Source organism: Haliotis cracherodii, unplaced genomic scaffold, assembly GCF_022045235.1.
Source record: "Haliotis cracherodii isolate W230 unplaced genomic scaffold, xgHalCrac1.p SCAF_3, whole genome shotgun sequence".
NCBI classification, from domain to species: domain Eukaryota; kingdom Metazoa; phylum Mollusca; class Gastropoda; order Lepetellida; family Haliotidae; genus Haliotis; species Haliotis cracherodii.
The window spans coordinates 46538231-46610319 of NW_027266286.1; the positions used below are offsets into that span (position 1 = coordinate 46538231).

General features: G+C 39.8%; 6 protein-coding genes across 7 annotated transcripts in view; 4 read left to right on the forward strand and 2 right to left on the reverse strand.

Annotated features, from left to right (window-relative positions):
• LOC139475852 (perlucin-like) overlaps positions 1-943 on the reverse strand; it is a 2105-nt gene extending 1162 nt beyond the window's left edge. The window contains exons 1-3 of the mRNA XM_071259055.1: positions 859-943; positions 544-635; positions 1-44 (exon numbers count right to left, since the gene is read on the reverse strand). The exon at positions 1-44 is cut by the window's left edge and continues 47 nt beyond it. Coding sequence (XP_071115156.1) covers positions 1-44; positions 544-635; positions 859-919 — 197 coding nt within the window. The 5' untranslated portion in view covers positions 920-943. The remainder of the gene's footprint in view (positions 45-543; positions 636-858) is intronic.
• LOC139474488 (aggrecan core protein-like) overlaps positions 1-4353 on the forward strand; it is a 12436-nt gene extending 8083 nt beyond the window's left edge. Inside the window, exons 9-12 of the mRNA XM_071257531.1 lie at positions 2451-2536; positions 2870-2960; positions 3602-3821; positions 4300-4353. Of these exons, the coding sequence (XP_071113632.1) occupies positions 2451-2536; positions 2870-2960; positions 3602-3821; positions 4300-4318 (416 nt within the window). The 3' untranslated portion in view covers positions 4319-4353. The remainder of the gene's footprint in view (positions 1-2450; positions 2537-2869; positions 2961-3601; positions 3822-4299) is intronic.
• A 2193-nt stretch (positions 4354-6546) lies between these two features.
• LOC139474730 (uncharacterized) lies at positions 6547-9585 on the forward strand. Its single transcript, XM_071257844.1, has 4 exons — positions 6547-6688; positions 7386-7727; positions 8038-8134; positions 8497-9585. Exons 1-4 carry the CDS (start codon positions 6610-6612, stop codon positions 8873-8875), a joined length of 897 nt encoding a protein of 298 aa, XP_071113945.1. The 5' UTR covers positions 6547-6609; the 3' UTR covers positions 8876-9585.
• Positions 9586-15350: 5765 nt separating this feature from the next.
• On the forward strand, positions 15351-34649 carry LOC139474515 (uncharacterized). Its single transcript, XM_071257566.1, has 13 exons — positions 15351-15614; positions 18200-18232; positions 18986-19312; positions 20588-20692; positions 23063-23095; positions 23867-24193; positions 25468-25572; positions 27943-27975; positions 28753-29079; positions 30354-30458; positions 32612-33178; positions 33660-33735; positions 34135-34649. The coding sequence occupies exons 1-13, from the start codon at positions 15542-15544 to the stop codon at positions 34199-34201; spliced, it is 2178 nt and encodes a 725-aa protein (XP_071113667.1). The 5' UTR covers positions 15351-15541; the 3' UTR covers positions 34202-34649.
• Positions 34650-36347: 1698 nt separating this feature from the next.
• On the forward strand, positions 36348-40866 carry LOC139474517 (uncharacterized). The gene is made up of 6 exons (XM_071257567.1): positions 36348-36408; positions 37325-37357; positions 37929-38264; positions 39537-39641; positions 40324-40399; positions 40758-40866. The coding sequence occupies exons 1-6, from the start codon at positions 36348-36350 to the stop codon at positions 40864-40866; spliced, it is 720 nt and encodes a 239-aa protein (XP_071113668.1).
• A 2589-nt stretch (positions 40867-43455) lies between these two features.
• LOC139474906 (C-type lectin domain family 6 member A-like) lies at positions 43456-46612 on the reverse strand. Of its 2 annotated transcripts, none has more exons than XM_071258099.1 (5): positions 46504-46593; positions 45911-45999; positions 45554-45644; positions 45166-45385; positions 43456-43640 (listed from the first exon to the last, which is right to left on the reverse strand). In XM_071258099.1, exons 1-5 carry the CDS (start codon positions 46541-46543, stop codon positions 43613-43615), a joined length of 468 nt encoding a protein of 155 aa, XP_071114200.1. In that variant the 5' UTR covers positions 46544-46593; the 3' UTR covers positions 43456-43612. The 2 variants fall into 2 exon arrangements, with proteins under 2 accessions (XP_071114200.1, XP_071114198.1); XM_071258097.1 differs by having other exon boundaries at positions 43478-43640; positions 45911-46002; positions 46504-46612.
• Between the last annotated feature and the right edge of the window lie 25477 nt (positions 46613-72089).

Here is a 72089-nt window from a genome sequence, read left to right on the forward strand (position 1 = left end):
TCTTCTATCTCGGCTAGGTAGGCGTTGAAGGTCCTGCAGATAGCCTGTTATAAAACGCTTCCTTTTTTGTTGTAAATAACTAAAATTATGTTGCATCCGTCCATTCATTTTTTAAATAAGTGACCCTTAATTACCCTCCCTTTATCAATGAGTCCTCATAAAGACATCTGGTTTGTAATCCCCTTGCGCATGATAGCGTCTTTTACCAATGTGGCAAATGATCTAAAATCAGATGATAAACCATAAGGACACGCACACGCACACGCACACGCACACGCACATGCACACGCACACATGTACGACCACACACACTGACTGATTCACTCATATTTAGCATGCTGAAGAAAATATTCATATTTGTTCACGTTCATAATAAACACCAAAATCATGCTCTGCGTTTACACTTAACATTTATACCTGTCACGTGAAACCCAAGCCGTATTTGTCAAGCAGATATTTATGAGGGCGGTAGTACTTTACGGTTGAAGTGTCCTATTCAAGGAAAGCTACATCCGTTGACTGCACTTGAATACACATGCCTACCTTGGCGGTGTCGTATGGTTGCCAGGTTGAATTGAAGTTGTAGCACGAGTTCTTGTACACGACCCAGCCGTCGGGGCAGGCACAGGCACAGTCTAATCAAATAGTATATAAACGGTTATTGATATTGATATCTTTCGTACAGTATTAAATGAAAATCGATGTCTTTGAATCTGATTGATGTGAGATTCCCAAAGACATTGTTTTCGTAATTCATGTATGTTGAGCTTTAAAACTCCAAAAGACAATGTGAAGTTATAATGTAATAATGTCTTATACGTAAGCTTTAATACGATAATTAATTAATCATACATGTACCTGCTGCGGGAAGGATGGTAAAAACCACGAACAAAAGGAAAGTATCGATTAAGGCGGCCATTTTGGTGTGACTGGTTCCCGACAATCTGTTGCCTCTCAGGCGATATGACAGGTCAACCCACGTAGAAGTGTTGACGACAGTTCATTGGAACACGTGTCCATTAATAGAGTTGAGAAATGTCCTTTATAAACTTGAACCTTATCATTTGAGGTACAATGTGAATGCGAATGTTGAACTCAACGAGGATGTTAGTGCTGGCAGAGTTACGTCCCTTATACAACGTTCCGAGTGTGGCAGTTAGTTTGAACAAATATGCAGCATGACTTTATATGTGTGTTATAGTATCAACCATACAGTCATACGTTACGTGGCGTGAGTCTGAAAGTCCAATTGTCAGCAATATGTGTTCATGGACAGAGCGTTTTCTAAGCTGGTTATAGTATAACATGTCAATAATTTTGTTAGTGTCTCAAGAGCATCTTGCAGGCATTTGGCCTCGGTTAAAGCATTGACTAGTCTCGACGAAAGCACGGGGTTGATACCATCCTTGGACACAATGCTTGATGTAGTATTTACCGCCGTATAATGACTGGAAAATGTTCAAATCGGCTAACAACCAATAAATCGTGAGTGAATGGATGAGTGGGTGAATGTTTGTCATGTGAGTGACATATGAGTGAGTCTCTTGTAGATGTACCAACGTGACGAGGAAATGAGTCAAACCGTCCCGACAGGTCAGTGGGTCAATCATCCGAGGCACATATGTGCATACAGGTCATTGTAATCGGTTCCTATATAAGGGAAGGCGGTCCATTGCCGTACGGCAGAACGGACGCTGTTTTGTGAACTGACGACATCTTATTACAGTGCAGGTCCTGTTCTCATATGAGCAGATAAGTCGTGTCCTGGTCTAAATATAATCCGAGACACGTTTTATATTGGGCAGCAGTACAGCATAGCGGTTGAAATAATGACGCCAAGTATATCTTCACAAGACCAAGCCAATATATTGAATTATAGCAATGCTACTCAATACATTGGATATAAGATGTATTTTGAGTATTCCTAACTGCATGGATATCTGTATACATAACCTGCCAGTACATGCATCTGGAACTAAAATGCCTTTTGTTTAGCATATTAGGGGTTAACTGAGGTCAACGGTCCATGTTAACCGCTGATAAGATGTTGTACTTATCTCAGGTTAGACACATTCTCTTATTTTGTCCTGACTTACCAATGTTAGCACATCGTGCAAGTGTGATCGCGGCATTGTTGGGAGCGTGGCTGTTACTCACCCCAGCAGTATCAGGTAACACAATAATTGTCCTGGTGCCGCAATCTAGTGTATGTGAATATCAACTCAAGTGTTTATCAAATATGATATCCGACAGTTATATTACTAATTACTGTAATACGATTGATATTATTAAAAGCATGCGTCGTGGGTCATGCGATTTGGGACATATCAAATGTTTTACAATGCGACAGTGGTATCAACTCGTTGCCATTTGCATGGAATTTTATACTATTAATCATATAAATGAGATCTCACTCACTCACTCGTTATGTCTATTGTGCCTTGTTACAGGTGTGGGTTGTCCCAACGGCTATACCCAGTATGCGCAATCCTGCTACATGCACCACAATCAGAAGATGACCTTCATTAAAGCATCTGCAAGTTCACCATTGCTTCCCGTCAAGTTGATCACGTTACCATTCCAGATGGGAATATGTCTTTGGTTTAACTGTGAAAGTCTGTGACAAACCATTCTATGACTGATCAGAGTCTAAATCTATGTGAAAGACGTTATCGCGAAATTCACGTACTGTTACTTTTTCATTTGGTGTTGCACTAAACCTTGACTGAAAATCGTATTAAATCAAAACAGTATGATTAAAGATGCTCACAATATATACAACCGAATGAAGACTTATCCTACTTGCAGCCATGAGGCTTGCCATACCTCGTCTTTTGCCATGTGTCTTCATGATAGTTTATACTTCCAGGAATACTGCCGACAGCACCATGGGTACTTGACAGAGATTGAAACAGCAACGGAAAGTGCCTATGTGAAGGCATTCCTGAAGGGGAAGATTAGTAAGTGAAACCAAAGCAGTAACTCCTTTGAATGCAGTTGTTGTAAGCGACCGCGTGAGCGTTCCGTGTTAGAACTCAGATTGCGTGTCGCTGTACGCCAACTGCAAGGGTCAGTGGTCACAGTATCAATCACTAGTTAGTCTACACGTATTATAATATTTTTTATATAATAATATTCGACATACTTTGCTTGGGAAGAATCTTCCCTTAATCTTGATAACCGAACGGTTCACTTGTCATGGAATCATATGATGTCATCTTTTGTTTTGTTTGTTGTTTAACGCCGCAATATTCCAGCTATATGACGGCGGTCTGTAAATAATCCTGTTTGGACCAGACGATCCAGTCATTGACATCATGAGCATCGATGAACGCAATTGGGATCGATGACAGCATCAACCAAGTCAGCGAGGCTGACCACCCGGCAACATGGGTTGCTGAAGACCTATTCTACCCCGGATCTTCACGGGTCGATGTCATCTTTTAAATCCTTATGTTATGTAGAAAATGAAACTATCGAACGGCGTAAAACTACCCAATGCTAATTGAATTTACAATGTCGATAGTAATTTAATGATACGGTCATTACTGTCTATTTCCTAACTGTTATATCACTCACTGATGCATAATTTCTGCTTTAGTTGACGATGGTGTTTGGCTAGGCGCTAACGACATTCGGTTTGAAGGCTACTATGTATGGGACAAGTCGGAGAACCCACTGAACTACACAGATTGGTACCCTGGAGAACCCAACCAGAAGACTGTCGAGGAGGACTGCATGAGTAGCTGGAAGTTTGAAGGGTATCAGTGGGCAGATCACTACTGTGACCGCCCTGACCTCGAGCCATTTTGTGAGACAGAGTAAGTTGTTGGGAATTTAGGTAATACATACTGCGCGCAAAGAAGGGGATGTGGGTTCAGATATGGTATAGTTCACATGGTATTACGTACATGTAGATGCAAATTACTAGTAAAGGAAGCTGGGTATGGGTTTACAGTGAGTGAGTGAGTGAGTATGGTTTATCACGGCGGGGGACACCAGCAATGGGGCTTCACACATTGTACCCATGTCGGGACTCAAACCCGGGTCTTCGGCGTGACGAGCGAACGCTTTAACCACTTGGCTACCCTACCCGGGTTATGGGCCACACAATGCTGGCTTGAATATGTGCTTGTATGGGATAAGACATACACAAATACTGCATACAAATGAGTGTAATCATTATTCTTTATTGAACGCATAGGCAGCTTGAAACTGTTGTATGTAGAATGTAATGAACAATGATAAGTTAACATATCACAATTTTAAATAAATGCTCTTTCCGCATCTCTGTTTCAGGGTAACGAAATGCAGCTAAATAAAACGCAAATAAATATCGCGATTTGACTAAAATGCTACGTTTTGTCATATTTTGTTATGAATATTTATATACATGTACGTTGATAGATATATACCAGGAATTGACTATTTTATCTCTCACAATGCTCTGGCTGGAGTCGCAACACCGATTGTGTTTTCAGGGTTTTTTGTGTAAACTATGCCGCAGATGCGAGACGGCGCTAATATGGTGTAAAATTGCTGTCATTTATATTTCGACAGGGTCCGTTGCATTAATCAGTTGTGATGCACCGAAAGCTTGCGACGCGTTCACACCTGTTTAATTAGCTCTCAGACTCCGTTGTATAAACCACGTCTCAGTGGACGTTGCAAATGTGATGTTGTGTTCCAAATTTAGCGACGTTCATTTCTTCCGGTTCAGAGAGAGAGAGAGCGAGAGAGAGAGAGAGAGAGAGAGAGAGAGAGAGAGAGAGAGACAGAGAGAGAAAGAGAGTGTGAGAGGGGGGGGGGAGAGCGTGTGTATGTGTTGCTGCTTGTACTAGTCTATAGTGTTCATTTGGACATAGATGGTTATGAATATACTCTTACCTTAATACACATATACCAGGCAGGCAGCTGAGCGACCATATGCCGCAGTGTAACATGACTCAGACACAGTATCCCGACTCCGAGAAGATCAGTTCTCGTTTTAGCTCCTTATTACCGAGCGCCAGGCAGGGTAACAATAAGTTACATTTTTAACGCACTTCTGGATGAAGCGTCTGGGGATCGAACCTACAACATTTCGCTCTCAGGGTAGGTGATCTATCCACAAAACCATGGATGCAGTATGATGTTTTTTTTACACTTTAGCAAAAGGAACAAAGCCAAATTTGTGTGAGGTAGGAAAGTACATTTATACGAGGAACCGTACAAGGTATTCAGCCAAAATGTTTGGGAGAGAACTCTTGATGATGGTAGTCATTTCAGGTATCGGTACATAGGAAAAGTCCAAGGTGAAGGTCAGCTACCATCAATAATCCGTAGGCCCCCCGTTGGAATCGATAGCGGCCTGACATCTCCTTCCCATGGAAGAGACGAGTATGCGAAGCACATCCTGGGGAATGGTAGCCCACTCGGCCTGCAACACAAAAGCCAACTGTTGCAACGTCTGGGGTTGTGGTTGACGTCGTCGTAGCCGTCTATCCGATTCATCCCTCAGGTGCTCTATCGGGTTCAAATCAGAACATAATAATGTTTTCAAGATCACATTAATGAGATTTGACATGCACTTTACAGGGAATGGATATGAATGTAGGGCATTTGAGTAATGGCCTCTACGTGATGCTGGAAGAATACAATTCGTCCTCTATCAACAATCTAACTGTCACAATTCATGGTCAATAATAGCAGAAGAATATATCTTCAGGGAAATTGACTAAAATAAGAAGATAAATTCCAATATAAATATTCCGATAAACTTAGCCTATTCAGATAAAATAAAATATATGCGAATGAATGAAGGAATATGGATTTACGCCGCTTTCAGCAACATGTCCGCAATATCAGGGCGGGGGACATCAGAAATGGGCTTCACACATTTTGTGGCAAACTAACAAACCATGCATGTATAAATGGTCGGCTCGGAGTCAATATACTGTGTCGACGTATGGTATCCATTTTTAACTGCGTCATGGCATATCATTCGGCTAGCACAATACGACTGACATGAGTCTGGACGATGGAAGCCGAACCCTCCAATAGATGTCTAGTGGATGATATACACCAGCTGATACACTCTTGTTACTATACGATGGATTATATATATATATATATATATATACATGTTGACAGGCATGACACAAGACTAAACCTTGGTACGACAGACAAATTGCATTAAAGAGAGTACTCAGAGGATCCATCTGCAGCGAATGGTTAGTGTTTAGTGCCAAACAAACCGCATATGAAGTAAATGCAATATCTAGTCGCCATTCCAAACACCATTTTGTTTCTCATGTTGCGAAGCATTTTTTTATTTCTTTATGCAAGCGGAGGAGTAGAGGTTCAAGTTTCCAATCCAACATAACACCATCTGTCATCTAGTATGATGTACATTCACTTTAACTACTTCAACTTACGATACTACTCACAGCTTACTCATACACGGATACTGTAACACTTAACCGTGATACGTATGCTCGTATCATTAAATGAATCATGTGTGACAGTGTCTGATAATAGTCTAGGAAGGAAGACCCGTCTATTGTGTGTGCTGCTGTTATATAATGACGTTATGCGAAGCGATCCTGACTTATTGTCTTCACGAGCTACATGCATGTCATGATGGACCGACAGGGACGTGTAGACTTCATCACATGCACCATGTTGATGGTCATGGCTTCCGTAAAAGGTACGTTGAATTCACACCATCATTGCCATATATGTGGAGATTAACAGACCTTTATCACAGCAACTGTTACGATACCTATGTTCCAATGGCAAGTTTTTCTCGATCGTGAAACTACCTGTAAATAACAATTACCAATGTGTTAGCATACGTATGTATTCAACCGCTTCAGCGGCCTAGTGGATAGAGCATCTACCTGGAGAGTGGTAGGCCGGTTCGATCCCCTGGTCGCCTCATATCAGCATACGTAAAAAGACGGTACTTGTACTTGGAATTAAAGGGCTAAAATAAAGACTGGTTGGCTCTGAGTCAGTATACTGTATACTGTGTCTGAGCGGATATCCATTAAAAACAGTTTTTAGCAAAATTCCACCTTCATCATAGCGGGGGACACCAGGAATGCACTTCTTTCAGTTCACCCATGTGGAGAAAAGAAACCAAGACTCCTGAGCGTGGGGTAGGCCAGCGGTGTTTAAGGCAGGCAGGGTAGGCTATGGCGGCGTTTTGGGACAGGCGGGGAAATATATGGTGGTGTTTAGGACGGGCGGGGTATCAAATAGTGGTCTTCAGGGCAGGCAGATACATCTTGCAGTTTTCGTCACACTGTTTGAAGCTTTCTGGCGCTCCCCGTGGTGTTGCTGACACATTGTTTAAAGCGGCATAAAAGCATACCCATTCACTATTGTAATTTTGATTTCAGCTACGAAGACTAGCCAGTCGTGCTTTACTCCAACGCCTACTCAAAATTGCTCCTATCATCATCATCTCACATGTGGAGACGGTGAAAAAGTTAGAATTGATTTTAACAGTACCTTTTTTGTTAAAAAGGCTGATGGATTAGAGTGTGCAACGATTACCTGTGGCTCCCCGTTCTACCCAAACTGTTGTGTATTTACAAAAGGAGATCACGACCTTCATGACTTCAACCCCACAGTTCGTGAGAACATCACAACTTATTGTTTGGATAAGACACAGTGCGTGTTTCTTGCTCCACACCAGCAAAACTTGTTTTTGTCTGTGGTTAGGTACGACTGTATTCGAGGTAAGTTGAATGAGTATATCTGAAGCCAAGATAAGGCTAGAGGTTTGGAGGTTAGCTGATCATGACATTCTCATACAAGGTAATGTGTAAGCGTATTTCTCAGTGAAACAATTCTGATTCTATCTGGAACGAAATACGGTAACAATTGTATAACCGATATTGCATGTTCCATTGTTAATCAGATGTATTACGTCGACTGCCACTGTTTGCACTCAACTACTATCAACAGTTGGACAAACACAGGGATGTGAATATTAATTATTATTGTAATCCGTTAACATCGTGATACATAATAATGTTTTTTGTGTAGATGACCTTGCAACTACGGGACTTAAAGTTGGCGTTGGCCTCGCTGTCACAGTTGTCATCATCGCTGGAATTTTTGTTACCCTGTGCTATTTGAAAAGGTACTTTAAATTTTGTAATATCATCGTTCATTACGTGGTTTCAAACTTTAAGCCGCACTAATAGTATTCACTATCCATTGCCCATTACATACAACAGACCTTTTACCTTTGTCCAGAAACGTGATATTGCTAAAAGCGGCCCAAAACCATGCCATGCACTCTCTCATACACTACACACCACATTTGTAGTAGTCTGTAATTACGATAAAACATTGATCACTTAGATGAATTGAGATATCTATATTACAAAATGTCCATTTACATATCTTTGGGAGAATATTAAGCTACATGCAGCAAACACTGGCACAATCCTGAATGCGGCATAAAACAACACTCACTAACTCATTAACTATGTTTTTCAGACAAAGAAAACAGTCACCACAGCAGAGTAGAAGAAGGTTGGACACTGGACTTGCACCACTCTACCATGAGGTGATAGACGCTCGGTCATTCACGGAGCGGACAGGCAGTTATGAATATGCCACAGCGGAGGAGATACATGGAAGAGGACAGGATCCAAAACCAGTTATGGAAGGATATGATCACTTAGGGGTCGTGGCCCGCGGTGTGTGGGAACATTATGACACTGCGACATCTGCTATGCAACAAGTTAGTCAGCTGTCGGAAGCCGATAGCCACAGGGGAGGAAGAATCATTTACAATCATCTGAGTCTCAAGCCTCAAAAGACAAAGGTCCACCACAACCATTATGATGTTGCTATGCAACAAACACACCAATGACGAACCTCCGATACACAATGAATCCCGTTTATCCGGACACACGCACACACGCAATGTTCAGGACGCGTATGATATGTGTCTGAATGCATATATTATATGTCATTACAACGTTTCGTGTTACCTCGTTTATATGAACGCTTTATTCGGAACCATACCGACTGACAGAGATCCGCTGACTAAGAAGCAAGCGGTGACATGGAAACCTTCAGAGTCCTTGTATGATCAAAGTGTACCTTGTTCTTTACTGTTTAAAACATTCAAACTCTAACCAAAAAAGAAATAACTATAGATTCCTCCGTATGCAATATGGCAATGTGTTTCCTGTTTGATTGAAAGAAGTGATACAGTGTCTCAAGTGGTGATGTGACAATTCGTCGTTGTCTTCTTCTGTCGTTTGTCATCAGTGTTGTCATCAGAGTGTGACAAAACAATTCCACTTCACAAAGTTGCTAAAATAATGTGCAATAAGTAACGTTTCCTCTGTTGGCGTACTATTGCTGAAAGCGGCGTAAAACCATACTCGCTCACTCTCTTGGCGGACATATCGTGAATAGTGTTATCAGGCACATATCTATGGGTTTCGGACCCCTAACCTTGCAATTAACCGCCGATGCTTGCTGTCATTTGTATAACTACGGCACCGAAACATATCTATTACTTTATGAGCAAGCCTACATAATTGGTTCAACAATTCTTTAGGGAGGTCATCATCTCACAAGCATGGTGATTTTGGAATTGAATAGAAACAATAAACATCAAGTTTGCATATAAAATAGTCTTTATCAGTATCTTCGCGTAATGTACATACAAAACAGACGATAAGAAACCCACGACCGATTGAATACAGGTCACCTGATAGCAAACATCAGCCTACATTTTAACAACACCAGGCAGAACATGCAGTATAAACTTGTAGTAATGTCATTAATTCCAGTCGCCACAATAGTTACAGGCAAGTGTTGAGGAAAATGTATCCTTGATGCATGAATATATCACTACACTTATAGATGAATACATCGCTATATGTCTAGACATAACTACATGACCTTGTCAGTCATAGTTGTGTCACAAGGCGATTGTATTTAAATATATATGATACCAACACTTACGTATTAATCATATTTTATCGACACATCATGATATTCTGTGTTGGAGATGTTGTGTGATGTCACTACATTCACTTTTTTTATCTTGGTGGTTTCAGTGCCGTGACGTCAAAATGTTACAATGTGGCGTCATAATCGACTATTACGTCATTACACATTACGCCTGTATTACGTTGACGAATTATTCTGGACAGCATCTTTTTCTGTAGGGCGCGTGCTCCTTGAATATTTATTTATCACCCCGCTTTTCTTCAGTTATTTGTTTAACGCACATGTAAATATAACCGTAAATGAAGGTCTTTAAACGGCGAAGGGTGACATCGTAGGACATGTGAGCCATTTTTCGACAGCACCTCCATGTTTTCTTCTCTGCTTGACTGGGATTTCTGGTTTGTCCGCTCTGTACCCGGTTACGCCACTGTATAACTAAACTTCAGAGCGGGTTCAAAGCCAATTCACTCACTCACCAATCAAGGATAGAATCCAATAGTTTAACAGTACGGAATTAGATAGCTAACAACAACACCTTCTTCTCTACATTCACGGCTATCAACATGTTGGTAGATATATAGCTATTTAACAGTTATTGACCATTCCTGAGGGCAATGTTATGTTTTATGGACCCAAGTTACTGATATTCACTGAAGCCAGCGGCCGCGGTCAATATCCGTTATTTTGGTCCATAAACCATAATATTGCAAGAATCTGGGTCAACAATTGTTTTGTAACATAATATAAAAAAAGAAGAATATTTTAAATTCATACAACTATTGAATCAGATGTCACGGAAAGTCAGATATGTTGCACAACAAGCATTGCTTTACGCTCTCTCTGATTGGCTGAAAACATTTCTTTCCTTTGAGTTTATTGGCTTAGTCACGCTGGGCAATGCAGGGCAGGGTGGGTCTCAAGTCAATACTGTCCTTTAAGGAAGGTCATATGTCCCTTTCTCAGCCAGTGAAAATACAGATATAATTTGTAAATGTAATAACACGGAATGAACAGGTCAGTTGTTTTTTTTATATCTAACATATATTACAGGCAAAATGAAAGCCAAAACATAGATGTAGAATTATTACAGGAATATCCTCCTCAAGTCGAAACTATTGCCGGCGCTATATGTTATATTGTCAAGAGGACTTACTTACTATACAAAAGGACAATTGTCAAGAGGACTTACATACAATATAATATCACTGCGTTAGGATCAGTAACGCGGTACTATGAGATGATATTAAGGTGCAATAGGATTTTACTCCGCGTTTTTAAGATTATTTCACTTATACACCAACGTGCATAGGCCGGACTTATACCGCAGTTTAATTAAGATATGACTATCCCATTCAGACACATTGTATTGTCTCCGATCCGACATGTTCTTCTCTTATCTCCTTAGTGGCGACCACCAAGCACGCTAAAACGAAATATAAACTTTTAACGTCTTTTGGTGTGACACGGCCATCGAACCACCGACCATTTGCTTTCCGGACATAAGCTCTATCCACTACACCGCCTCGGGGTCTGGTTTATGATCAGAAGCATTCTTGAATGCACCAGATTGTTCTAAAAACAAGTTAATCATGACTCCTGTGAGTATCCTGTATCTTGCATTATTAATACAAATTTTATGTAAAAAATAACAATAATCATTTTCACAATGTGCACGATAGATGAGCAACCATACCAGGCAACAGTCGCCGTACGGGATATGATTCACAGGCTACATGAGATCAGCGAATTATGTGTGACTGTTTCAGGAATAGGATGCCCTAATGGATGGATCCGGTTTAAAGGTTCATGTTACTTATACAACAGTAAAGTCCGTACATTTATTCATGCTTCGGTGAGTCATTCCTTAAAATAGTGCAACGTAAGACATTTAGGGCTGGTTACATACTTGTGTTTAATTTGTCGTACTTTGTTCAGGCAGAGTGAAAAAGCTAATACAATTAATGGTTCATAAACCAGAGATTTTCACATGATCATTTCGATGAAGTAAAGTGAAGTGAAATTAGGTTTAACGTCGCGTCCAGGATTCTTGCACTCATATAGTGACGTGCATGTGTGTGTGTGTGTGTGTGTGTGTGTGTGTGTGTGTGTGTGTGTGTGTGTGTGTGTGTGTGTGTGTGTGTGTGTGTGTGTGTGTGTGTGTGTGTGTGTGTGTGTGTGTGTGTGTGTGTGTGTGTGTGTGTACTGCTTGTACTAGTCCGGACTAATGCCGATTACATAGTGCTAGGCCACTGAAGGTGCCAAACCGTAGATTAACACGAATGCCCCACTTAGACGTAGTCTACTCCAAGTCGACCAGTCCTTATAATAGCTCCTTAATGCCGAGCACCACGCAGGGTAATAAGTAGGTCCTTCTTTTAACGACTTTTGGTCGGACGCGGCCGGGATTCTTACCCCGGACTTTCCACTCATTACAATGAAAGGATCACTCAGCTAATCTACGAGTAGGTCGTCCAGGTAGAGTAATCGTGTAGGATCCGTGTAGTCACTGATAATTTATACGACCAAGGACAGTCCAGAGGTGCATGTAATTCTTCGTCCATCGTCAATACTTCAATGGTTTGTATATAGTATGTTCTCGCATCACTCGCGAATGCATTAGGTCGTTTTGTAGCGCTGTCGCTATTTGTAGCAAATCAGGTCACTGACTTATTCCCAACAACCCAATAACCCAGCCTTGCACGGTCATCGTCTCCAAACATTGATCTGAATATATCAGCGTTACACAAATGTGACATCATTGCGGCACCAATTGTGGGTTTACTCTGGCATTGAACATGCATATCACCAGGTTTGTGTAAATAAGTGACTTATGTTGGGAGGTGTTACCCCAAGTATGTAGATAGTGCGTGTTATCCAAACCTACGACACAGGGTTACACATTAAAGAGTCAACGTCCAGGTATAGTACAATACGAAATTGAATATGATGGTCTGTAATAATGAGTAATAATAAGTTATATGTTTTCAACTAGTTCTTAATGTGGTTTAATTTGCTCGCCCATTACGGGACCCATACCAAGAAGCGTAAGTTTAAATGTATATGAGATACATGTACTGTGTGTTAATGTTTTTTACACTTGCTCGTAAACTTTGAACAGAGACACTGAGTTGAGTAAGAAAGGTAATCTCAACAGCATTTGTGAAAAATAACACCAAGGGGACGTCTTTAAGGACACGATAGTGGACGCCTTGTGGCTGAAGATGGCGGATGCCTATTTGGTGAAGCTAGGGGACGCCTTCTGGGTAACCATATGGGAAGACTTATGGATGATGTAATGGGACGCCTTGTGGATGTAATGGGACGCCTTGTGAGTGACGATAGCACATACCTTGTGGGTGAAGCTTGGGGACGCCTTTGGGTGAAGGTGGGGGACGCCTTTTAGGACACGATAGGGGACGCCTTGTGGCTGAATATAGTGGATGCCTACAGGGTGAAGCTAGGGGACGCCTTCTGGATAACCATGGGGGACGCCTTGTGGATGATGTAATGGGACGTCTTTTGGGTGAAGATAGGGGATCCTTTATGTGTGAATATAGCGAATGCCTCATGGGTGAGGATATGGACCACTTTGTGGGTGAAGATATGGACCACTTTGTGGGTGAAGATAGCGATTGCCTTGTGAACGAAGCTAGGGGACGCCTTCTGGATAACGATAGGGGATGCCTTGGGGGTGAAGAGAGGGGATGCCGGGTGGGGGGGAGGTAGGGGATGCCTTTTGGGAAACGATAAGGGACGCCTTGAAGAATGAAAATAGCGGGCGCCTTGTAGGTGAAGACAGAGGACGCCTTTAGGGTGAAGATACGGGACGCCTTTAAGAGTGAAGATATGGGGCGTCTTGTTGGTACAAATAGGAGAAGCTTTGTGGGTGAAGATGGGGACGTCTTGTGGGCGAAGATAGGGGCGCGTTGTAGGTGGAAATAGGGGATGCCTTGAGGGTTAAGATAGGGACACCTTTATAGCGAAAACAGGCTAGGGAACGCGTTGTGTGTAAAGATACGGGGAGCCTTCTTGGGGAGGATAGGAAACGTCTTGTGTGCAAAATTACGGGACGCCTTCTGAGTAAATATAGGAGACACGTTGTGGGTGAAGATAGAGGACGTCTTGAGTGTGAAGTGTATGGGACGACAGGTTGGTAACGATTAGCAAAGGAGCAGGCATATTCTAATTCCTAAGCGTGTAACAGCTGCATTCAACTCAACGCCTTCAACGAACATGTATTACAAGAAGTAAGGTATGGATGAGAGAATGATAAATTGATCGGGCGATTTTAAAAGGAGACCCGGAAATGACATCTTGATCCAGTCTCAACACATTATCGACATATTTAGGTTTCATCAATAGTTAATATACCACGCATTCATGGTATCAAAAAGATCATCATTCCTTGTTCAGTATTCCGTGAGATATTTGCGGTTAAACAAAAGTGAGTTTTCCGCCGCCTAATGCATACAATTGTTTGATCACAGCGTATAATTTTATGGAGAAATAAATTCACCCAAAATGTAGGTCTTGGACGTTTTCAATTTTTTTTAAACTCACGAGCACGGGTGTAGTACCGAACAGAGCAACATAGTCAGGGTGAATCATTGGTGTATGATACTTGCTCACTTATGTGCCTATGGTCATATGCCCTTTGGTTTAAATAAGTCAACTTGCTCACATTTACCCCTATTGTTGGGAAAGCAATGCGACCCAAATACGAATATGTGTAAGGGTCTCCTTCATATTCATAGAACATTGCCTTCACGATGTGACAAGGTACAATTCGTCTTTGAAGATTCAAAGTGTTGATCTCCCTAGTATCGTTACACCACACCTAGTATTGCCACCCACACACAAATCTGTATTCTAAATGTACATGTAATCGTAATGTGAAATGACCGTTCTACAAGCGCATGGTCTATCAGGTAACAAATGAAGGGTTGACTATGGAGGGGCGTGTGCTGTTGGTCTAACCGCACCCCGATGCTCACATTATTACAATAATTGATATCTGAATAGGTGATTGGCTGCTATGTGTTAAACATAATGCCATAACGCCTACCATATTGCGCATAAAACTAAACAATAGCTTCGAGAAGAAAAGTTTTCATTCAATCAAAAATAGCTTTGCTATTAGGAAGAACTTGCATAATGATGACATTGTGTGGCTTATTGTGATGAAAAGTCAATGACGTTTACAAGTGACGAGATGAAGTCAATATCAAGTAATTGTAAGTAATTTTTATGGCCAACGTAGAATTGACGGGTCCGCCCATTTCGACTGTCGGTCATTGATCTAAGTGTGACAATAAAGAAAATTGACGTTGTGCCGTGTTGTGATGTCACGCGAATGACTCTTAAATGTACTAGGCCTATACTGTAACTGGTGGATAATGGTCACTTAGGAGACATATCCAATGGACATTTAACTTACACTTACACTTAACGCACCAATGTTCGCTTTTATGTTGTACACTGTGATGGGATTTCACTAACTACTAACTTTTTCTCTGAACACCAGAACATCACTTCCGGAAGGGAATATATTACGTTTTACTTCTCAAAGATGGGGATGAGCATCGTCACCAGTTTCAGGATAATTATCGCGTTAATTTTGCCATGTTCATATTTCACACAAGGTAAGATATTGTTGATTGTGTTCACTCACGGTGTAATGTGGTTACTTATGGTGTTATGTTCACAATATCAAGTAGAAATCTTGATCATAAAAATGTGAAATAGCAATCAGATCGCTCCTTTGTGTTTAGTCAAATGTGAACCGAATAGTGTTTCCTTGTAACAACACGATATCTTGAAGCAAAAAAATGTTCTATCATGACGTCATTTCTGGAGATTCGAACATGCGCTCGGAACTTGATGACGTCGTAAATTGGACGACGTTAATTATTAGAGGTAAGTGCCTAGTGACAAAAAAGATATAGCTCGGCAACCCAGATGAAAGCAATGGCGGAACGATCGCACCTTAAGTGGGACGGTATGACAATTGGTATTGGGAGAAAAGCTGAAGATAATTGACGTAAAACATATGAGAATACACAATTTAGTCCCCACCCCTACATAAGATGGACTTGTCCGACATTGCCGAATCATCACCATTTAAAGTAAACACGGGTCAATGTAATGAAAGCTTGCACATTTTATTAACATCCTTAAAGAGTCTGTGCAAAATGTTGAAGAGGCTGGCAACATGTTGATATCTCATAAGAAATAGACGACTCCTGATCGTTATGTGTCGGACAATAAACACTGCAGGGAGAATAAACCTCTCGGGGTGCGCCCCTCATGGTTTATTTTCCCTGTTGTGTTTTATTGTACGATCATCAACTCCCACTCGTCGTTTATTTCTTAAATATGCCATGCTTAACATTCAGGAAAATAACACTAATGATCGCGAACCTTTACGAAAGCCAATGCCTGCACATGACAATGTCGAAACAGAAATTGTTTACATTGATTTTGAAATGAGATCATTTGAACCCTTCTATGCTGCGAATTTTGATGCCGGGTAATTTCGATATCTTAACGTCGATAATTCATTAATGCATCTTCGTAAAAAAACGAATTATTATCAGTGGAAGAATTAATCATCACAGATAGGATGTGACGTGTACATGTATTATCGTCACATGATGCGAAGGTATAGGTACAGCTTGCAGTGTTTACAAACAAACATGGCGTCACTCTTGTCAATCGGCGATCGAGACGGAAGGGGACGCTGAGAAACTATTGGGATAATCTTTATTAGTGTCAAAACAGTAGGCAAAGATACTGAAAATCAGTGTCAGGTTTTGGAGATATATTTGCTAACAATTTAGCGAGGACATCAGGACTAGCCTTGCGGGGTGAGTTCAATTCCACATCGGATTGTGTTTGTAGAACCTCTGAGGCTTGAGGTATTTTCCCCAATTTCAAGAAGCTGGATTTGGCCGAAATATGTCAGAATTGTTACCTTGTTTCATTTTGTCGCTGTGTGAATATCAGACTCTGCACAGGAATGTTAGAGTAGCTTCCCTTTGATGAAGGGTAGTTGCTCTTGAGGTAGGACGGAAGGACTGCCACGAAATGGAAGTAGAAATAATATGTGTAGGAAACTGTTATTTTTCCTATATGTAGTTACGTCAGTGTCTGAGAAAAGGGTTTCGGTTGGAACTTATTTGACTGTTCTCACTGTCCGACTGACAAATCACTGACCTTCTCACGTAATATATATTAATGTGCATAACCAAAGAAAACTTGCCATGCTTAGGTCATGTTTGTGAGAGAGGAGTTCAGGTTTTCGACGACAGAATTTAAGAATGACAATACATGAAAAAGAGGTTATCACGCTTGTGTAATTTGGGATGGTAAATGTCCTATATTAGGTATGGCTGTGTATCATACCAGAAGACTATTATTTCCTATTTCTCAACATGACAACATTTTTATTATGACAAAGGCGAAAGAGATGTTTTCCAGATAAACTGTTTTCCATATGTGGTTTAGATAATTGTTGAAAAGGCTGAATATCATTATTCATACATTCAATAATAAACTCGGGTGAGATGAGGTGAAATGTGATTCCACTTATATAGATACGTGCATACATGTGTGTTTGTGTGTTTGTGGACTGATGCCAAATTATAGTGCTAGCCCACTGATATGCCATGCCTTAGTTAACATGAACACCCCACTCAGACACAGTATACTGACTCCGTGCCGACCATTCCTCGTTTTAGCCCCTTAATGCCTAGCGTCAGGCAGGGTAACAACAAGTACGAGGTTTTAACGTATTTCGGTATGACGCGACCGGGGATCGAACCTTCCGCTCTCCGGGGGGACGCTCTACCACTAAAAGATGGAGGCGGTCGGGAAACTCTGTGACTAAATGCCCGATATATGGCTAGAGGTATAGGTTAAATGTTCACGCCAAGAACCCTGCCAACCCCTTCTGTTTCCCATTTGACCATTTACATGTAGTTATGTCTATACATCCATTTCTAACACAATCGTTTTAATACATATAGGCGGGAATCCTTCTAGCGGATTCGGCTTTTATCCCTGATTAACACAACAAAACACTTACAGTTGTATATACAATATCCCTCTTACCACATACAATGTTTAAACGTATTTATTCACGCATATAATCGTAGAGTAAAGGAGGTATGGATACGGAGTGATGAAAGTAGACATTGCATAATCTGGTATTTTGCGCTGATTGCAGAGAACATATGTCCAACGACATCTGGAGAAAAGGGTATGTATGCTTATCATTGACTTAAAGTCAGGTTAATTGTCATTTACGTAATCCATACAGTTGATAGCATCTCCTCTTACATATACGTTTCGAAAAATCAATGTGACGTCAAAACAATTTCACATTGTGCAATGTTAGAAAGGCTGTAGGGACGAAATAGAATCAATGATGTTGACTGAACCAAACATGACGTAAATGAGTATAGTTATTGATGACATCATATATTGTGGCGTCACTATATGTAATACATAAACAATACATATATCAACACCAGTGCCAGTGGCACCCTACTTGTGAAGATCCGTGTTAGCATTGGTCTTCAGCAACCCATGCTTGTCTTACGAGGCGACTAGTGGGACCGGGTGGTCAGACTCGCTGACTGACAGCCGTCATATATATAGCTGGAATATTACTGAGTGTGGCACTAATTATAAACAACAAATACACAAAACAAACGCTGGTTCTTCCTGTATATTTATGCTTACCTTGAATCATATAGATGAAAAATTAGATACATGTTCTCTGATATGAAATAGGTAGAATACTGAAATCAATATACAATAAAAAGTGTCGGTAAAGCCAGTAAAAAAGCTAATAATAATAATAATAATAATAATAGCAGCTTAATTTTTAGCTTTTTCACCGGAATTATTATTATTATTATTGTTGTTGTTATTATTATTATCATTATTATTATTATTATTATTATTATTATTATTATTATTCAACCAACAAGTGTATATTGTACTTCAGTTGTACACGTATGTGAGGGCAAATTTGCCACTGGAACATCCGTCTATCTGGACACCTTTAAGGCTGTCAACTATGAAGGCGGCTGTACATGTCAACTCAGAGCACAGGGAGGCGCTGTTGATCTCCAGGTATCAGTTCAGGGGGTTCATGCTGCCTGTGACGCTACCCTGTATTTCGCTCCGCCTATTGATCACACCTATAACTGTGCAGACAAGACACCCGCAACTACTACAGGAAGGATTGAGTCAGGGCAGTCGGTCTTCCTTTCTCTCACCAAAAGCTCTGACGTAGCCGATTTCTGCGTCCATTTAGTACAGACATCAACAGGTGAGTCTGCATAATGTAACTGAACCATGGATGCATTTGGATGCAGTTATAATGTATCGTAAGTTTACACCTAGCAGGTATCACGTCAACGTTCAAGATGAAAAAAGACTGATTGTGTCGGGCTAGGTTTTAATTATAAATGTAACCAGGTGTTGGCCATGAACTAAAAAAAAACATAGTCTCATTATCAGTGATCCTTTCATGTAATTTTCACTGCTATCTTTGCCTCTTACGTCCTATGGAATCTGTTTTGGCAGTTAATCGAGACTGGTTATTCTGACGTTCACTTTGAATATGTTGTAATATTTAGAATAAAGCTAGAAAAACAAGGTTATTTGCAATGTACAATGTTTTAAATAATAGGTTCCGCGACACATTGTATTCATGTCAATGGAATTCGAATTAAAACTTAATTTATTAATTTGATGTAAGGTATATATGCAATAACTGTGTTTTCACAACCGCATGTTTAGTATTTTAGAATCAAATGCAGAATTGTTTTTTTAAAACTTAAGGGTCGTTTTCAGGTTGAAAGATACGTTGGAAGAGGGTCAAAGAAGCTACACCATTACAAATAGGCATCATGGTTAATAGCTCCATCTCTTAAATTCATTGATCTAATAAAACTGAAAGGAAATAATTTATCTCACGTTCCGCCATACGTTCGCATGGTATCAACGGCAAGACGTTCCTAGCCATGTCGGTACCATCTGGTTCTCCGTCAGCTCATGAAATCACCAATCTCGATTCATCGCTGAACCAAACCATTCTTCCTTGCTAGTTCGGCCACATTCTGCCTGCTTGGCACCACATGCGTCCACATGGGATGATGATACTTAAAACATATCCTCGGAAGGCTGTATTGTTCTTAGACCTGCCTCTCAAATGCGGTTCCGGATCCGTACTCTCTGGTCAGACACTCTGCGTAATCGTAGGTCTACAGCTGTTGTCAGTATGAAGCGTCATACAGTGATCCTGAGCAGCCCCTGTAACACCCTTATGATTGTAGACCTTGTCACGATTGCTGGTTCACATGCATACCTTTGAAACATTTCAATCAATACTTTCTTTGGCTTCAGTTAATGTTTTGAAATCAGAAATGTATATGCCTACGATTTTCTTTCATTTACAGATGGTAATATCCCAGATGGAGTTATAAATTCACATACAGAACCGATTGTAAGCTTAAACGTGAGGTATTTAAGGTAAATCATTATAGTGTTCCTTTGCATGTCCAATGAATTTCTAACATGTATATTTTCTCACGTTATTTAGCTGGGTCTTTGAACGTTGCTTGCACAAAGGGTACATTGAAACCTGCAAGCACCACGACAATAGCACCTGCACCTGCAGTGACGACCTCTCCAACGACTATTATAGGTAATTACATTCCCGCTATTACATTTCCAACATGTTGAAGATATGCTACAAATATGAAAGGAAGCTCGGGTGGTCAAGTTGTTCTAAGGCGCCACAATTCGCTGGACATAGCACCGTTACAACACACTCAGTCATAACAAATGTGAAAAGTAGCATCTGTGGAATAAACATTATCTTACAAGTGATAAGACTAGTGATAGGGTAGGACTAGGTCAACTATCCTTCACCCTGGCGTTTAGGTTTAACTTTGTCATCGGTGTTGGGAGAATCATCACCATTAAATTAAACACGGGTCAATGTATTGAAAGCTAGCACATTTTATCAACATCCTTAAAGAGGCTGTGCGAAATGTTGGAGAGGCTGTGCAACATGTTGATATCTCATAAGAAATAAACGACTCCTGATCGGCGCCCCCCTCATGGTTTGTTTTCGCTGTTGTGTTTTATTGTACGATCACCAACTCCCACTCGTTGTTTATTTCTTAAATATGCCATGCTTAACATTCAGGAAAATAGCACTTATGATCGCGAGCCTTTACAAAATCCAATGCCTGCACCTTACTCTGTCGAAACAGAAATTGTTTACATTGATTTTGAAATGAGATCGTTTGAACCCTTCTGTGCTGCGAATTTTGATGCCGGGTAATTTTGATATCTTAACGATAATTTATATTCACCTTAATGATACCCCTTGCATGATTTTTGTTTTTACTCCGCAACTTCGTAAAAACGAATTATTATCAGTGGAAGAATCAATCATCACAGATACGATGTGACGTGTACATGTATTATAATCACATGATGGGTACGTGTCTCGCCAGGATAAAAACGGTTTCCGTTATGGTCACATATGGAGGTCACGTAGGTACAACTTGCTGTGTTTACAAATAAACATGGCGTCGCTCTTGTCAATCGTCGATCGAGACGGAAGTTTTGGAGATATATTTGCTAACAATTTAGCGAGGACATCAGGCCTAGCCTTGCTGGTTCAGTTTAATTCCACATCAGATTGTGTTTGTAGAACCTCTGAGGTTTGAGGTATTTGCCTAATTTCAAGAAGCTGGATTTGGCCGGAATATGTCAGAATTATTACCTTGTTTCATTTTGTCGCTGTGTGAATATCAGACTCTGCACTTCGTTACGTTAGGAAAGGACAAACAGACTATCATAGAAAGTGTTAGAGTAGCTTTCCTTTGATGAAGGGTAGTTGCTCTTGAGGTAGGACGGAAGGACTGCCGCGAAAGGGAAGTAGAGACATTATGTGTAGGCAACTGTTATTTTGCCTATATGTAGTTACGTCAGTGTCTATGAAACAGGTTTCAATGGGAACTAAATTGATCGTCCCTACTGTACGACTGACGAATTACTGACCTTCTCACGTAATATTTGTTGATGCGCACTTGCAATGTTTAGGTAATGTTTGTGAGAGAGCAGTACAGGTTTTCGACGACAAAATTTAAAAATGACAATACATGAAAAAGAGGTTATCACGCTTGTGTAATTTGGGATGGTAAATGTCCTATATTAGGTATGGCTGTGCAACACACCAGAATGCAATTATTTCCTATTTCTCAACATGTCAACATTTTTCTTATGACAAAGGCGAAAGAGATGTTTTCCAGATAAACTGTTTTCCATATGTGGTTTAAATAATTATTTATGAAAGCTAAACATCATTATTCATAACTTAATAATAAACTCGGGTGAGATGAGTGAGGTGATATGGGATTGCACATATATAGCGACGTGCATACACGTGTGTGTGTTTGTGGACTGATGCCAATTTATAGTGCTAGCCCACTGATATGCCATGCCTTAGTTTAACATGAAAATCCCACTCAGACACAGTATACTGACTCCGAGCCGACCAGTCCTCGTTTTAGCCCCTTAATGCCTAGCGTCAGGCAGGGTAACAACAAGTACGAGGTTTTAACGTATTTCGGCATGACGCGACCGGGGATCGAACCTTCCGCTCTCCGGGGGCACGCTCTACCACTAAAAAATGGAGGCGGTCGGGAAACTCTGTGACTAAATGCCCGATATATGGCTAAAGGTGTAGGTTTAATGTTCACGCCAAGAACCCTGCCAACCCCTTCTGTTTCCCATTTGACCATTTACATGTAGTTATGTCTATACAATTATTTCCAACACAATCGTTTTAATACATATAGGCGGGAATCCTTCTAGCGGATTCGGTTTTTATCCCTGATTAACACAACAAAACACTTTCAGTTGTAGATACAATACCCCTCTTACCACATACAATGTTTAAACGTATTTATTCACGCATATAATCGTAGAGTAAAGGAGGTATGGATACGGAGTGATGAAAGTAGACATTGCATAATCTGGTATTTTGCGCTGATTGCAGAGAACATATGTCCAACGACATCTGGAGAAAAGGGTATGTATGCTTATCATTGACTTAAAGTCAGGTTAAATGTCATTTACGTAATCCATACAGTTGATAGCATCTCCTCTTACATATACGTTTCGAAAAATCAATGTGACGTCAAAACAATTTCACATTGTGCACTGTTAGAAAGGCTGTATTGACTAAATAGAATCAATGATGTTGACTGAACCAAACATGACGTAAATGAGTATAGTTATTGATGACATCATATATTGTGGCGTCACTATATGTAATACATCAACAATACATATATCAACACCAGTGCCAGTGGCACCCTACTTGTGAAGATCAGTGTTAGCATTGGTCTTCAGCAACCCATGCTTGTCTTACGAAGCGAATAGTGGGACCGGGTGGTCAGACTCGCTGACTGACAGCCGTCATATATATAACTGGAATATTACTGAGTGTGGCACTAATTATAAACAACAAATACACAAAACAAACGCTGGTTCTTCCTGTATATTTATGCTTACCTTGAATCATATAGATGAAAAATTAGATACATGTTCTCTGATATGAAATAGGTAGAATACTGAAATCAATATACAATAAAAAGTGTCGGTAAAGCCAGTAAAAAAGCTAATAATAATAATAATAATAATAATAATAGCAGCTTAATTTTTAGCTTTTTCACCGGAATTATTATTATTATTATTGTTGTTATTATTATTATTATCATTATTATTATTATTATTATTATTATTATTATTATTATTATTATTATTATTATTCAACCAACAAGTGTATATTGTACTTCAGTTGTACACGTATGTGAGGGCAAATTTGCCACTGGAACATCCGTCTATCTGGACACCTTTAAGGCTGTCAACTATGAAGGCGGCTGTACATGTCAACTCAGAGCACAGGGAGGCGCTGTTGATCTCCAGGTATCAGTTCAGGGGGTTCATGCTGCCTGTGACGCTACCCTGTATTTCGCTCCGCCTATTGATCACACCTATAACTGTGCAGACAAGACACCCGCAACTACTACAGGAAGGATTGAGTCAGGGCAGTCGGTCTTCCTTTCTCTCACCAAAAGCTCTGACGTAGCCGATTTCTGCGTCCATTTAGTACAGACATCAACAGGTGAGTCTGCATAATGTAACTGAACCATGGATGCATTTGGATGCAGTTATAATGTATCGTAAGTTTACACCTAGCAGGTATCACGTCAACGTTCAAGATGAAAAAAGACTGATTGTGTCGGGCTAGGTTTTAATTATAAATGTAACCAGGTGTTGGCCATGAACTAAAAAATAACATAGTCTCATTATCAGTGATCCTTTCATGTAATTTTCACTGCTATCTTTGCCTCTTACGTCCTATGGAATCTGTTTTGGCAGTTAATCGAGACTGGTTATTCTGACGTTCACTTTGAATATGTTGTAATCTTTAGAATAAAGCTAGGAAAACAAGGTTATTTGCAATGTACAATGCTTTAATTATACGTCCCGCGACACATTGTATTCATGTAAAAGGGATTCGAATTAAAACTTGATTTATTAATTTGACGTAAGGTATATATGCAATAACTGTGTTTTCACAACCGCATGTTTAGTATTTTAGAATCAAATGCAGAATTGTTTTTTTAAAACTTAAGGGTCGTTTTCAGGTTGAAAGATACGTTGGAAGAGGGTCAAAGAAGCTACACCATTACAAATAGGCATCATGGTTAATAGCTCCATCTCTTAAATTCATTGATCTAATAAAACTGAAAGGAAATAATTTATCTCACGTTCCTCCATACGTTCGCATGGTATCAACGGCAAGACGTTCCTAGCCATGTCGGTACCATCTGGTTCTCCGTCAGCTCATGAAATCACCAATCTCGATTCATCGCTGAACCAAACCATTCTTCCTTGCTAGTTCGGCCACATTCTGCCTGCTTGGCACCACATGCGTCCACATGGGATGATGATACTTAAAACATATCCTCGGAAGGCTGTATTGTTCTTAGACCTGCCTCTCAAATGCGGTTCCGGATCCGTACTCTCTGGTCAGACACTCTGCGTAATCGTAGGTCTACAGCTGTTGTCAGTATGAAGCGTCATACAGTGATCCTGAGCAGCCCCTGTAACACCCTTATGATTGTAGACCTTGTCACGATTGCTGGTTCACATGCATACCTTTGAAACATTTCAATCAATACTTTCTTTGGCTTCAGTTAATGTTTTGAAATCAGAAATGTATATGCCTACGATTTTCTTTCATTTACAGATGGTAATATCCCAGATGGAGTTATAAATTCACATACAGAATCGATTGTAAGCTTAAACGTGAGGTATTTAAGGTAAATCATTATAGTGTTCCTTTGCATGTCCAATGAATTTCTAACATGTATATTTTCTCACGTTATTTAGCTGGGTCTTTGAACGTTGCTTGCACAAAGGGTACATTGAAACCTGCAAGCACCACGACAATAGCACCTGCACCTGCAGTGACGACCTCTCCAACGACTATTATAGGTAATTACATTCCCGCTATTACATTTCCAACATGTTGAAGATATGCTACAAATATGAAAGGAAGCTCGGGTGGTCAAGTTGTTCTAAGGCGCCACAATTCGCTGGACATAGCACCGTTACAACACACTCAGTCATAACAAATGTGAAAAGTAGCATCTGTGGAATAAACATTATCTTACAAGTGATAAGACTAGTGATAGGGTAGGACTAGGTCAACTATCCTTCACCCTGGCGTTTAGGTTTAACTTTGTCATCGGTGTTGGGAGAATCATCACCATTAAATTAAACACGGGTCAATGTATTGAAAGCTAGCACATTTTATCAACATCCTTAAAGAGGCTGTGCGAAATGTTGGAGAGGCTGTGCAACATGTTGATATCTCATAAGAAATAAACGACTCCTGATCGGCGCCCCCCTCATGGTTTGTTTTCGCTGTTGTGTTTTATTGTACGATCACCAACTCCCACTCGTTGTTTATTTCTTAAATATGCCATGCTTAACATTCAGGAAAATAGCACTTATGATCGCGAGCCTTTACAAAATCCAATGCCTGCACCTTACTCTGTCGAAACAGAAATTGTTTACATTGATTTTGAAATGAGATCGTTTGAACCCTTCTGTGCTGCGAATTTTGATGCCGGGTAATTTTGATATCTTAACGATAATTTATATTCACCTTAATGATACCCCTTGCATGATTTTTGTTTTTACTCCGCAACTTCGTAAAAACGAATTATTATCAGTGGAAGAATCAATCATCACAGATACGATGTGACGTGTACATGTATTATAATCACATGATGGGTACGTGTCTCGCCAGGATAAAAACGGTTTCCGTTATGGTCACATATGGAGGTCACGTAGGTACAACTTGCTGTGTTTACAAATAAACATGGCGTCGCTCTTGTCAATCGTCGATCGAGACGGAAGTTTTGGAGATATATTTGCTAACAATTTAGCGAGGACATCAGGCCTAGCCTTGCTGGTTCAGTTTAATTCCACATCGGATTGTGTTTGTAGAACCTCTGAGGTTTGAGGTATTTGCCTAATTTCAAGAAGCTGGATTTGGCCGGAATATGTCAGAATTATTACCTTGTTTCATTTTGTCGCTGTGTGAATATCAGACTCTGCACTTCGTTACGTTAGGAAAGGACAAACAGACTATCATAGAAAGTGTTAGAGTAGCTTTCCTTTGATGAAGGGTAGTTGCTCTTGAGGTAGGACGGAAGGACTGCCGCGAAAGGGAAGTAGAGACATTATGTGTAGGCAACTGTTATTTTGCCTATATGTAGTTACGTCAGTGTCTATGAAACAGGTTTCAATGGGAACTAAATTGATCGTCCCTACTGTACGACTGACGAATTACTGACCTTCTCACGTAATATTTGTTGATGCGCACTTGCAATGTTTAGGTAATGTTTGTGAGAGAGCAGTACAGGTTTTCGACGACAAAATTTAAAAATGACAATACATGAAAAAGAGGTTATCACGCTTGTGTAATTTGGGATGGTAAATGTCCTATATTAGGTATGGCTGTGCAACACACCAGAATGCAATTATTTCCTATTTCTCAACATGTCAACATTTTTCTTATGACAAAGGCGAAAGAGATGTTTTCCAGATAAACTGTTTTCCATATGTGGTTTAAATAATTATTTATGAAAGCTAAACATCATTATTCATAACTTAATAATAAACTCGGGTGAGATGAGTGAGGTGATATGGGATTGCACATATATAGCGACGTGCATACACGTGTGTGTGTTTGTGGACTGATGCCAATTTATAGTGCTAGCCCACTGATATGCCATGCCTTAGTTTAACATGAAAATCCCACTCAGACACAGTATACTGACTCCGAGCCGACCAGTCCTCGTTTTAGCCCCTTAATGCCTAGCGTCAGGCAGGGTAACAACAAGTACGAGGTTTTAACGTATTTCGGCATGACGCGACCGGGGATCGAACCTTCCGCTCTCCGGGGGCACGCTCTACCACTAAAAAATGGAGGCGGTCGGGAAACTATGTGACTAAATGCCCGATATATGGCTAAAGGTGTAGGTTTAATGTTCACGCCAAGAACCCTGCCAACCCCTTCTGTTTCCCATTTGACCATTTACATGTAGTTATGTCTATACAATTATTTCCAACACAATCGTTTTAATACATATAGGCGGGAATCCTTCTAGCGGATTCGGCTTTTATCCCTGATTAACACAACAAAACACTTTCAGTTGTAGATACAATACCCCTCTTACCACATACAATGTTTAAACGTATTTATTCACGCATATAATCGTAGAGTAAAGGAGGTATGGATACGGAGTGATGAAAGTAGACATTGCATAATCTGGTATTTTGCGCTGATTGCAGAGAACATATGTCCAACGACATCTGGAGAAAAGGGTATGTATGCTTATCATTGACTTAAAGTCAGGTTAAATGTCATTTACGTAATCCATACAGTTGATAGCATCTCCTCTTACATATACGTTTCGAAAAATCAATGTGACGTCAAAACAATTTCACATTGTGCACTGTTAGAAAGGCTGTATTGACTAAATAGAATCAATGATGTTGACTGAACCAAACATGACGTAAATGAGTATAGTTATTGATGACATCATATATTGTGGCGTCACTATATGTAATACATCAACAATACATATATCAACACCAGTGCCAGTGGCACCCTACTTGTGAAGATCAGTGTTAGCATTGGTCTTCAGCAACCCATGCTTGTCTTACGAAGCGAATAGTGGGACCGGGTGGTCAGACTCGCTGACTGACAGCCGTCATATATATAACTGGAATATTACTGAGTGTGGCACTAATTATAAACAACAAATACACAAAACAAACGCTGGTTCTTCCTGTATATTTATGCTTACCTTGAATCATATAGATGAAAAATTAGATACATGTTCTCTGATATGAAATAGGTAGAATACTGAAATCAATATACAATAAAAAGTGTCGGTAAAGCCAGTAAAAAAGCTAATAATAATAATAATAATAATAATAATAGCAGCTTAATTTTTAGCTTTTTCACCGGAATTATTATTATTATTATTGTTGTTATTATTATTATTATCATTATTATTATTATTATTATTATTATTATTATTATTATTATTATTATTATTATTATTATTCAACCAACAAGTGTATATTGTACTTCAGTTGTACACGTATGTGAGGGCAAATTTGCCACTGGAACATCCGTCTATCTGGACACCTTTAAGGCTGTCAACTATGAAGGCGGCTGTACATGTCAACTCAGAGCACAGGGAGGCGCTGTTGATCTCCAGGTATCAGTTCAGGGGGTTCATGCTGCCTGTGACGCTACCCTGTATTTCGCTCCGCCTATTGATCACACCTATAACTGTGCAGACAAGACACCCGCAACTACTACAGGAAGGATTGAGTCAGGGCAGTCGGTCTTCCTTTCTCTCACCAAAAGCTCTGACGTAGCCGATTTCTGCGTCCATTTAGTACAGACATCAACAGGTGAGTCTGCATAATGTAACTGAACCATGGATGCATTTGGATGCAGTTATAATGTATCGTAAGTTTACACCTAGCAGGTATCACGTCAACGTTCAAGATGAAAAAAGACTGATTGTGTCGGGCTAGGTTTTAATTATAAATGTAACCAGGTGTTGGCCATGAACTAAAAAATAACATAGTCTCATTATCAGTGATCCTTTCATGTAATTTTCACTGCTATCTTTGCCTCTTACGTCCTATGGAATCTGTTTTGGCAGTTAATCGAGACTGGTTATTCTGACGTTCACTTTGAATATGTTGTAATCTTTAGAATAAAGCTAGGAAAACAAGGTTATTTGCAATGTACAATGCTTTAATTATACGTCCCGCGACACATTGTATTCATGTAAAAGGGATTCGAATTAAAACTTGATTTATTAATTTGACGTAAGGTATATATGCAATAACTGTGTTTTCACAACCGCATGTTTAGTATTTTAGAATCAAATGCAGAATTGTTTTTTTAAAACTTAAGGGTCGTTTTCAGGTTGAAAGATACGTTGGAAGAGGGTCAAAGAAGCTACACCATTACAAATAGGCATCATGGTTAATAGCTCCATCTCTTAAATTCATTGATCTAATAAAACTGAAAGGAAATAATTTATCTCACGTTCCTCCATACGTTCGCATGGTATCAACGGCAAGACGTTCCTAGCCATGTCGGTACCATCTGGTTCTCCGTCAGCTCATGAAATCACCAATCTCGATTCATCGCTGAACCAAACCATTCTTCCTTGCTAGTTCGGCCACATTCTGCCTGCTTGGCACCACATGCGTCCACATGGGATGATGATACTTAAAACATATCCTCGGAAGGCTGTATTGTTCTTAGACCTGCCTCTCAAATGCGGTTCCGGATCCGTACTCTCTGGTCAGACACTCTGCGTAATCGTAGGTCTACAGCTGTTGTCAGTATGAAGCGTCATACAGTGATCCTGAGCAGCCCCTGTAACACCCTTATGATTGTAGACCTTGTCACGATTGCTGGTTCACATGCATACCTTTGAAACATTTCAATCAATACTTTCTTTGGCTTCAGTTAATGTTTTGAAATCAGAAATGTATATGCCTACGATTTTCTTTCATTTACAGATGGTAATATCCCAGATGGAGTTATAAATTCACATACAGAATCGATTGTAAGCTTAAACGTGAGGTATTTAAGGTAAATCATTATAGTGTTCCTTTGCATGTCCAATGAATTTCTAACATGTATATTTTCTCACGTTATTTAGCTGGGTCTTTGAACGTTGCTTGCACAAAGGGTACATTGAAACCTGCAAGCACCACGACAATAGCACCTGCACCTGCAGTGACGACCTCTCCAACGACTATTATAGGTAATTACATTCCCGCTATTACATTTCCAACATGTTGAAGATATGCTACAAATATGAAAGGAAGCTCGGGTGGTCAAGTTGTTCTAAGGCGCCACAATTCGCTGGACATAGCACCGTTACAACACACTCAGTCATAACAAATGTGAAAAGTAGCATCTGTGGAATAAACATTATCTTACAAGTGATAAGACTAGTGATAGGGTAGGACTAGGTCAACTATCCTTCACCCTGGCGTTTAGGTTTAACTTTGTCATCGGTGTTGGGAGAATCATCACCATTAAATTAAACACGGGTCAATGTATTGAAAGCTAGCACATTTTATCAACATCCTTAAAGAGGCTGTGCGAAATGTTGGAGAGGCTGTGCAACATGTTGATATCTCATAAGAAATAAACGACTCCTGATCGGCGCCCCCCTCATGGTTTGTTTTCGCTGTTGTGTTTTATTGTACGATCACCAACTCCCACTCGTTGTTTATTTCTTAAATATGCCATGCTTAACATTCAGGAAAATAGCACTTATGATCGCGAGCCTTTACAAAATCCAATGCCTGCACCTTACTCTGTCGAAACAGAAATTGTTTACATTGATTTTGAAATGAGATCGTTTGAACCCTTCTGTGCTGCGAATTTTGATGCCGGGTAATTTTGATATCTTAACGATAATTTATATTCACCTTAATGATACCCCTTGCATGATTTTTGTTTTTACTCCGCAACTTCGTAAAAACGAATTATTATCAGTGGAAGAATCAATCATCACAGATACGATGTGACGTGTACATGTATTATAATCACATGATGGGTACGTGTCTCGCCAGGATAAAAACGGTTTCCGTTATGGTCACATATGGAGGTCACGTAGGTACAACTTGCTGTGTTTACAAATAAACATGGCGTCGCTCTTGTCAATCGTCGATCGAGACGGAAGTTTTGGAGATATATTTGCTAACAATTTAGCGAGGACATCAGGCCTAGCCTTGCTGGTTCAGTTTAATTCCACATCGGATTGTGTTTGTAGAACCTCTGAGGTTTGAGGTATTTGCCTAATTTCAAGAAGCTGGATTTGGCCGGAATATGTCAGAATTATTACCTTGTTTCATTTTGTCGCTGTGTGAATATCAGACTCTGCACTTCGTTACGTTAGGAAAGGACAAACAGACTATCATAGAAAGTGTTAGAGTAGCTTTCCTTTGATGAAGGGTAGTTGCTCTTGAGGTAGGACGGAAGGACTGCCGCGAAAGGGAAGTAGAGACATTATGTGTAGGCAACTGTTATTTTGCCTATATGTAGTTACGTCAGTGTCTATGAAACAGGTTTCAATGGGAACTAAATTGATCGTCCCTACTGTACGACTGACGAATTACTGACCTTCTCACGTAATATTTGTTGATGCGCACTTGCAATGTTTAGGTAATGTTTGTGAGAGAGCAGTACAGGTTTTCGACGACAAAATTTAAAAATGACAATACATGAAAAAGAGGTTATCACGCTTGTGTAATTTGGGATGGTAAATGTCCTATATTAGGTATGGCTGTGCAACACACCAGAATGCAATTATTTCCTATTTCTCAACATGTCAACATTTTTCTTATGACAAAGGCGAAAGAGATGTTTTCCAGATAAACTGTTTTCCATATGTGGTTTAAATAATTATTTATGAAAGCTAAACATCATTATTCATAACTTAATAATAAACTCGGGTGAGATGAGTGAGGTGATATGGGATTGCACATATATAGCGACGTGCATACACGTGTGTGTGTTTGTGGACTGATGCCAATTTATAGTGCTAGCCCACTGATATGCCATGCCTTAGTTTAACATGAAAATCCCACTCAGACACAGTATACTGACTCCGAGCCGACCAGTCCTCGTTTTAGCCCCTTAATGCCTAGCGTCAGGCAGGGTAACAACAAGTACGAGGTTTTAACGTATTTCGGCATGACGCGACCGGGGATCGAACCTTCCGCTCTCCGGGGGCACGCTCTACCACTAAAAAATGGAGGCGGTCGGGAAACTATGTGACTAAATGCCCGATATATGGCTAAAGGTGTAGGTTTAATGTTCACGCCAAGAACCCTGCCAACCCCTTCTGAGGTTAGGGTGATGCAATTTACATTTTTGTGCCCTAATATTTTGTTCCCTTTGCAGAAAATCCGGATAATACAGTAACTGAGAGTAAAGGATCATCCAGTGAAAATCCGGATATTACAGTAACTGAGAGTAAAGGATCATCCAGTGAAAATCCAGATAATACAGTAACTGAGAGCAAAGGATCATCCAGTGAAAATCCGGATAATACAGTAACTGAGAGTAAAGGATCATCCAGTGAAAATCCGGATAATACAGCAACTGAAAGTAAAGGATCATCCAGTGAAAATCCAGATAATACAGTAACTGAGAGTAAAGGATCATCCAGTGAAAATCCGGATAATACAGTAACTGAGAGCAAAGGGTCATCAAGTGAAAATCCGGATAATACAGTAACTGAGACTAAAGGATCATCCAGTGAAAATCCGGATAATACAGTAACTGAAAGTAAAGGATCATCCAGTGAAAATCCGGATAATACAGCAACTGAAAGTAAAGGATCATCCAGTGAAAATCCGGATAATAGAGTAACTGAGAGTAAAGGATCATCCACCGAAAGCCCAAATATAACACCGTCCGGAAACACAGGTCTTAATACTGCAGAGACTCCTCAGTCCGTCATTGTAGGTACGAATCGGTGTCGTCCGTCATGTGCAGCCACGCTGAAAGTCTCATATCATCATTTATAAAATCCATTTGATAAACTTAACACAAATCCCTGGCATAAATATATACGACACACTTTATGATAAAATAATTATACGTCTTCGAATACATATTTATTTCAACTTTTTATAACATTGGTCGTCGTATATCCATTAAACCTGAAATTGAATATTTTTATATTCATGTTTATAAATATTTCGACTCGTATTTTGTACATGAATAACATGGGATCTACATTTAGTAATAAAAAGTGTCTAGATGGTTGTAGATAAGTAATACCCAAATATATTTATGTAATTGGAAACTTTTAAGAACAGACAGATGTTACAGGCAATGTCCGTTGTTGATAAGCTGTTGTTGATAATGTTATATGATCATTATGTAATTATTTTTTTTAATATTTATCAAAGTATTCTTAATGTGTTCCACTTTTCCATTTAAGTCAGCTTTGTCGTTGTTGGGGTCTTTGCTGCATTCGTGGTCGTGATGATACTATTTGGGATTTTTACTTACTGCAGGTAAGTGTTTAAATTATGAACATTACACAAACAATGGTCTATAATGGACTGATATTCGTATTTCCGTCATAAGGAGGGTGAGTGAGTGAGTATGGTTTTACGCCGCTTTTAGCAATATTCCAGCAATATCACGGCAGGGGTACACAAGAAATGGGCTTCACGCATTGTACCGTTGTCGGGAATTGAACCCGGGTCTTCGGCGTGACGAGCGAACGCTTTAACCACTAGGATATCCGACCGACCCCCTAATAAGGAAGGAAGAAAATAAAGTCCAGTCAAGATCAAAACGTCAAGTACAGGGATACATAAATATAGATAAATATTTTCATCTATGAGCAAGATGTGTAATTTCAATATCCATTTGAAGAGATTCCTCATGCAAAGATGTTTCTTTTTCAGGGACAAATCAAGACTCGGCAAACTAAGAGCTGCACAGAATCTTCCCAATGGTCATACCAATGTGTAACGACGAAGACAAACACTTCACGAACACAAAGACCTTCCTCAAGGCAGCAATGTATTTCAATACATGCTTAAAAATCAAAATGTATCTGACAACATGTGCTGAACAGTGGGATATGATATAGTCGGTTCGCGAAAGCCAACAAGAGATAGATGGCATTTGATTAACATGATTGATTTAACTGTTGTTTAAATCGATGTATTGTTTTCCACAACGGATGTGAGTTCCCATGTATATAGATGGACCCAACGGGATTGCTGGGAACAATTAAGAAGATGGACAACATAGCCTAGCTCACGATATCACCCAATATGTGCAGTGACGCCAATGCTAGTGTTCTAAGAAGAAGGAAATCTTAATCCATCCAGGATATGCAACAATAGTGTGCATGCGTTTTGCTTGAACCTTCACGTTGTTTGTAGGATTGAAGACAATAATTTTGCCTTGTGAATAAACCATACAAACTTGATTCTGACTTCATACTTACACTGTCCTTACCTCATATAGAGAATATCGCAATCATGATGAAGTAGGTCATCTGTGGAATTAAACGCATTTGCAATGAGTTGCTGGTTAATTAAAGTCGTGTAAATAACTTAAACAATACGTGTCTAACGACAACACTACAGTATTCGACTGCCCTTGCAATCAAATGGATAGCTCATTAGTTTTGGAATGTCTGATTTCTACAATAGGTATCAAAGGTGACAGCCATGTAGTGATAGGCTTGCTTTTATCCGAAAATTGTCTGAATTAATTTGTTTACAATACGAAGGAAACTGTAATACCGTATGGTGAGGATGTTTCAACAACGACATTATATAATGTATATATGTTACATGGAATATTATAATGTCTGATTCACTCAGGGAATATACATAATCCCTAATTTGTCTAGGTATTGTACATATTCCCTGATTTAACATCAAGTTTGTTAGACATGTTCCCTGAAACTACTTTTGAGGCTCTCATATGGTCAAACTTGATAAGAAAAAACCTTTCACTTAACTTAACAATTAGTCTTAACTGTAATTAGCTGTGGCTCCTAGTATTACGCCTATGATTTTCCTTGGGTAGCAAGACTCGTTTGTTCGCTTCATAGCTCTTGTACAGATTTTTTTCAGAAATTCTTCTCAAACTCCATCTTAAAAATGTGAGGTAATACATAATGTCAGCAGTTTTATACCTTGAATTTCGCATGTTGTGGCAGCTGCGAACTCGTTTTTGTATTTTCTTTAGATGTAAATCCAGTGATGTTTGAGAGGAGGGGGTCGCATTCATATTGAATCGCATTTTTGGCTAGGGGCCAGCGGTCGCATTCTTTTGGAGACGCATTAATTTCACGTTTTACAGTATTTTAATCTAATTTCTATCCTATGACTTCATTACAGTTAAGACTAATTGTTAAGCTAAGTGAAAGGTATTTGTTATCATATCAAATAAATTTATCTACTCGATTTGTTTTATCAAGTTTGACCATATGAGAGCCTCAAAAGTAATTTCAGGGAATATGTCTAACAAACTTGATGTTAAATCAGGGAATATGTATAATACCTGGAAATTTTAGGGATTATGTATATTCCCTGAGTGAATCAGACATTAAATATATTCCCTGAAAATTTTAGGGATTATACAAATTCCCTGATTATACATATTCCCTGTAACATATATACATGTATATTTCAAATAAACTTGCAGAAATATATTTATTACTATTCAATACGTATTGATTGTTGTGAAGGATCTCAATCAAATTGATATAACAAGTGTAAGATGAGGAAAATCAATTTACTTTACATACAGTAATTCGCGGTCAATATTCATCTATTGTTAAGACCTTTTATGGCACACGTTGAAAGAATGTGGGGGCCAGTGTTAAACATAGGTCACTGATCTATGTATGTAAACATCTGAAGATATCTTTGACTCTGATCTTTGTCCAATAGAAAGATACACACGCGCACGACTCATGCAATTATATGCTGCTGACAGGGAGGACAATAGATAGGTAAGGCATTTATTGCTGTCAGTGTAACTTTAACCACGAGAACATGACCTGAGGTAAAAGTCGAGTAAGATGTTAAAATCGATGGCGTGGTGAAGTGAGTTTATTTTGGACTTAAACAGTGACATGAATTTTCTTTGAAAGATGGATAACAGTATCGGAATCATTTTCTTTTTAAGTTTACCAAGTCCGTATCTAATGCAAGGTAAGGCAATTGTTTACTTTTGTCATCTAGTGTTAGAAATAACAGTAATCGTCAGGGCGCAGTACCATGGCCACATTTACTTTGTTTCAGTATTGATAACATCGTTTGACCCATGCATATCCGAGTAAGAGGAACTGTTGGTATTCATCAACCCATTCTTGTCGTAAGAGGCATGACGGGATCGGGTGGTCATGTTTGCTGACATGGTTGAAACATGTAATCGTATCCCACCAATTGCATGGATGCTTATGATGCCAATCACAGCATTGTCTGGTCCTGACTCGATTATTTACGGACCGCAGTCAAATAGCTAGAATATTGTTCAGTGCGGCGTTAAAAACAGACAAATACAACAACGATAACATGGTTCTGTTAATAGTCCACCAATTACCAGATAGGGTTTCCATTAAATAGCTTTAGATTTGCGATCACTATATCTAAAAAGCAACACAAGATTTCACTTTATACGTGTAAATGAAAGTACATTTGTTGGTATGCACGTTTCGCACGACTAAGACAGTAGCCATGAGTTACAAGGCAATGATCATTACGGAATGGGTTTTGTAAATTATGTCTTGGAAAACAATATTGATTCCCTACGAATACGGCTCGTTAGTAATTGAGTTCAAGTGTATCTAGATTCGCTAACACGGACACGTCAAAAACGCACCATCACGGATAAATGGCAGAATTTACTAAGCTTGATAGAAATTGCTAAGGTTTATTTTGGGGATTATATGCGACAGTCAGTCAAATGCACGCAAAGCGAGTGTACATGTAATAGTTATACAAACTGGGTAAAGTATTTATGTCTTCACACATTTTGTAACGCTGACGCAAATTATTTCGCGTGAGCACGCAGAAACAGGGAAAAAGAGCCGTACAGCGTTAACTGATATTATTATGTTGGTTGCAGGAAATATTTGTCCTTCGGAAGATGGAAAGGAAGGTATGTATGATACTCCCCGTTATCAGGATACGTGTAAACGTCAAAATATCTATTAGATATTTTGACGTTTACACGTATCCTGATAACGGGCTTATCGATAACGGGCTTTTAGTAAGAAAGCATACAACAAAATTACAATTTTCTTATATTTTTATCGTATTTGATATTAACACTTAGCTTACACCCGTTATTCGCAGCTGTAAACACTTGAAATGTCTCTGCATGTGTTTGTGACCGGTGTCACTGATTGGGGCTGGGTACGCTCTCATTTTCGCAAACACCCTGTTTCATCACCGTAGTGATTCATGAACACATAATGTTGTAGTCGGAATCGTACAGTGAAATCAGCGTTCTTATGATCATACAATAGATCTAGAAATCATTGGTGTAAGGACAGAAATATCCCTTATAATTAGTGGGTGGGTTAAAATTTAACATAGCATCGGCGTTATGTAAGCCATATAGAGACGAGGAACTATATCCCCTAAGTGACAAATATTACACAATGCTACTTCTTACATACATGTGTGTTTTGTGTACACCTGAATAACCTGTATTCATTCAATTTCAGTTGTGCATATATGTGAGAAAAACTTTGTTAGTGGAGACATTTTCTACTTGAACACCGCCAGAGGTGTCAACTATGAGGGCAACTGTGTCTGCCAACTCAGAGCGCAAGGTGCTGCCGTTGATCTCGAGTTATCAGTTCATGAAGTCGACGCAGCCTGTGACGCTACCCTGTATTTCTCACCCCCGATCGATCACATGTATAACTGTGCAGATCAGTCACCCCCAACTGTAGCAGGAAGAATCGAGCCCGGACAGACGGCCTTCATTTCATTTTTCAAACCCTCCCCTGACGTCATAGCTGACTTTTGTGTGAAGGTGGTTCAAACAACGACGGAAGGTGAGCTTACATGGAGCGAATTTTCCTTGTGAAATCTCGACAGCCTATAAATGATACAGTCTGGTATAGGCAAACCAGCGCCCGCCGTGAACATCCGAGGTAGAATAGGTCTTCAGCAACCCATGCTTGTCGTAAGAGGCGACTAACGGGATCGGGTGGTCAGGCTCGCTGACTTGGTTGATGCACGTCATCGATCCCAATTGCGTGGATCGATGCTCATGATGTCAATCACTGGATTGTCTGGTTCAGACTCGATTATTTACAGATCTCCTTCAGGTCACCACCACCAGTTGAGTGTCTCTGCATCAGGGACCACCATGTCATCTTGGTGGTCGCCAGTTCTTTTGTTCTGGAAAACTCTACCACTGAAGATCTGAAGCATCCAAGAACTGACTACATTCCGGGCAAATGTCCACACAGGCATACACGTATATGAGACCAGACTCAATTGTTTTCTAAAATATGCCTAATGGTATGCAGTCGCTAACAATAAATTCCGAACAGCCAACATTAAATGAACACTAATGCTATACAAATATTTAGTTATTGTATATTTATTATGCATCTCTCAAGACTAGGTGACACTTAGCTTGCGCTAGTTTGGATATGCATACTATGAATTTGGAGTTTACTAGATTCTGATTGGTCAATCAGATGCTATTAAATCACAATAAACCCCCTCTGATTGAAACATATAAACCCCCTCTGATTGATGTATATATTACTGTATAATAGTACTATTTTCAGTAATTGTCGGTAGGCATATTAAATAACTATATCTACAATTATAGGTTACAAAATGCACAGATGCGGTTACTACAATATTCAAAGGATATGTGGCAATACATTTCGTGCTTAATTTAACATTTGAAACCTCACGCTGCGCGTTCGGTTTCAAATTCAATTTAGCGGGGTTAAATCTACAGGTAACCTAGCTCTACATTGAAAACACAGTATGTTTATCTCCTAATTCTATGCAAATTGTGTGAGAGGTGGGTGTTACAGTAGAGCAGGATTTGCGTTACCCTTTAGCAAACATCTGGTGTCACGGATTGTCAGTGATCCATTTACATAATTGTCTCCACTTTGTTGTCGAAATCATACCCGTTATCTTCTATCCAGATAGATTTAGTTGTTCTAAAACCGCAAATAATAATTATTAGAACACTGAATAACGCCATTCAACGCCACAGGCCTTTATAGTGTCTGTGTTCAGCGTTTATGACCGATTGAATGTGACATGATTGTATGACTTATTATTTATATTTCCAGTGGGGTCAATGGGGTTGACATGTACACAAGGGACATTGACACCAGATGCATCATCCCATCAAACTGACAATACACGGCAAACCACTGCTATATCTGCTGTTGTTGGTAAGAATCGTGATATCATGGATACATCCTTCATATCTGCGCGCTGGGATCTGCGGTTTGATGGCCAGATCAGTTGTTAAAACGTGTGCTTGTCCTACTGAAGTCCGTCCGAAGTCCGCACATCGAAATAAGAATGTGCGAAGGCCTTTTTTGTTGATAACGGTTAATTAATTCGCCTGATTTTCCAATGGAATACAATTTTAGTGTGCCATACCCTCAAAGTACTTGATGACAGTACTCTTTATAGAAGTGACATTTCGGCCATAAATTAGCATCGCTTTAAGTACATATTGGAAGTCTTTATAACTGGTCTTTGAAAGGTATTTAGTAGTGATACTAATAAGGAAGAGAATGCATGGAAGTCAACTTCTTTATTATGAGGAACACAACGTTTCGGAGAATATGCTTACTCCTTCATCTTCACCTGACAAAGGAGTAAGCATATACTCCGAAACGTTGTGTCCCTGTTAAAAAAGAAGTTGACATCCATGCATTCTCTGCCTTATCATTATAACTGCTTCACAACTTCACAAAACGTAAAAAATCATGATCATCTATACGATGACTTGTCATTGTGATCAAAGTTAGATGCAGCTAATTGCAACAGCGTCCTGTCTTATTGCCTGTTATTTAGTACATTTTCGTGTTGTATTACAGACAATGCATTTGTTTTATGTTTTAGTCAGCTTGATCGTGGTCGGTATTTTTGCTGCCGTTGTAGTGGCGATACTATTAATGGGGCTTGTTGGTTACTGCAGGTAAGTGTTCGAAGGAGCTATTATTGTCAAGATGATAGCACCTTACTACTATTCTTGAATAAATAAACTGAATAATTTACATACGTGTTATTGTCAAACGTATCTATTTGTTTCACCCATGTGTCTAGTTTGATTTGTGAGCCATGTTTCAAGATCAGTAGGTTTACTACCGGTCACATACACATGTAGGTTTAGAGGACATCCTGACTAAAAAGTTGTCATGAAGTTTTGAAAAAATACTCCTTGCAAAATATTCCTCTTAAACTGTATAAAGATAAGTCAGGATATATGTATTACGATGTATCATATGACCTGAGTGTATTAATATGTTGGTTTTCATTATATTTTGGTGTTGCAGGGAAAGAAGACGAGTAAAGAAACTACATGTTTCAGCCGCCCCAAGCAATATCAATGACCATAGAAGTATGTCTAGCACGACTCACCAAGGACTCAAGGACGGGAAGTAATTATAAGTTTTACTCCTGAATCAAAATGTCTTTTCCACAGAAGAATACACAAGAAATCTTTTTTTGAACTTTGTGGACATACCTATATGCACTGACTGTGTTGGAGAGACTCATTTACTGCAGTCACACTGGGCCTAACACCAAAGATATTCCACTACAAGGAAGGCAACACATTACGGTTTACTGCATACAAACAGGTGATATGTAACCTGCTTGGTATTACAACACTGTTAGATCGGAGCTGAAACATTGTCCAGACTATTCAGGGCTCAAAAATACTTTGCTTGTTAAACAGCTTTTGTTTGCAGGCGTAGTATGCAGTAAGGTTATATTTAGCGTCATACTTATCGTATTTATTATTAATCCAAATGAAAGAGATGCCTTAAAGTTTCATTTTGGTTAGATTAACGTTGAATCATATGAATCTGCATCTGTTTGATGAAGAAATGAGTAATGCACATGAATATATCAAGTCTGACATATTTTATACTTACAAGGTCTGTTCGAACTGTAAATCCTTGGCGAGAGGGTTAAAGATGGTTGAGGCCTGTTAATTTGATAGAAGATGGAGAGTAGCACAATTAACTGTAGATGGAGACTGACAAATGACCTCTGTAGTAATACTTATACACTGAAACATGTCTAAAATATTAAAGTAAAATTCCTACTGTACAATGTCTGTCATTGGAAATATGAAAAATAAACTTTAGGAAAACTTTTCAAAGAAACTTTATTTTACTTGTCACGGAAATTACTTGCTAAAAACTATTCAGATATCGAATATTTCAGCATATCGTCAAAACTATGTTAGCAATTACAGAATTATTATCATTATCCGACTAGCATGCACGCTTTTTGTAATAGAGGAGAACGCTTAATATGAGCGACAGTCTATAAGTTTCTCACCGAGCCAAGAGATCGAGACATAAATGGTCGAAAGAAACAGGATGATATAGCGTCACCACACAATATTTGTAAAATAGGAATAAAATATTTTAGGGAGTAAGTGTGGCTTTAGCCATATTCCATCAACATCAAGGCGGGGGACATCAGAATTGGGCTTCATATATATCATCGACGTGGGGAATCGAACCCAGACCTTCGGCGTAATGAGCGAACACTTTAACCATCTGGCTATGCCAGGCTCCAATGTCTCATCATTCTGTACCTATGTATTTATGTATTGCAACAACATGACTGGTTCACCATGACATAATGTTGTAAGGTTACATTGGTTTAGTTCCCACTATCCGTCATCGGGAGGTCAGATTTTGTGACTTTGTTGGAATATTGCCGCTTTTAACACTCATTCACTCGATCAATTCTAAACAGACCCATTTTAGACTTTAAGACCCATTGGTAAAAGAGAGAGAGAGAGAGAGAGAGAGAGAGAGAGAGAGAGATTTTATCTATATCTATCTGTTTATCTATCAGTCTGGTAATGCTGGCCTCGTATGCCCAGTTTCAACGCTGTCCTACTCCCACAAGACTGCTCGAGTTACTCCCCTTGCTGTGGTACATTTATGCAAAGCAATGTATAGATTTTGTGTATTCACTGAATTATGATCATTACAAAATCGCTATTTTATGCGATATTTTGCCGTATGGTCTTGCCACACAACGCCACATTCGCAAGACTCAATGACAAACTTCTCACTCCGCTTGGAGTTGAAGGCAAGACTTAGTGTAAACCTGAACAAGTGTTTAATGAATTTAATTGTGACCCTTTCCTTAACAATTATGCATTATTTTGTAAATGAAATGTGATGTTTGTACAAATATGTCTTAAAACAAAAATTTGGCGTTTTAAACTGTGTACATATATGTATATATAACTTCATTCACATCAATCAACTGTAACATGAGAGACATGGGTGGCACAAGCATGGTGATAGTGAGTGAGTGAGTGGGTGAGTTGCGTTTAGCGCCACTTTTTAAAGTATTCCAGTTATATCACGGCGTGTCAGCTTTATGTTGGAGGAAAGCCCGAAGTGATGCAGGTCTTCGACGTTTACCACTTCGGTGAAACCCTCGAGCATGGGTATGGTGCTGACAAACCTAGAAACATAATCGGGGCGTACAGGGATTCGAACCCACTCTTACATTGCACATCCTTATTTACCCCGTGAAGATCCGGGGGAGAGTAGGTCTTCAGCAACCCATGCTTGCCGTAAAAGGCGACTATCCTTGTCGTATGAGGCGACTAACGGGATCGGATGGTCAAGCTCGCTGACCTGGTTGATGCATGTCATCGTATCCCAATTGCGTGGATCGATTCCCATGATGTCAATCACTGGATTGTCTGGTCCAGACTCGATTATTTACAGATCGCCGTCATATAGCTGGATATTGCTGAGTGCGGCGTTAAACAGCAAACAAACAAACAAAAACATCCTCATTTTCTTCCAAATAACGACGAACCATTCACTTACAATTAAAATCTTTAACACTGAACGAAGATTCAATAACAGTCATTTCAGGCTAATCTGGCCTCCGCGCGTGCTAGTATTTACTTTATATATGCTATTGTAATCAGCGAAACACATGCATCAAGTGGACAGTTGTCATTCATGAGTGTGAATGTATGTCACTTGATGCTAATCACCTGTACGAACACGGGGAAAGCATGGCGATTAGAATAGTTTGATGAAGGCGGGGATTGTGTTTATTTTCAAATTGTACAATTTACAAAACTACGTACAACTGGCCTTTGAAATAAAATCATATGTGAACTTGGTACCTTGGTTCATCCAACAAGAGGGGTCGTCTCAATCCTGAAAGGAAAACACATGCACTATAAACCTCCATGCATCATAAAATGATCTAGTTAAGAAAGGGTCCATCTGCCTATTACTGAGTTGACCGAGGGGGACATCGCTTTTTCAACATTAATTACGGCCAAGAGAAAGCGATGAAGCGTATATAAGAGACTAGAAAAAGATACCACGAGAAGAGAAAGCATATTTTGTATCGCTTTCTTGTCTGGTGTTATCGCTTTATCGCTTTCACGCATCCGTAATGAGGTCGATAAAACGACGCCCCATTCAGCCTCCAAATATTACACATTATCCAACAATCTGTGACGTTGATCCAAATATCAGTCACTGATTTTCCTGGTCCAGACTAACCTATAATCAGGCCATCGTCGTTTCGTCGAAATATTACTCAGCGATGCGTTAAACAAAAAACCCACAAAACATATAACTTAGGAATATACATCTGTTAAATGTGCGTTATACAGCGACAGACATCTACTGCACATACAACATACTATACTTTATTACCATCGGGGTGAAGAGGCTGGCATATAATTAATCCGTATGTAACACTTATGTCGCATATATAAGGTTCGCCTCGTTATATTTGGTTTTATACCTGTGACCTCGCTGAGGTCACGCGTGAAAGGTCACCCTAGAACTTCTTTTTCTTTCATAACAAATAACGAGACTATTTCGAAGATAAAGAAATAAGGTCTTCACATGCATCACATTTTGTTTCAATTCAGTATTCACCTGATGATGGAGTAAACATGCACTCCCAAAAGTTGTGTTCCTCATAATATAGTAGTTGACATCCATAAATTATCTTCCTTATGTCTATCACTTCTAAATGTCATTCAAAGATTTCATTCTGTGTTAGTTATGCACAGAACTACTACAGACATTATGATTTATGTCTATCCATTTATCATGTAACATACCGATAGATCAGTGTCCATGTGAGCGCGATGCACCCGACCACTTTCGCGACTTTCAATTTGATATTATGTAAAAAGTTCGGTGTGGCGAAAAGATGTCTGTTTAAGATGTTTAGACCGATATCTAGATTTACAGGATGCCAGGCTGTTCTCTGAGCATCTCCTTCGAAGCGTATTTAGTGGCCCTGTAAGACTGAACGTACACGATCATATCACTCAAATTGAACATTTATAACACACATCATACGAAAACTCCATGAACGTAGCCCGAAACACCACAAAGGTGAACAATAACATTGAATATTGATGTCTGGCGTGAAATGGTATAGATGGTGATTATCTGATGATCATTTATGATGGCGACCTTGCCCTTCGTTTCAAGTTGCCAATGACACACATGCAAGTTATACAGTTAACATGAAAGCATTCTGATATTACATTTTTCCACTTTCCCAATATAGTAAAATACTCATGAACTTGCTTTATATAATCTTACCTCGCTTTCTATGCCAGATACGACAGGAAGTCCTTTAATTTGTTTCGTAACAAATGGTATCTTAGTTGATAAACGGAAATGAGTATAGTATACTCTATGTACATACGCCTTCTCGCATATGAAGTTGGCAGATAAGTTGCATCCGTAATCATCCCATGTGTAGCCTTTCGGTGCCCAGAGAGTTACACAGTTAGAATTTGGCTCATCGCGACCAGGTTGCCCTGGTGACCAGTCTGTGAAGGATACAGATTCTCCCTGGGGAGTCCATTGCCAGGAACCAATCATGTCGCTCAAACCTATCCAAGATGTCAAGGAGGCTCCAGTTTCTGGCATGACAAATAAGAACATAATCAGCTCGGTGCGTTTACACTACCAGTTATCACATCACATGCGTTATTCTGTTTCTCCACTTAGTATTACCGACGTGTATTTGGATATTATAAATGGTTACTCTGTATCGTTTTTTTGGAGACATATGAGTATATATGTATTACTTGTAAACTTCTTCAAGTAGTTTTTGATGAAGTCGTTTTCGGCCTTTGTTTCAATATTTATCAGGTGTGCTCCGTAAATACCACAGTCGGTCTATCAAAACAACACCAGAAGGCTTTGTTAAGTTGACGAAACAACTATATGGTTAAGATCAGATTATGTAAATTGATTATATAAACAATGGATTTTCAACAGAGACGATCGTGACACAAACCGTAGAAAGTATGGAGTGTAAAGTAAAAATTGTAAATCAGTTAACAAAAATGCTCGTAGTACTTCACATAACCGAATAGTAATTTAAACCTCTTCATTTGAAAGATAAAAATTATGAACGTGTTGGAAGCAATAACAATACGAACTGATGCTTCAGTCCAGTCCCTCTGTGATGTGATGATGGTGTAACAGGAGCCACCATACTGCATCCACCCATCTGGACAGCATGCCGCCGCTGCTGTAGTAGACTAAGTAATAGATATAAGGCATACCTTGAAAAAGAAATAATCATCATTATGTCATCAACTTCCGGAGCTCAATGCTATATGTACATGTACGAGGGTCGTTCAATAAGTTTTGCAACTTCAATATAAGACTAAGTCACAGAATATCTTTTGAACTTTTATTTTTCAATATAATCTTCATTCACCTCAATCCACTTATTCCATTTGTCCTTCAAGCTTTTAATACCACTTTTATAGAAATCCGCAGATTGGCCCACTTAGCACGCCTCTGTGACAGCCTTTATATTATGTTCTCGTCATCCTGGAAACGTCGATCTTCCACGTAGGGCAGATTTCATTTGCCAAAACAGGAAATAGTCACTGGGGGCTAAGTTTGGGCTGTACAGTTAAATCGCTCACCCTACACCCACCCTCCCTTTCTAAAAGCGGCGTTAAACCATACTCACTCACTCTTACCATGATAACAAATCCGTAGCGCACAGCACAATACTAACCTGTATGCCAAATTGAGAGCAACAAAATCACTGTAATCATACTTAGGATGCCCTCCTCGCTTGTTGACTCACGTCTGGAAGAAGCCGGTTTAAATAGTATCTCTTGGAGTGTGAAGTGGCATATGATGGGCTCAAAATTAGAAAGATTACACCCAGATGTTGGCCTGGTGTCTAGTCTGTGAATGATAAAGATTTATGCAAGGAAGGCCAGGAAGAGCATACAGCGTGACACAACTACCTTGCTAGAGCAATACATTTTTATACTATTGAGAGATATGTTTTCAAGAACATGTTTTGACAATAACATTTAACGTGGATTGCCTTCTCATAATAAAAAATGTGTGGCACGATTGTTTGACACTGTCCTTCGTGTATGTCATACTGTTAATATTTAGCCTCCTTAACAAAATAGATTTAGATCATGAGAACATTCACAACTAAACACATTGATCTATGTGTATATACATATTATATCAATATAATGTTCATACACCTGGACAGTAGGGCTGAATAAAAGATGATTGAATGGTGGGAAGCCGGATCTAGCTAAAAATCTAGACCATATTTTGGAAATTGGATAAAGATTTGTGTGTCACAAAAATACAACACATGTCCGTTGTTTGATGAGTAAATGATTGTTTTCATAATTACACCATGTCATCTGACAAGGGGATATAAAACGTCAACTCAAGTGAATAATCAGTTTCGTATGTGGGATTCGAATCCATGCCAAGCGCATCTTAACACAACAATACAGGTTACAGATACAGGGATACAGGTTTGCCCAGCTAGATACCTAGCTTCACCTTAAAACTTTGAGCATACCTTACTTAGACAATGGCATTGATATGTCGGACTTGTCAATATAACCAAAAGATATATTTGATTTTACGTTCCAGGGTGTTGTCTAGGGAGATGGATAAGGTACAGTGATTCAGGTTACTTGTATGCAGATTCCAAGGAAACGTCGATAAGGGCGTTTGTAACTATAATAGATATCTAGAGCCACATCCGAGAGAAACCATGGTACAGGCAGGAGAATGAATAGGACCTTTTCTAAACCCAGATGTGTATATTGGATACACTCATTGGGTATTTGTGGTAATAAACAAAACATTACCGAAAAACACAGCCTTTTTTTGTGCACGTATTCCTCGCTTGTACTCATACAAACTAAAAAATATAATTAATGAACGTTTCTGTACTTGTATCATTCCTGCACAATATGTTCCCGTGTTTTGCAGATGAACAATTGACTTGTCTTTGCATGTGTTCGTGACGGGTGACGAACACCTGGTATCATCACCATTTGAGAGTTATTCATAAGCACGTGCTCATGAACAGTCGGGATACTACAGTTGAATAATGGCAGATATTTCTCATGAATGTGGAAAGGGTTTTGGCGCTTTTAGTGTGTGTTGAGGTCAACGGTGTCCGAGCAAATACACGACGGCATGTAAATAATGGAGAGTATGACACAAAATCAGCAATGGCTACATGTCCCTATATGGCTACCTGGCTACATAAATATACTATATACTATCTATATATATGTACTGAACCGCGAAAGAAACGTCACCCCAAGTAACATTGCATGCATGAAAAGTTGTCATTGAACTACACTGTATCTGGGTTATTTTTTGTCAAAGTTTCTAAAATCTCACATGGCCTTGTCCAGAAAAATGAAATTTGATGATAAAAAACCAAATCAGATGGCAATAAAACCGATCGCCCAAACGGCCATTGTAACCCGATGCATGTGAGTTCCGTGCAAATTGAAATGCACATGCGTTCTGCCATTTCTTGCCCTATAAAAATCCATCCAGATCGGATAACATTCATACGTTATAGAATTGCTACCACATGCCAGAATTGACAAGAAATCAGCGACACCAAGCCCTTGGGCGATTGCAAGCTGGACAAACCGCCCGGCAAGTAGCAAATGCATTTCAAGCCCACTTTAGGACCATATACAGGCTCCAGCAACGGTACCAGACCACCAACACTACAGATGACCGACCACGTAGTGGAAGACCAAGGGTCACCACCCGACGTCAGGATCGTCAGATTGTGCGACAGCATCTTCAATATCGCTTTGTTACTGCTGCGGAAACTGCTCGACAGACCATGGAGACACACAAGCCACACATTGGTGCGGACTCCGTGCGTCGACGATTGACGAGCAGACACCTCCACTGCCACAGGCCACACCGAGGACCCATTCTGACACCACGTCATCGCCGGGACCGTCTTCAGTGGGCACCACAGCACCAGCATTGGCACCACCAGCAGTTGAGAAGAGTCCTCTTCTCAGACGAGAGCCTTTACTGTATCTCAACTTCAGATGGCAGAGAGACGCCTTTGGGAACGTTATTCGTATGCTTGTGTTGTTGAGAGAGACTCGTGGGGTGGTCCGAGCATCATGGTGTGGGGTGGAATTGGTCTTGCATAGGGGGTCGGCCCTGTGGTCTTCCAAAACATCGGTTTAGGGAGAGGCAATGGTGTCACAGCAGCTCGGTCCATTGATCACGTCTTGAAACCACACACCATACCTCATTTGGCACGTCGCCGCAACCACGAGTTTCAGCATGATAACGCCCGTGCTCACACTGCGAGAGCAACAAGAGAATTCCTCCAGCAGAATGGCATCAGAACCATGCAGTGGCCTGTCCTAAGTCCCGATTTAAATCCCATTGAGCACCTGTGGGACGAGATTCAAAGACGGCTGAATAACGTCCGACCAAGGCCGACAACTGCATGTATTGACGTTGCACGGCAATCATCAATGCACATGGCGGACACACGAGATATTGACTTGTGATGCCATTTTCTCAGAGACTAGTGATGTGTGACTTTTAAATTTCAAACTTGATGATCAGTTTTGCCAAGTTTCATCTTTTAAATATATCACAAAGTATGGTTACCGTGTTTGGACAAATAAGGTTTCTCACATATCTATCCATGATGATCTCAGTCCTTTTGTCGCTGTCCGTTATCTAGGTGCTCTTAATAATACAGCGTTCATTCAATTTCAGTTCATCAAAGTATTAAGAAAACAATTATGTGCATCACTTATGGATACAAGTATCAGAAGCTATTATTAATCTCCATGTTACCTTGGTAATAATGTGTGTGTGTTTCGTTTGTGTGTTTGTGGTTGTGTGTGTTAGAGTGTGTGAATGTGTATGTGTGGTCAGTTATTTGTGATCATATTCCGACTTGGATTTCGGGTACATGTACAATTGCGCAAAATGTGAGGAGGTTGTCCCCGTGTTTGTTTGATTGTTTGTTGTTTCACGCTGCAATATTCCAACACTATGACCTACATGTATGTTGACTGGGCTCTAAGCGAGCCAGCCTGTTGCCCAAGCCTGTGGAGATTGCCTGATAACTTTGCCAACAGAAGCTAAGTCTCTCAGTGGTTTTTGAAATTGCGTCGTTAATTATGAAAACTTCTAATTTCAAGTTATTATTGAAGCAGGAAATGTGTGAGGTAATTAGGAGATAAACATATTTTGTTTTCAATGTAGAGCTAGGTTACCTGTAGATTTAACCGCGTTAAATTAAATTTGGAACTAAACGCGCAGCGAACTCTTTGGTGTTAGCAAATATACTGCAAATATATAGTGAAGCGGCATGGGTTGAGTCCAGTGTTTTTGAGTGGGTTATCGGTCTGAATTAGGGAATCACCGAACAAAACATGGCGCTGTATATACTCAAGCAGATTGTTTACACCGTAATACTTCATTCGAACATTTGACAGGCATTGACAGCATATAAGCACGGCAACTTGGTAAGCTAACATGAGGTGGGCATCCCTAAAGGAAACAAAGCAAGCTTTGCAAGGCTTTCGCTCTAACATCGCACGATACCATTATGACGTCATATCGCTCATTGTGACGCAAAAGATATGACGTCACAGTTGTATATAGAAGAGCGCCAAAATTCTAAGCTCTCTGTTTTCTCCAAAACGTAAATACATTCCCTTTGTAGATTTTCTGTCGTGTTTACTGCATGAAATGTATTGCCACACATCCTTTGAATATTGTAGCAACCGCATCTGTCCATTTTGTAACCTGTAATTGTAGATATGATTATTTATATATCCCTACAAACAATGACTGAAAATAGTACTATTCTATGAATATTAGCTTCCGCGGTGATGTGTCCGTCAAACCATCTGTTTCAATCAGAAGGGGTTTATTGTGATTTAATAGCCTCAGATTGACCAATCAGAATCGAGTAAATTCCAAATTCATGGTAGAATATCTGATTAGGTAGATTGTAATTTTCATTGAAGCCTGAGTTTATAGTATTAGGAAGTACTTGGACAATATTGCCATTGTAGAGCTAATTAACTTGTGATGAAAAAACAATTATATTTACAAGTGATAAGATGCAGTCAATATCAGAATTATACATGTACATGTAGGTTTAATTTGTTTCGCATTGACCATCTGTCCTTAATTTATCTGTCATCAGTGGAAGAGGCTAAAGTTGTATGGAATACACGTGTCTTTTCAACACAACATTAGCATCAAGTGACTGGCGATAAATGGTAAATCAAAGCGTACATTGATGTGGTAATGGACATTTTAACTTTTACTGCAGTCAATGTTGACTGAGACGTCTGCAGCTGGATCACGCATTATCTCTTCAACGTTTTAAGATGGACATCAGGATTGTGACCAGTATCCGAGGTGGTTTTCGGTTTGATTTTGCTGTGTTCAATTGCCACAAAATGTTAAAAAACTGTTCATGCGGTTCAACTACATGGATTTGTGGTGACCTCCATGTACAGTGTCATGTTCAGATTTGCCACAAGTAGTGTAACAGAAAACTGTGATGCCACAATGTGATTACTTAATTGTCTTGTGGAACATGATCTGTAAACCAACATCGTACCTACTGGCTATGATATGAGAACTCTTAGTCATTACACAAGTAGATGAGGTGAACTATGTATATAGTAAGCTAGTATTGGGGAAAATAACACCAATAACTAACGCCTAAGAAAACATCGGGCTGTATAAGGCTTAGGAAACATTTGTTTTCATTTGAAATGAGATCTTTTGTACCCCTATCTCCTGCGCACTTCATATATTCATTACCGCACTTCATATTCATCTATTGATCCTGAACGTTTCACCCACCGCACAAGGGGCGGTCGGGTAGCCTCGTGGTTAAAGCGTTCGCTCGTCACGCCGAAGACCCGGTTTCGATTCCCGACATGGGTACAATGTGTGAATCCCATTTCTGGTCCCCCCCCGGCGTAGAATGCCAATCAAACGGTTAATGAATAACGAAACAATTAACGGTAGCAGCCAGATGTGACTACACATTGAGGACTGACTGCACCTACACACATATCCACATTGTCAGGAGGTGAATATTATTGTTCATAAGCCTGAATATCTCTGACAGATATGATGAAATTACAATCTTAAATATCTTGACTCATTTCACACGGCTCACAAGTGATGTACGAATGGATCAAGTATTGAAACCATTTTAATTTAAGACGACATATACACTTGCACAAAAGTAAAGCGCCACCATATTCATAGTCTCTTGATTTCACGTGTGGGAATCAGAAATACGAAATATGATGATGTATGACTGAATTAGGCTTCCATAGTTTCATGTACCCAAATGTGTCCAGATACCACAAGGAAAGCGTGCTTTACGTGTTGCTGCAGTTCCCCTAACCTATAAATAGTGAAATTCAAGTTTCAGACACGTGGTTGCATTTTACTCTTGTGTGAGATTCCCCTTCCAATAGAGGTTGGAAATCAGCCATGTCGAGGTGAAAGTTAACGAACGCTGAAAGATGGCAAGTGATAGGCATGAAAAATGCTGGCATGTCATGCAGGGCCATTGCAAGACAAATGGGTCGTCATCACAGTGTTATCACTCGTTTGATTGTCAAACATGGTCAAACCAATGATGTCAATGACAGGCATACATGAGGGTCTGGTAGGCCAAGAAAGATCACAAACAGAGAGGATAGACGTCTTTTCAGGATAGTCAGACAAAATCCATGTGCCACTTCAACAGATTTAAGACTGCAGTGGATTACCCATCAGAGACTCTCGACGATCACCGTAAGGCGTCGCCTCAGAGCGGCTGGTTATAACGCCAGAAGACCAGTACAACGTCCTCAACTGACTGAGAGGCACATGCGGAATCGTCTGATATGGTGTCGTGCCCGTAGTCGATGGAACTTGGCCAACTGGAGAAGGATCCATTGGTCTGACGAGTGTCGAATGCTGCTACGAACTGTTGATGTCGAATACGTGTTTGGAGGCAACGTAACACTCGTTTTGCACCAAGAAACAGCCAGAAGACCTTAGCATGTTGCGGGGGGTCTGTCATGATATGGGGTTGTGTTTTCTTCGGCTGCAAACTTCCGCTGGTGATAATTCGTGGAAACCTGAATGGCCAACAATACCAAGATGCCGTTCTTCGTCCAGTGGTAGTCCCTCATTTTGACAACCATCTTCTTCAGACAAGACCTGTTTACATGGACGACAATGCTAGACCACACACATCTCGGGCAGTTTTGGCTTATTTGCGTCAAGAAGCTATTGCAACTCTTCCTTGGCCGGACTGTAGTCCGGATCTTAATCCGATTGAGCATCTCTGGGACATTCTTGGCCGGAAAATCAGACATCATGATCCCCCAGTTCAAAATTTCGCTGGACTTTACGCCGCACTTCATGAAGAATGGATCCTTTTGGTCAGAGAAGCATTCAACGACTTGTAATGAGTATGAGGCGTAGGGTTGAAGTTGTGGTCAATGTCCGTGGATCATATGTTACTGACGTTTCTGTCTTGCAATAGACTCTACACTCCCTAGGGTGCCTATGTGACACTTGATATGGTCTGCTGATATCATAAAAGTTACATGACAAAAAAAGTTTTGCAATGTTTTCTAATCCTTCAATTTCTGGTCTTCGGTAAAATTCCTTTCTGCTCATATTCTTTTGGAACACAAGATAAACTTGCTTTGGGACAACTTTTGCATCACATGAGGTTTACATATACGGCTTATAACAATCGTACGGGCGGTCGGGTAGCCTAGTGGTTAAAGAGTTCGCTCGTAACGCCGAAGACCCGGGTTCGATTCCTGACATGGGTACAATGTGTGAAGCCCATTTCTGGTGTCCCCCGCCGTGATATTGCTGGAATTTTGCTAAAAGCGGCGTAAAACCATACTCACTCACTTACTCACTACAACAATCGTACATCTCGTTATAATAGTCATCATTAAGTGCCAAAAGTAACAGCTCACCAATATGGTGGGTGGCGCTTTTGTGCATGTGTATAAAATGGACTATTGAGTTGAGATGGACTTTTATAATAAGTTACACTGACATAGACAATTAGTTTTGTTTATTTTATGCCGTGGTTATAATTTAAAAACGCAACTGCCTTCTGCAAATTCATAATCACTTCCTGTTGATATGTGAAAGTAAAGTTGTGAACCCAAATGGCAGCTCAAGCCCACAAAACCATATCAGCACTCACAAAACAATATGTACTCAGTCTCGGAAATATTCACGGTCATTCAACCTCATCTAAAGGATATTGTTATTGCGATAAGGGAATCTCTATATGATGTGTTAGCAGTTTGTAGCTAGTAATACCCAATATTGCTACAAACTGCCTGTCAAACCACAGACAATCTGTAGAAATCTTAGAACAATACTTCATAAACGGAACTAAAGTTATTACTTTATTAAATTCGTATCATCAACTTGGAATATTTCATCCAAAACATGATAAGAGATGCTATGATACTAAGCATATATGTAAGTACAACAAACAATTATGGCGTATTTAATCTATCAAATAACACAAACATGTCCTATAAGAATTCATACATGATTTAAGTTCATGTTCTTTGGCAAATTGCAGTTTCTACCTGGTATGTCGTCCTGCTTTACATGAACCCAGTCGGTTTGTCTGCTGGTGGATAGCTCAGTAGCATTTAACAGAACAAATGTTGAACAAACAGAATAGAAACCTTTTGGGCCGAGACAGTATATCTAAAAACTAAACACTTACCTAGCCTTTGTGGATTGAATTATGTTGGAGAGACACAACAGAAATTATCAACACGGGTCAGCTATCATAGATCGAGTGTCAGGTCCACATATTATTCGGTTAGCGTCTGGATCTATCTGCCAACAGCGAGCAATGGCAAATGGGTATACAATTTATTTTAATCTGTGCAGGCTATTTTTATTTTTGAAACACAATTTGCTACTAAAAGACAACTCTTTTTCAAATTTCTGGTCAACACAGACTGCCCATTGCATGTGTATTGTTGATACTATACTATACTATACTATACTATACTATACTATACTATACTATACTATACTATACTATACAACAAAAGTTCCTGTGACACCAATATTTTAGTGTATTTTTCAAAACAAGTAAAGTTTGGTTTTCAATATTGTAGTACATGTATGGAATCAAGTCACAAAAACGCAACTGCTATAGAAAAGCATGCATTCCATGCAAAAGTTGACTTTTATGCAAGTCCCATGCATTTCACTACCCAAGAATGGGTATAAAAACAAGTGCATTAACGGGATTCCATATGCATGGTTTAGCATCGTGCTGACAACTCAGAAAAACAACAAAATTACGCAACTATACAACATAACGAAATGCCACGCCTGTCCGAAATTGAGCGTCTACGAGCCATTGGTATGTTTGAAGCAGGATTGAGTCAACCTGATGTTGCAAGACAATTTAACGTCTACAGAAACACCATTTGGTGTTTATCGCAACGTTGGCAACAGACAAATGCAGTCAGAGACCATCCTCGGAGTTGCAGGCCACGCGTAACCAATAATCGACAAGGCAACTGGATTCGAACAACACACCTACGAAATCCATTCCAGCCAGCAACAGTGACTGCAAGAAGCATCCCTGGCCTTCGACGAATATCTTCACAAACCGTACGTCGTCGCCTCAGATGCGCAGGGATTGTCACCAGAAGACCCGCCAGACGTCCCATTTTGACAGGAAACCACCGTCAAGCACGTCTACAGTGGAGCAGACAGCGTCTGCTGACGAGTCTCGTTTTCACCTCAGCCACAGCGATGGACGGATTCGAGTGTACCGACGTCGAGGTGAACGTTACGTCAATCTTTGTGTCATGGAAGAAGATCGGTTCGGGGACGGCAGCGTTATGGTATGGGGTGGGGTTACAGCAAGACAGAAGACCCGTTTGATAGTGGTGGAGGGAAATCTCAATGGACAGCGCTACCGCGACGAGATCATCGGCCCTGTTGTTCTACCGTTTTTGCGTTGTCACGGCCCAGGCATTTCTTTTCAACATGACAACGCCCGGCCTCATATTGCTCGACTTGTTCAGGATTATCTTCAACAAAACAACGTGAATGTCATCCCCCCCTCCCCCCCCCCCCCGGCTCGCATGTAGGATGAGATGGATCGGCGCCTTCGCCGTCAACCACGTGTTCCACAGACACTCCAGTTGGAGGAAAAAAAACGACTTTATTTCAGCAATGTAATCTGTAATGTACTCATAATTTTCATGTAATTAATATGCTGTAGAATTACCATTTTAAAACAATATCTTTTTTTTAAACTATCCAACAAGAAAGTCGGAATATCATAAACAAGTCAATAGTTAAAGTCAAATCAGTGGGCGTTGTTCTAAGTATCTATTGTGACTACATGTGCCTTCAAAAAACTGCTATGTAATGTTTTCTCAAATGAGTCTCCACACTGAAATTTCATGGAAAATGTGTGGAGAACTATGAAGATTGGGCTACAGCCACAGTTACATGAAATCAAAACAAACAGGACCTCATTGACCAGGTTATGGACATCCGGTTTTCATTGATTCAACTGTACATAAAATCACTTATTTCATCAGAAGACGTTTAACAGGTCACACTGTTGTACAAAAACGTGTTTATTCCTTATCCGATAATTAAAGCGTGTTATGATTACTAAATATGTCTATATCCTAAACATGTTTAGAATTGTATAAAACCCAAACATCATGATTGAATGTTTGTCAGTTTTGCTGAGACATTCGCCTGAAATAATTTGCTTTGCGGTGGTAACAATAGGACAGCATCAATATCATGGCACCCAAGTTAGATGTCAGATCAAATAAGTACTATCTTCAAACCACAACCCTTGCATGCTGATGTATTTATCAAAGCAAAATGAAGACCAACACTTTTCAGAGAATCCATTATGTAATATATTAATATGTTTAGATTTGAAGATATCAGCAATATAAGGTTGTGTGACTGATCATTTCAGACCAATTATTGATTTAATTCCCCGAAGAAATGTTCCCCAAAACCTTTGTAAATTTGATATACCAATTGTTACGACAGTTGACTGTGGCTGTTGAGTCGTGAAAGAGTTAGGTATGGAAATACCACTATTCAGTAAATTCCCAATCTCATTAACACCAGACTTTAGTACCAGCTGCTGCTACACACTAATATATGCTACTAATATATGTCGCTGAAATCCACGAGTATAGTCATGGTGCTGTCAAACCTAAAACCCTAATCAGGGCGCCCAGTTTTGACCTAAAGTGAGTATATTCTTAGACATGTTGAAGGCGATTGATCCCACAAGATATAGCTGAGAACTGTCTCTCGGACGGCAATGGGTGATGCTGTCTTTGATAGTGTTACTGGGGAATGTTGACGCTGGGTACCACCATTCGCTCCAACGTTTTAACTGTCACGCGTCTCAACAGCACCATGACTGTGCTTATATATCGACTCCCTGTATTTAGTTATTTATCGGTAACATTCATTCTGCTGAGGTCCAAATTTATCAGCTTTTTCATCTATTGTTGAAAGCTTGACTGATTTCTTTACACAATAAAAACTCTAATTGAAGATCACAGGGCCGACCCTTTGTGCAAGACCAATTCCACCCCACACCATGATGCTAGGACCACCCCACGAGTCTCTCTCAACAACACAAGCATACGAATAACGTCCTACACGGCGGCGCCAGACTCTTTCTCTCTGCCATCTGCTGTTGAGATACAGTAACGGCTCTCGTCCTAGAAGATGAACTCTTCTCCACTGCTGGTGGCGCCGATGCTGGTGCTCTGTTGCCCACTGAAAACGGTCCCAGCGATGACGTGGTGTCAGAATGGGTCCTCGGTGTGGCCTGTGACAGTGGAGGTGTCTGCTCGTCAATCGTCGACGCACGGTGTCCGCACTAATGTGTGGCTGGTGTGTCCCTATGGTCTGTCGAGCAGTTTCCGCAGAAGTAACAAAGCAATCTTGAAGATGAGTGAGTGAGTGAATGAGTGACATTTATCGTCACATCGGCAGTATTTCAGCCATATCGCGACAAAACAGTTATAACAATTATATTTTGATTTAATAAAAAGCTGTCAACGATGGACAGTAGGATAACTAGAATATCACAGTTTCAATTGTAAAACTAGTTGAGAACAGTTAAAACAATACATTTATAATCAACAATACAATATAAAAATGGGCTATAGATCACCAGCAACCAAAGTTAAGCCACCTTACTAGGGACCGAGGGGACTTACATTACTTCTGCTACCTGCACGACTCCCCAGCAGGATTTACACCAACCCTTCAGCTGCTGGTAATGGTTTGCAGTTTAGCCAACCGTTAAAATAAACAAATATACTACGTTTAAAACCGAGGTAAGAATAAATGTATTTTGAATGATGTGGTCTTTCATATCCTGTCAGGGGGACAATAATTTTATGCTACTTCAACCCCCTTTGAGGATATAGCCACTGACAATCTAAGTTACAAATTATACATTACCAATATAAAATATAGCTATTTACACAATTCAAAATTTATCCAAAAGTTCAATTTCTCTTTAAAAAAAACTAAAATTAAATGATAATTGATTCTATTAAAAAGATCCTTAATTGATGATGATTTGAAATATTTATCCCCTGTGATGGAAAAATCAACACAGTCAAGCGTTGTTGTTGTTTTTTTAGGATGGGAATCGCCATGCACACCCCAGAGAAAAAAAAACAAAACAAGATCGACATCTGACCGCTCCCTGCATACCTACACCACGTCCATGTCTGTGCATGTCGATTCACCTTTAGAATTCAGGCGTCCGTTCCACAACATGATCGATCGCCACTCACATACTTTAACTTAGACGAACGACTGTCATTGTGCTACAATACGATCGCCTTGTGGAACGAGACCTTGCACCTCAAAGTTTACAATCACGTCATAATACCCGATGATGTCATTTGTGGAATTTTGTTGCAAGATCCTTCGCCGATGTGACGTCAACCTAGCAACAAAGTTGCTGGGTCATCGACTGTGTATGAGCTCGTCTCTATGATCTATCATCTCCACACGCAATCAGCACTCACCCTGCACACCCTCCTACTCTCTCCCTCCTCTTCCTCCTACCCTCCCGCCTTCCTTCTTCCCGCCTTCCCGCCTTCTTCCCATCTTCCCGCCATCCCACCCTCTCCCTTCCTCCTTCCCACCTTCCCGCCTTCTCGCCGGCGCCATATCGGAGGCGCACGCCTCACGGAACCGGAAATTACGCCATCTTGGATTCCCTGCGTAAGTCATGTGACCTCTCAAACCGACCAATCAGAGGCCAGGAGCGGTCCTGTAGTGCTGCCACCAACTACTAATGTAAAACCAATGTTGTCTGTCTCCCAATCAGGAGAGTCGACACCAACAAAGAATGCTTGAACCTGTTAACTGACTTCCTTCCATCAGCGTGGCAGGATTACCCAGAGAGAGAGAGAGGATTAGAAAGTCTTTAGATATCATTTCTGCATGGTATAAATATTCACATCAATTTCCTCTAATAATAAACTGTATCCTTTGGTGTCCCCAATCAGAACTACTCTGTATGCGAACTGGGCAATTGTTATAACCACAAACCCGAATGAGATTCTCTATATATTTTGTCGAAGCCAGATGATTGTTAAGATCACAAATTCTATCTACAACCGGACAACATGGTAGTTTATGTTCATTTCCAATATCCTCTTATAATATTAATGGTAAATGGTAGAGTCCCCCACAAAACTTCCTCTTATTTATTCTTACCAAAGCAAAATAAAACATGGGGTGTGCGGAAATGGAACATATCCCTAAGTGAGAAAATAAAACACTAGTTGTGGTGATTGCTCTAGCATAAGTGTACTATCAGAAGAATAAAGTTGGCGAACGAACATCAGTATATTTCGAATCACCTGGAATGATTTATATAGGCAGAAATTCAAACGACAAATTCCGGAATCAACAAACACAATCACTTAATTAATTGCTAACATTTTCCAACCCGCGACAATAGTGTCAACTCGGGGCTTCCCAAAACAATTAAAGCGTATATAATTTTAACTCCTTGTTCTACTGTCGGCTTGTCACAGCGGCTGGACTTGGACCCTAGTGAAATGGATCACGGTCCTAGTGGAATGGATCACGGATTGAAAACGTGGTCCCATGTTACACGTATGGCACACGCGGGCTCAACGGGTTACACACGCGCTGCACTCCCGGTGCACACCCGTGTCGCATGCGTGTTACACGCGTTCTCAACGCGTGTAAGGGGAATCAACTTCTGGACAGTAGTGTACATGTACCTTCGTTAATTGATCTGATTGCAATGTGTCGTAAGCTTAGGCATGCTGGGCCCCAGTTTTAAGTTTCAAGTTTAATTGAACGTCATGCTCAGTAAACATTCATCAGCTTAAATATCTCGTGCACTTTGTTCACTCCATCCGGTGTGTAATACAGCTTAATCAGGGCGATCCGTACTCGACGATCGCGAGGTTGACAACCCAATATCACCGGAGCTTGCTGATCATCGTTTACTGGCCGTTTCATGAACATCTGGGTGTCTGCTTTGCAATCCTTTAATAGGGGTGTTAAAGTGAGTGAGTGTGGTTAAACATCGCCCTGAACAGTGTTTCATTCACATCACGGTGGGTCAGCTTGGTGTCGCTGGAAAGGCCGAAGTGATGCAGGTCGTTTTGGCATACCACGCAAGAAAATGAATAAAATAAGAAATAAGAATAAATAAAAAAACAGAATCCGAATATTCCATTTGAAGCCTATACCAGCGTTTTGAGTGAGTAAGTGAGTGAGTGATATCAGTTGGGAGGGGGGGGGGGATACCCCCGGCGTGTGAAGGGTCACTGTTGATTGCGTTGGTCCCTTACCTAAATAAAATCCACGAAACCCTTTCCATAATGATAACTTATCGGGGGTCACGGGTGGCCAAGTTGTCTAAGTCGCCGCAATTCGCTGGACACGCCAATAACCTATGATTGTGGGTTCGAATCCCGGTTCGCCCAGATTATATTTCTAGGTTTGTCAGCACAATACCCGTGCTCGTGGGTTTCATCGAAGTGATAAACGTCTGAGACCTGCATCACTTCGGGCCTTCCTCCCACATTAAGCTGACACACCGCGATATACCTGGAATACTGTTAAAAGCGGCGTTAAATCCAACTCACTCACTCATAACTATTCTGCTTTGATCTGTAGCAAAGCCATGCCTGTTGTAAAAGGCGACTACCGGGATCGGGTGGTCAGGCTCGGTGACTTGGTGGATGAGTCCTCATATCCTATTTGTGGAGATCGATGCTCACATCATCAATCATTGGGACTCGATTACTTAAAGACCGCAGATATACAGTTGGAAAATTGCTGAGTGCAGCGTCAAACAGCAAACCAGGAGCTCAAGGAGGCATATTCATTAGATAATATTACAACAAAAGACAGCCAAAATTATATGTATTACCCGCTGACGTAAATAACGGACATTTTTGTGTATGCATATACAGATATTTATGCATACACACTTGTTTACCGGACAATAAATCACTACAGGGTGAATGGAGAATAGAGAAAAATATTTTATTCTCTCTGCAGTGTTCCTTTTCTGCGTTGCCCAGATACCTCCAATGGTAACAACTCACTACCCACTCTCTCAACCTGTGAAGATCCGAGTTAGAATAGAATAGGTCTTCAGAAACCCATGAGGCCGTAATTGGCGACTCTGCTTGTCGTAAGAGGCGACTAACGGGATTTGGTGGTCAGGCTCGCTGACTTGGTTGATGCATGATCGTCGTCATATAGATGGAATATTGCTGAGTGTGGCGTTAAACAACAAACGACGTCATCGAGTTGCGAGCGTACTTTCGAATCTCCAGAATTGATTTAATGATAGAACAATGATTGTGATATAAACCATGCATTGTTCTTCGCGATTTTATCTCATAGCTATGTTATATATATACACACACTGACACACACACACACACACACACACACACACACACACACACTGACACACACACACACACACACACACACACACACACACACACACACACACTGACACACACACACACACACACACACACACATACACACACAGAGGTGTGTATATATATATCATGAAACAGGATTAGCCTCAGAACAGATACTTGTTTACTCCGCTCAAGCATTTAAAAACTTTGTAGCACTGCACGCATCCATTGACTTACACATTAAGGCGACATTTTTTTATTTCTTTGTTTACGGATTGCAAACTCATTTCAAAACTGAGGTAGGTCAATTAAAAAAATGTTATTACGAGGAGGGAATTTCCATACTTATAGGTGCCCATTGTGCATAATTGTAGATGGTTATGTCTGAATGGAATTGGATGTTTTTACAATTAAGGATTGACTGTGTATTTTTTTCGGTTCATTGAGGTATGAATAAAAAAACCGATGTGCAAACCGTAGCGGATTTTTACAAAAGTTTGCACATCAGTTTTTCGATTCATACCTCAATGAACCGAAAAAAATATACAGTCAATGCTTATAATTAATTTCGACATGTTTTATCTACAATAGTTTAACCCAAAACAGTTACATATATCAAAACAGACAAATATGACGACATTGATAAACATTCCAGGTGTAGGAATACATACAGTGGCGTGAATCAGGTGATCATTTAATTTATGCACATAACTTGACACGCCTACACAGTCAGTAGCCAATGAACGGAGAGTGGGATCAAAACAATGTTCACTGGACCTGTCAATTAAGGCAAGAGGCGAAAAGAACTGCAACAGTCAGACTGTAACGAACCGGAAGAAATATGTCCGAGAGAAGGCGGCTGTTTCAAATAGCATGGTCATTTACTGCGTGATTCAAACAATAGTTCCCTGATTACGGTAAAACACAGTTGGAGAAAAGCTAGTTAGAAATGAAACCCGAAAACATGAAAGTTGAACCGAGGCGAGCGGGAAAAAAAACAGGCGAGCGAGCCTGCACGTTTGCTGTTTCATTTATTCTCGGCCTTCGGTTTCAAAGGGTAGTTTTGACAATGAATATGCATGAAAGTCGCTAAATGTCCTGTGAATGAGGATACACGTGAGCAGAAAAGGAATTCCCTCGACTGTAATATTGGGATTCCCCGACATTCCGGAGTAATAAAAGTAGTGCGCAGCGGTGGGCGTGGCTTAATTTTTTACATTCATCGGGAAATGAATGCAATAACACGTGACCAATTCAGCTAATCAGAATGCAGGAATTTACATGAACACATATATGTATACCTAAGTTCAATCACATCAATCAACTGTAACATGAGAGACGTGGGTGGCACAAGCATGTTGGTAGTGAGTGAGTGAATCGCGTTTAACGCTTAATGTGGGAGGAAAGCCCGAAGTGATGCAGATCTTCGACGTTTACCACTTCGGTGAAACCCACGAGCACAGGTATGGTGCTGACAAACCTCGAAACATAATCGGGGCGAACCGGGATTCGAACTCACAATCATAGGTTATTGGCGTGCCCAAGGGACGCAACTCTGCACCGCGAATTGCCTCCTGTTTTGCCATGACATGTACATGTACGTGCAATCACTGTAGAATCAACTCGTCATGACCACTTATAAGTCGTTATGGCCGATCGTAACATTGCTGATGCAACGTTAAATTGGGATTTAATTCCACTCTTGCATTGCACATCCTCATTTTCATCCAAATAACGACGAACAATTCATTTACAATCAAAATCTGTAACACTGGATGAAGATGTTATATGTTTTCAGATTCAATAACAGTGAAATATTCAAGTCATTTCAGGCTTAGCTGGCATCTGCGTTTGCTAGTATTTACTTCATATATGGTATTGTAATCAGCGAAACACATGCATCAAGTGGACAGATGTCATTCGTGCATGTCACTGCATGCCAAACACATAGCGGGTGACTTAATCCTGAAAGGAAAACACATGCACTATAAACCTACATGCGTCATGAAATGGTCTAGAAAAGAAAGTGCTTTCTGGCTTTCTCGCATCCGCATTTGTGGTCAATAAAGCGATGTCCCCACACGGTCACAATACATACACATTATACGACAGTGTGTGCCGTTGATCGAAATATCAGTCAATGATTTTCCTGGTCCAGACTAACTCATACACAGGCCATCGTCATGTAGCCGAAATATTGCTGAGAGGAACTCAAAGATCCAACCATGTGGACAGCACGCCGCTGCTGTTCCAGTACATGCAGTAATAAAGAAGGCTTGTAAGATGCGACTTGCGTCATGTGTACGTGTATTAATTTGCATACTTCGAACAAGAAATAGTCATCATTCGGTAGGCAAAATCCCGGAGGTCAGTGCTACATGTTGGTTCGTGTCACTCTGTAGTCCTAGCACCTTTGAATGTAGTCTGCTAATTTAACCAAAGGTGTCTCAATTTCACAAAAGAAAGACCTTAATTTCTAGAACAGAATACAACATACCATACCTTTGAATTTAGTATCCCTATCAAATTTACAACTGCCACTAGTTGACCAATTTATCTATTATTCATAATAAAAAAAGAAACATCTGGTCAGTAATTGTCATTCAAAAACAACTATATTTCAATTTATCGCAACTTATTAAAAAACTCCACGAATGCTTCAATGAAACAAACTAGTCATGATTTTGTAGGTTGATCATAAATAACACAATACTAACCTGTATGTCATATTGAAAGCAGCAAAGTCATTGTAATCAAACTTAGGATGCAGATCAACGCCAGGGAACAATCGCTCTCGTATATGAGATTCGTACCCATGCTCAGCGCATCTTAACACGGCTGTGGGATATCGATACATATTTCCCAAGCAATCGATATCGATACATATTTCCCAAGCTAGATACAGCTTTTATTTTGTGTTACAATCAACAATACCTCAGAAATAGCACGACAGTATACAAATAACCGTGAGTGACAATCTACTGTGTTTGAAATAAAATCAGCATAGTGCAACTGCCTGATCCACTTTTGCTCTAAGACTTGTCTGGAATCAATCGTTTTTAAAGTAACAGTGTACAGCACTGTGCACGCAGTGATTGTGAAGTCAGAATATACTATTCTATCAAATATGTGAGGTGAGGTGAAATGGGGTTTAACGTCGCGTCCAAGATTATTGCACTTATATAGTGACGTGAATGTACGTGTGTGTGTTTGTGTGGCTGCTTGTACTAGTCCGGACTGATGATCTCACTGAGATACCATGCCGCAGTTTAACATGAATATCCCACTCAGACACAGTATACTGACTCCGAGCCGACCAGTCCTTGTTTGAGCGCCTTAATGCCGAGCGCCAGACAGGGTAAATCAAGTACCATCTTTTAACGTCTTTTGGTATGACGCGGCCGGGGATCGAACACCGGACCTTCCGCTCTCCGGGCGGACGCTCTACCACTAGACCACGGGGGCGGTTTATCAAATATGTACGTGTGCGTATGTACAGTAGCTGAAATACCTTCACACGGGGCTACTTACACATACGGATGCTCGCAGATAATTACCATTTAACGAGTGCAACTCGGTCCTTATGAATGCAGTTTTGGTGAGCGTTTGCTTGATGTGAGTTGATCAGTTATCGGCTGGAAAGCGCATGATCATGACAAGTGTGCGATGAAAGACGTCATATCATGACGCCCCTTACATACCGGAGATGACGTTGCGAACTTCTTTAGCGGGAACAAAGGAGGTACACAAATACCAGGTCGCAACTCCCCTAAAGGGGCATTAAGTTTCAAGCTCTTAACGTTTTTATGGTATCAGGAGAGACACTATAGTATTTGATAGTTACGAAGCAAACTTATCCCTCTAGGATATAACTACTCAATTAATAACTTTTTGGATGCTTTAAAATGTTTGTATAGTCATAATATTTTTTAGCTATTGGATAAACTATTTGAGGCAGTCAGTGAAGAAAGCATGAAAAAGCGAACATTGCAATCGGATCGATGCGGCGTGCGTTAAACACTAAACGCGTGAGTTGAGTACAGAAATCAACCGCTGGAAACTTGTTTATATACACGCTAAAGTGCTTTACGTGTAGCTGTGGTACAGTGTCAGTATGATAACTATGCATTTAAAGTGTCTATTGAGTTGAAATAGATCAATTTCACATTTTGTATTCCTTTCACGTACTTACTACCTGTACAGCATACAGTCACCTCGACGACGGCATGTAATAATAAACCAGACAATCTAGTAATGAAGCAGAAATCCAGTCAAACTATTGCGTGTTTACTGATGATATTGAAACTAAAAACGATATGTTAATATGAATTGTGTGTGTTGTGTACAAACGCAGTGATTCTGCTGCTTACAGAGAGACCCGTGAAGATCCGGGGTAGAATTGGTCTTCAGAAACCCATGCTTGCCGTACAAGCCGACTCTGCTTGTCGTGAGAGGCGACTAACGGGATCTGGTGTTCAGGCTTGCTTACTTGGTTGATGTATATAATCGTATTCCAATTGCGTGGATCGATGGTCATGATATCAATCACTCGAGTGTCTGGTCCAGACTCCATTATTTGCAGACCGCCGTCATATAGCTGGAATATTGCTGAGTGCGGCGTTAAATAACAATCAAACAGCAAAGCTTATAGGTAATGGAAAAATATTTAACAAACATATATGCATATTGTATTATTCAGTGATCTTATTGTGTTCAACTATATCATGGGTATCTCCTACTGGCATCCTTGTGCCTTATGCTATGCTGTAACTATTTGCTTGTTTACAGAATCAGCAAGTAGGAAGCCGGAGAAGGCAATAGGGATCTTTGTAGATCTATGCTCAAATATTTGCAATGACTTGAATGCCTATTCATGCATAGATGCAAGAGATAAGGGGCATACAACGTCGTCACTTTCATTTACTTCCAATGTATTTATTATCTCCTCCCATTTCAGTCATCAATGCATATGCAATCACATTTAAGGTATTTCGTCAAAATATAAGTAAAAAAGACATAATCTATTAGTATAAATCGAATAAAACATATCATCCAGATATGCCGAGATCTTGAAAGGTAACACAATAATTGTAAGTACTCCAGTCAATTCAAAACCGTTGGATATAAAGGGAAACAGTTCGGAACACTTGGAATTTGTGTTTATATATTTCCAACCTAAAACAACTCACAATAGTGTAGTAGCAGTAGCAGTAGCAATAGCAGTAGCAGCAGCAGCAGTAGTAGTAGTAGTAGTAGTAGTAGTAGTAGTAGTAGTAGTAGCAGCACTACCATTGATATTCTTCTTGTTATTATTATTATTAAAATTATTTACAGATTAGAATAAATAAAAGCAGCAAAGAGGGTTTGGGTGATCCTGGAAGACAGGCATTGCGAAGACAGTAATAACATGATTGAGCCACTCCATCATGTCGCTTAAGATACTATGTTTGTACCAATGCTGTGCATCCAATGAGAATGTGTTGGACAGTCTCATTAAATTCATTGCACAATCTACATTTCATATTTACATTTTGACGCAAAATCACACATTGACGGTTTTGAGTGGGAAGTGACTGGTCCTGAGCAGCAAACAGTAAGCCTTCTGTTTCACTTTTCAGGCCAGGCGAAGGACTCTGCATGTTTGCTTTACTTTGTGCTGAAATTCACTCAAATAGTTGCGTGTTAAACAATATGACCTCAAAATATTATCATGAATTTCGGTCACTTCTCCATGTTGTTATTGTCAAAGGCTCGGAAATCCCCGTGACGACATTGGGAAACACCAATCTCCAACACAAGTGAGTTCTCTGTCATAATTAAATAAATACAAAATTCGTTGGAATCGGCCTGTATACAGCTGTCTTTTTCCACATGATGACTTATGCTGGATGTGACCACAGATATTTTCAAGTAGGTGACATAAGTGCGGAACCAGGGATGGTGTGTTTAGCTTCCTGTACGCTGGCTAAGCTAGTCATTTTTTTATTGCTGCTCTAAGGCCAAACAGGTAATAGCTGTTGAATACTTAATTATTTTTAAAAAAAATATAACGTTTCTATAGAAGTCTATGGGAACACATTTGGTTGTGTGTAACGTGTAGGGTGAGTGCACATTTCGGTAATTCATACTTTATGGGCTTTCCTGTTTATATTTCACCATGGATACGCTCGTACATATTGGCATGTATAAGGAAGCAAATTTAAAATTAACGACAGTGAAGTTGGGGACAATTTGGGTTGAATGGAGCAGTTGGATGGCCTGGAAATGAATGTTGCTTCGTATTGTGGTCGAACTCGGCACGAGCCCCAAGGGTAGCTCTGTCCATCAACTCCTGGTCCTCTGCCTTCTGAATGTGTTGAAACTGGTGAACTGGACAACAAATTGGGATAAAGTCACCACTGACACAACAATTTCTGTCTCTGTGTTAATCGCCTGCCGGTCAAGTTGCGTGATGCCGGTATCTTGAGTATGAAGCATGTACACTGCTGACAGCGGAATATGTCACAAACCCCCTTATGTAATGTATACAATGTAGCATACCACCAGTTCCTTCTGTTAGATGCTTGTTTTGTGAATGAATGATGCTAATTGTTCTATTACATTTCTTAAAACAGACTTTTCCTCTACTAATATGACTTTCAACTAATTATTTTGTTCTCTCAAGAACTGTCTCCTGGCTGTTATATCCAAATTTGTTTAACATTTAATATTGTCTCAACACTGTTTTCAGCTTTTAGCATGCCTAACGGTGACTGGGAAGGTATATGTGCACTGATGCAGAAGAAATAGAAGTTTTCACATCCAATTTGGCATTTGGAGAAGCCGATCTGAAGTCAGGTGTTGGCAGTGTGTGATCGACAACCCTTGTTTTGCCTTGCTGCGCTTTATTGCCGTGTAGAAATTATGGAACTTGGACGTGCAGGTACATTAAGTACATTTAAAAACCCAGTCCACTTAAGGTCCCTCTATTGCTCACTATCAAGTTCCATCATAAGATCACCCTCATGCATTAGACATTTCTGACAGTGCTCCCCTCATGCCTCACCGTGCAGTTTTTTCAGTTTGCAAACACGAAGCAAGGGCTATACACCAGCCCCAGAACCTGCTTAGATGAAAATAATACAAACTGGCTCTTCTGGAATGTAACATTATGGTTCTGAAATCATCTGTAAAAAATGTGATAGTTTTCGACATTACTAAATTATCTCCCCTGTTAAGTAAAACGCATTGTAGCTTTCCATCCCCTATAAACCCATTAATTATTGGAGAGAAACACTTTTTAAAGCTGGTATTGCATGACACTGTTAATTATAAATGGAAATAATTACATTTTTGTCAAGATAATTTCTAAATCATATCGAATTTGACTTAGTTTCCTTGAAACACATTGAAACATTAAACAGTAAGCATTTTTTTATTTTTCCTGGGAGCATTGTAAAGTCTGAACATTCATAGACTTGGAACAGACAATCCATAATGTATAAGATAACGCAATGTCTCGAATTTGTTGTCAGGAACAATGGATGACGTGCCGTCATATCATGTGTTCCGATCACTGACATCATGGGACTTCAACTGACAAATCATAATTGAGAATCTTTAAAAAGTGCATGTGCAACTATCGGGAAATTATTGCATTAGTTACTATCAACCACTGAATTGCCTTTGCAAAAGGCAGTCAGTCCACCGTGATATACAGTTTTGTAATGAAGCATACTCTTTGCTATTCAGCATAATGCATTCAACGCACTTCGTGGCTGTAACAGCTGACTGGGGCCCACTGAAACTGAGCATGAAATAATGTGCATTCAACCCATTTAAATGCTACACTCGCTGAATAAGTAATCATAACTCATTTTAGTCCTAGCTTCATTCTCAGGTATTCACACATAGCCAAGCACGTTGGGAATACCTGTTTCAAAACTCACGGCGTCAAAGCGAAGGTAGGTTGGTAATTATAGAATAACCCACGAAGTACGAGTGATTACGGAAAATATGTCACGAGTGAAATTAATGTTTTAAATTCCGAGCTTTAGCCGATCAAGAATCAGCTGTTTTGTATAAATCCGCGTGTGAAAAAACACTGTCCAATCGCATTACTCACTAAACGTGTTGTCATGCGTGAAAATTGTAGTTATTTAAAAAACTAAAAGATCACATTATTGCAGTTATATTTCTGTCTCATTTACACAGCGTACATTATATAGCACTGATAGTAAAGACAAGTTTCCAAAAAGTTCATCAGTTTTTTTAAAAATCAAACCGTCGTGCATCGGCAGAGACGTGCATTTCGCATTGAGAAGAGGAAACACGGAAAACCTGTCAAATTGTTTTATGTGTCATTTGAAAAAAATGCAAAACCTTAAACATCATAGACGGACTGTACAGAAGTCTGGTTTGTTGGAGAAATGTTCATCGATTTCGCGAGCAGATGTTGGTAATCATGTCGCTAAGGTAACACTCTATGCCTCCCTTGATCTCCTTCAAAGTAGACATTTCGAATTCTGAACAGTCTGATTTACTTGTTGAAATGATAAATTTGCAAAGAATAATGTTTAGTTCCACCTTTCCTGTGTCATTAACCCTCTTGGTGCATGCATTGCGCTCAGTTCCGTACTGTGCCGACATTGCGGCTACACAAACGTACACATTGTATAAAAAAGTGTCACAACGTTCTTGTTTTTTCACACATGAATGGGATGAGACAAAACTGACCAATCAGCTTCGAGAATCACTAATTGCACACTGTGCAAATATCAAAAAGATATTACACTGTATGTTTTAGCCTATATGGTTAATAATAGAATGTATTGTCATTTCATTAATATATGCCAATAATCTATATCCCGATAAATAATTATATGTCGCTTATTAAATACTCTACTATAAACATTAAATATCACTTGTCTTAACAAGCATGTTTAACACACGTTTCTATCTTATCTTCAAGTTATTTTTTCAAAAAGACCAACAAAACAGTGATGCGCCTACACAGGCAACTGAGCTGTCCTCCTTGAAAAAAGTGAAGTTTTCAATTTGTAATTTTTTTCAAACATTTGTCTTTTTAATATGTTTTTTAACATTCAAAAGGTACAATATTTTCAAGTTAGGACAAATTAAGACTGAATCAGTAGGAATGTGTCATTGGACAAACGACGCGCCAGAAACAAATAATATACCATCCATGGCAAATACATAAAAAACAAAAAAGCCTTTTCATAATAAACCTCTGCCAAAAGCAGATTCGACCGTACGATATCATGAGCTCGCATTTACGAATCACTATCAAATAGAGATGACAAGTGACTGTGTTGAGCGTAGTGACCCACCGGTTGCAGGCGTCACAAACATGCAAAGGCAACTTAATTCTTTACATGTCATTAGTTACATTCGACCACTTTCTAAATGGCATTGTGTATTCATACCTTTCATTCATGAAAACCTTTTTGAAGAGGTTTACTGACACAAGTTGTAATCCTGATCAAACAACCTTTGCGCAAGAGCCGTATGGCGCTCTTGTAAATAATGGTAGAAAGAGCATGCCCCATTGTTCATCAAAAAGTCTGAAAAGTAGACACCAAAGGCTGTAACTGTCATTCTGAATCTTAAAGCATAGATTTAAATAAGAAACCGACGAGGCATCAGACATTTCCTGAGAAAATGAAACATTCATCGAAGACATTCTGCCATGTTTAAAAGATAAAAATAAGAATACTGAAACAAAATCAGCAAAATCTTATCATCTGAAAAGAATTGGTAGATTTTACCACAGCATTTGACAGTGCGGAGACTTGGACTTTTGTCAAAATAACATAAACCGGTATTCAAGCAAGCTTTATCCCGATAAAACAGACGCTATTCAATTTTCAAGAAAAACGTAACGCCATTATCCTGCCTGATCTGTTCATGAATGATGTAAAGATAAAGAATGTTAATAGCCACAAACATCTCGGGCTAGCTTTACAAAGTGATGGGCATTGGCATAGCCATATTGAAAATCTAACTGCCAAGGTTAGCCCATTGATAAATTGCTTTTGTAGTCTGAAATATCGTTTGAACAGACACAGTCTACATACGCTCTACTGTTCATTCATATTACCCTTGTTTGATTCCTGAAACCATATGGAATAATTGCACCAAGGGTCAAGAATTGTCCCTAGAAATGTTACATCTTGATGCACTCAGGACAATATGTGTCACAAGTCATACAAAATCATATAACGAAACCGGTCTATCCTCCTTGGCTGAGAGACGACACTTTCAC

Coding starts and splice junctions, on each gene's coding strand:
- LOC139474730 (XM_071257844.1), top strand. CDS start 6,610: ATGCATGTCATGATGGACCGACAGGGACGTGTAGACTTCATCACATGC. Junction 6,689..7,385: donor GGTCATGGCTTCCGTAAAAG/GTACGTTGAATT, acceptor TTTTGATTTCAG/CTACGAAGACTAGCCAGTCG. Junction 7,728..8,037: donor TAGGTACGACTGTATTCGAG/GTAAGTTGAATG, acceptor TTTTTTGTGTAG/ATGACCTTGCAACTACGGGA.
- LOC139474515 (XM_071257566.1), top strand. CDS start 15,542: ATGGGGATGAGCATCGTCACCAGTTTCAGGATAATTATCGCGTTAATT. Junction 29,080..30,353: donor TTTAGTACAGACATCAACAG/GTGAGTCTGCAT, acceptor CACGTTATTTAG/CTGGGTCTTTGAACGTTGCT. Junction 33,179..33,659: donor TCCTCAGTCCGTCATTGTAG/GTACGAATCGGT, acceptor TTTCCATTTAAG/TCAGCTTTGTCGTTGTTGGG.
- LOC139474517 (XM_071257567.1), top strand. CDS start 36,348: ATGGATAACAGTATCGGAATCATTTTCTTTTTAAGTTTACCAAGTCCG. Junction 38,265..39,536: donor GGTTCAAACAACGACGGAAG/GTGAGCTTACAT, acceptor TTATATTTCCAG/TGGGGTCAATGGGGTTGACA. Junction 40,400..40,757: donor GGGCTTGTTGGTTACTGCAG/GTAAGTGTTCGA, acceptor TTGGTGTTGCAG/GGAAAGAAGACGAGTAAAGA.
- LOC139474906 (XM_071258097.1), bottom strand. CDS start 46,543: ATGATTACAGTGATTTTGTTGCTCTCAATTTGGCATACAG. Junction 45,386..45,553: donor CTACTTGAAGAAGTTTACAA/GTAATACATATA, acceptor TTGTCATGCCAG/AAACTGGAGCCTCCTTGACA. Junction 43,641..45,165: donor AACTTCATATGCGAGAAGGC/GTATGTACATAG, acceptor TTTTCCTTTCAG/GATTGAGACGACCCCTCTTG.